At 39.6% G+C, this 53,453-nt stretch overlaps 1 protein-coding gene and 1 long non-coding RNA gene across 2 annotated transcripts; one reads left to right on the top strand and one right to left on the bottom strand.

The window, feature by feature from the left end:
* Nucleotides 1–7,065: 7,065 nt before the first annotated feature.
* LOC149982910 (uncharacterized) lies at nt 7,066–10,808 on the bottom strand. Its single transcript, XR_016496744.1, has 2 exons — nt 10,605–10,808; nt 7,066–9,953 (listed from the first exon to the last, which is right to left on the bottom strand). It is a non-coding gene; the product is annotated as an uncharacterized LOC149982910 (long non-coding RNA).
* Nucleotides 10,786–39,023, top strand: snx2 (sorting nexin 2). The gene is made up of 15 exons (XM_036980412.2): nt 10,786–11,297; nt 13,513–13,627; nt 21,413–21,567; nt 21,840–21,906; nt 23,470–23,513; nt 26,116–26,257; nt 26,476–26,554; nt 29,498–29,573; nt 30,057–30,170; nt 30,676–30,769; nt 33,107–33,312; nt 33,666–33,809; nt 37,571–37,651; nt 37,973–38,044; nt 38,504–39,023. Exons 1-15 carry the CDS (start codon nt 11,190–11,192, stop codon nt 38,552–38,554), a joined length of 1,548 nt encoding a protein of 515 aa, XP_036836307.2. The 5' UTR covers nt 10,786–11,189; the 3' UTR covers nt 38,555–39,023.
* The last annotated feature ends 14,430 nt before the right edge of the window (nt 39,024–53,453 follow it).

Genomic DNA, 53,453 nt, shown 5'->3' with positions numbered 1-53,453 from the left:
GAACAGGAAATAAAGGAGTCCATTAAATTGAGCCCATTCAATCATTTCTTAGCAAGCATAGTTAAAGATGACTACTCCACGTTAAGGAGCCTGACAGGTTGGCAATTTTTTTTTAGATACAACACATTGGGTTTATGCTGTTTTTTTAAACCCAATTCAACCAATAGATAGGCTGTATCAAAGTGTAATATGTCATTGGTTCGTTCTATTGAGATAGATCATTGAGACTGATGGGTTTAAATAAGATCATATATTTTTCATGGGGTGACACTTAAGACAATCTTTCAATATGCTTTGTTCAGACCTCAAAATGTATGTTAAAAACAAGAATAATGTCAGCTTGTTGTTATAGCCACTATACATGTTGTGGCTTCATGCTATCAGAAACACATTACTGTAACGTTATACGTCCACAATATGAAACATTTTCCATAGGTACACAATTAGCCTAACAATAATTCACAGATGTGAGTAGTGTCAATTGAATACATCCATAAAATGCATCAGTTTGGGAATCGGTTGAGAGACATTTTCATTTTATACCACAGGAGCAGATCGCAGTTCATGTTCCAAAAAACGAGCAATTTTTTGGTGAAGTTAAACTGACAAATTAGACCTCATTTATTGGACAACAGTTTGAGTCAATATCCCAGGGAGCCATTCCACACCTTTGAAGACCCAGGGAGTTTAATTGGGTGATGGTGTGAGAGGAAACGTTTAAGCATGGGGCGCCAGGCCTGGTGTGCAACATGAAAATGGAGGAGACAAGCACTTGATTTGACAAGGGGAGTCATATATAGATTTTTGTGTCCATTGTTTTGGCTTATTTGTGTGTGCTTTACTCAGTCAATCAAATATAATTGACACCACTGGGCTCTGTTGTTTCTGGGATGACAGCAGTAAATGCCAGTGGAAAAAAACGCTAGGAGGAAACTTCTCCCTGTGAAGGATGGGAAAAGGTTTCTGCCTGGCCTGTGACAATCTTTCACCCGTCAACAGCATTAATTGATGTAATGGCAGAGATGATGGATACTAATAAATGCAACCTTTGAAAAAAGGTAATTGTATTGCTCACATGCATGCTGGTTGAACCTGGGAGCCGGTAAACAATGATACATCACAAAAGCCCCACGTATTATTTTGTTCATGGCATAGGAACAACTTGAAAAGCACATTTTTGTAAGACACAGTTTTGTACATACACAAGCAAACACATTTGCATGTAAATAGATTGTAAAACAAATAATGAAAGTATCCAGCATTCACTCGTTGTATTGCATGGAGTTTGTTATTTTATAGATTTGCTCACAATAAGACATTTGCAACTTAATATCGTATATGGTTAGTCATTGTTGCATTATATTAAGATAGCAAATGGCCATCTACTCATTCAGAGAAATGCTTGGCATCCAGTAGGGTAGATTGTTCCTTCCACAGTGTACCAGAAGAGGGAAGCATTGCTGTTCAAGTTGCACCACATGCAAAAAGACCAAATAACAGCAGCATTCATTCTCTTAGTACTGTTTTACATCTTGTAACTCACAAACCAAAGCCATTTTGTTTATCTCAACATTTATTTTCTGATATTATTTACCTGTGCTGTCAAAAGCTGTCATCTTTATCCAGCAATGAACAGGTAGTCTTTAAAAGCAATTTTATTCTTACTTAAAGACATTTTGAGAATGAAAAATTAGGTGGAACCTGAAAGTCCAGTGATTTTCAATCAGGCTCCAAAAGTCTTAGGCCACATGGACGAATTGTCTGTTGGTATATTGAAGTCATTAAATAAGGGTTATCCACAAAGAAAAGGAGTTAGGTCTTGTCTCTGTGCCGTATTAAACATATACCCGGTATATTGCTATAGTATAGTATGTTTAAAGTAATTCTACACTCAAAACGTTAATGCAATCCTCCCAAAAATTTGCATGCCAGCAGTCAAGTTTTCAATATAGAGCATGTTCATAACAGAGCAAAAACTCTTATGATGATGCAAACTCATTAAAACCTCCAAATGTATAATTTATGTATGCTAAAAACATTAAGTGATTGGTAATAACGTAATAATCATAACTATTTTAATATACATAACCAGAGAGTAAGAAAACATAATTTGCAAATAAAAATATATTTTTTTCATATTCATGGAAGAAAGAATAATGGCTATTTGGTTTTTAAGCGAGTGCTATTTTGGAATTAGAAAGCAGCACCATTCACACTCCGTATTTGGACTGGAATGCTTGGGTTTTTAAGTTATTCCTGATGGACCCCTTATAAACATACCACACATTACATAGTGTATATTTGACTTATGTGGGCATGAGACTGGTATGCATCAAATGTGTTTTAGAAATACACTGCAAAACAGGGGTCATCTGGCAGATGTATATTACAACTACTATTTAACTGTCTGAAAATACCTCATGAGCACATCCTGAAATTGTAATGTCAACTTTTTGATTTGCATTAGTGAGGAGGAAATAGATAATAGAGAATGTTATCTTTCCCTTTTTTACAGCATTAATAATGATGCTTGTTTGTAGAGCACCTTGTAAATCATAACAACATGAAGTCTGTCAACACAGCCACTAGAGACAGGCAGCTCATTGTTAATCCCTAGTCCCCGGAGATGGCTCCAGACCAAACATGGGCCTGTCCCAAATGGCACCCTAGGCTATTCCCTATATAGTGCAGTACTTTAGACTAGAGCTCTATGGGTCCTGGTCAAAATTAGTGCGCTACACAGGGAATAGGGTGCCATTTAGGACACATCCCATAATAGTAAAACACTCTATTTAACATCTCAAAGGGGCAATCCAGAATTTGAAAAACAACAAAGCGGTGACCTCACCCCTTGATTTGGTAAACAGCTGTGGGATGAGGCTGAAGAAATGTAACCACTCTCAAATTTTTAAACAGAGCTATTGAAGCAAGGACTAACCATCCATGAGAATTATAGTTTTAGCCATGCTTTAAGTTTGTTTATAATCACATTGCTTACAAATGATGCAGTAAAACAATCTTATATTTTAGGTTCTGATGGCGAACGACAGTTGAACTGAGCTCATGAGGCGTTTATAAATTATATTCTTCAAGAATCAATGGCTGTATATCATTAATTTATGCGTCCAAAAATGTATCTACCAATCCCAGATTGCTCCTTTAATAACAGTCACACATAAGAGGAGAAGAGGGCAAATAATGGTCACCCAACGAATTAAAGATTGAAATGTGAAAATAGCATCAGTAGAAGATCATGATAAACAAATGGGTTTTTATTGCAGTTTACATATTTTGGAAGTTGCAACATATGCTACCCATTTTCCCTTTGGAAGAGAGAGAGAGAGGAAAACATTTTATGTACGTACAGTACAGTGTTGCAGCACAGTATGAAGTCAAGTATGTGTTGAAATATGTGTGTAGTGGGCATCCCTTGAATTATGTAATGATAATCTCTCATGGACATATCTACGTAAACATAACTGGTACCGGTAGAATATGTTGGGAAGGAATGGGATGCGTGGGATAACGAGCAGCAGCAGTTCCGGTGTTTGAATTTTTCAGCACTGGTTATTTGGACAAATTACGGTTTTGCAGGTGTTAGCATCTTTCGAATTTCGGAAGCGGATGGGACATTCGGCCCCTAAACAAAGAGATAGGGTGGAGCTCTTTGTTCTGGTTTCACTCCTTGTTCTAGCATCTCTTCTCTTAACATATGGACCTGTAACTTAATCGGGCAGCTGACCAATTACGGAGACTTTAAGGGTTTAACCGAGATTACTGTAATGATAACAATAGATTGGATTTATTTTGTGTATTTACGTGTTTAGTACTTTACTTTGTAATGGGGAATTTACCTCATCCACCACCAATGGTGTGCATACCTGGTTGATACAACTGTGCACAGCTGCCATTGGAGAGAATAGAGAAAACAATAGCTGCTGTCATATTCAGAGAGATTGTCAAATTATTCCTTATAGATGGTACCTATGTCTGTCAGTCCACTGAGTGTCCGTACAGAGTGGTGTTCTTGTACTGCTAGAAATTACCCTTGACCTGCTGTCAGGCTGCTTGCCTGCCTGAGAACTCCTTCTCAAACAAGTAGCTGACAGGTATTCTGGAAACAATACAACTCAATCTTAAAAAATATATTTCCCAAAAACTTCTGTAGCTGTTTTTATCTCAACGTCCTTTCTTACTCTAATACTTTCCCATTCCAATTGTAAAAAATAAAACGTTTTTCAGCAAAAGTCTATTTCTCAAGCAAGAATTTTTGCTAGGACTGTCTGGGAGTGGTCTGAGTGAGGAGCCTAATTGGAGGGGCCAAATGGGAGGGATATGTAACCTGAAAACGATGGTGTTATTGGCAGAGGTTTCGAATTCTCTTTGTTATTGGTCTATGAACTTATACTGCCTGGGGATGTCACCCAGCAAGTCAAAACTCCACACATGCCAAACCTACAGGATTAGAAGGTCCTGTGTAAATTATATTTTCAACCAGCAACTATCAGGAAATAACACTGATCACATTTTTCACACATTTAGTGTTAGTTACATGTATAGGATACAAATCACAGGAAAAACCAATTTGATTGCACTGGGCCTTTAAAGAGTACTTCTGTCATCTATCCTATGCTGTCTGTCTGTCTCACTTTGTGTTGCAAGCCACTTTATTCACCCAAATGCTTTTCTATGTTGTCATTTCATGAAAGCAGTTCCAGTTAGGACAACTCTTCCCACTGACTCAATCTGCAGTGTGTACAGATTCCTCACATTACCATTTCCTGAAAGACACACATTTCTTGAAATTTCTAATGTAAAAGTTATGAAAGAACAAAGCATGACTAATTGTATACTTTCTGGGCTGTTTTCCCAGACACCGATTAAGACTAGTCCTGGAATGCACTTTCAATGAAGATTCTCCATCGAAAATGATTTTTATTCCAGGACTATAGGCTTAACTTGGGTCTAGGACATCAGCTCCAGTAGTTTTACAAATTATATCCTTTGTAGTGGACTTCAAGTACAGTGCAGTCTTGAGGTCCTGCAATACTGAGTTTTATAAAACATTATCATGCTTACGAACAGAAAGAAAAAGCTTACTCCATTACTGGGCATCCTTTACCATAACCAGGAGTTATATTGACGGAGGAAAGGTGACGGTTCCACCACCTTCTATTTCTGAAAACTATTATGAAAGAGAGTTATTTGCTGCCTAAAGCCTACCAGTGTTTCCCAAATGGATCAGTCAGGAGCCAGCCAGCCAATTCCTCTTGGGTCCTCCTGGTTTGGGTGTGGCAAGAAATATGGTTAGAGAACCACTGACCTAGTCCCACTTTGAAAATTGTGCCTTGGTTTATGATTAGAAATTATTCAATTTCTAGGACATAGGGAAATCTATAGCCTGGTCCCAGATATGTTTGTGCTTGATGACAAGGAGTTGACATTATTGCACGAACCGATCTGGGATTAGATTAGGTAATCTAGTGTTAAAAAATTGTGATGAGTTCTTATTAAACAGAAGGGGAAATGTCTACAAGTGCAACCAATGATCCAAGGAGAACCCTCTTTATTCTAACATCCAGTCATTATTCAACTTCTTTATCATGCCCTGGATTTATTATTTTCCTATTAGATTGTAGCCTAATATTTCCGGGGCTGCACTTTCATTGTGTATGTCACACTGTGCTTCAACCCACTCCAATGCCATAGTCGGATGGGCCCAGCATACATTTATTGGAATGCAATGGCTCCTTTAACCTATTCCATTGATTGGTGAGTGTCTCCCATTAAAGCTCAGAAGTGTGTCCACGGAGAAAGGAATAAGAAGTCCCTCAATGCCGGCCTGCCTCCCTACCAGGCCCTGCCCTCAGGGGAGTGGCGGCTTCACCAGCGCTTCATTTAGGCCTGTGTTCTCTTAGCCACCTTATTTGCTGTAAATAGCAGCTCATTATCGCGGGGCAGACAAGTGCACTGTCGTTACAGCTCGATGCCTGCGTTCAGCCCGTCTGCGATTCTGGACTGGGGGGTCTAGGGGGTTGAGGGTGCAGGGAGTGGGGGATGGTGTCCCGTGCGGCCCTATCTTGGGCTCTCAAACTGTCAGGGTTCAATGCGAGAGTTTAGTTTGTGGATTTAAAACATTTTGTCACCCTATCCTGTTGCATCCCGGCAAATGACTTTTACAGTTGTCATTTAGTTAGAGACAGATGTGGTCGCAGTTTTCTTAAGTCACCCATAGTCCTGTGCGATGCAATTCATCCAACACGGTTTTATACTTCTTTAGTTAATAGCCTAGTCACCCTATTTTGTGACATCAATAAAATAATCTCCCCATCTCTCTTTGTATCTTGTTGGAACATGTCTCCCATACTGCTGATGTGATATGTGACACAATGGATTAGACAAGGTAATGGAAACCTCCCATGTTTCTAAGCATTCTCTGTAAAGTTATGTCAAGATGTCTTCACCAATACATTGTCTGAAGAGATATTCCAACTTTTTACACAGAGTAGCCTAGCTAGTATCTTCTACAAGTAATCCTATGCCTATCTTTATCATGAGTGGCAAAACCTTTAAAATATATAACACAAACTAGCATAGAGGTAGGTGTATAGTAATGTGTATAAACTGTGATCAAACATCTACAGCAAGTCTTTGTGTCTGGGTATAACATCCCTTATTCATCAATGAGCCATTTCTGTGTAAAAAGTGGTAAATGTAAAATGTATTTACATTGCAATTATATTACAGTATAGGTACACATAATTACAGTGCAGGTATACTGTAGGCCTATTTACATTGTTACTGTACACATAGTAGATCTGCAGGCCTTTTAGAAGCCCATTTTCCATAGGCAAGGATCCGAAGAGTGTGCAAAGTTACTGCGGAAATTAAATAGGTCCATTTCTTTCAATTGCTCTCTAGCTAGTGATACTGGAAATACATAAATATCATGTGGGCAGTGTTAGGGAAGGTACTCTGAAAATATACACTGAACAAAAATATAAACGCAACATGTAAAGTCCTGTTTCAAAAGCTCCTTGAAATGTTCCATATGCACAAAAAGCGTATTTCTGAGGCCCATTGTGAGGCCCTTTTTTTTATTTTAAAGGTATATGTGACCAACAGATGCATTCATTTTTCTTCACCTTTATATAACTCTGTAAGCAAGTCAGTTATGAACAAATTCTTATTTACAATGACGACCTACACCAGCCAAACCCTCCCCTTACCCGGATGACGCTGCGCCTCCCGTTCAAGGCCGGTTGTGAAACAGCCTGGGATCAAACCAGGGTCTGTAGTGACACCTCTAGCACTGAGATGCAGTGCCTTAGACCACTGCGCCACTCGGGAGACCCTAGAATGTATTACCAGTTTCAATTTTTTTATATATTTTTTTCACCTTTATTTAACCAGGTAGGCTAGTTGAGAACAAGTTCTCATTTGCAACTGCAACCTGGCCAAGATAAAGCATAGCAGTGTGAACAGACAACACAGAGTTACACATGGAGTAAACAATTAACAAGTCAATAACACAGTAGGAAAAAAAAGAGGGTCTATATACATTGTGTGCAAAAGGCATGAGTAGGTAGGCGAATAATTACAATTTTGCAGATTAACACTGGAGTGATAAATGATCAGATGGTCATGTACAGGTAGAGATATTGGTGTGCAAAAGAGCAGAAAAGTAAATAAATATAAACAGTATGGGGATGAGGTAGGTAAAATTGGGTGGGCTATTTACCGATAGACTATGTACAGCTGCAGCGATCGGTTAGCTGCTCAGATAGCAGATGTTTGAAGTTGGTGAGGGAGATAAAAGTCTCCAAATTCAGCGATTTTTGCAATTCGTTCCAGTCACAGGCAGCAGAGAACTGGAAGGAAAGGCGGCCAAATGAGGTGTTGGCTTTAGGGATGATCAGTGAGATACACCTGCTGGAGCGTGTGCTACGGGTGGGTGTTGCCATCGTGACCAGTGAACTGAGATAAGGCGGAGCTTTACCTAGCATGGACTTGTAGATGACCTGGAGCCAGTGGGTCTGGCGACGAATATGTAGCGAGGGCCAGCCGACTAGAGCATACAGGTCGCAGTGGTGGGTGGTATAAGGTGCTTTAGTAACAAAACGGATGGCACTGTGATAAACTGCATCCAGTTTGCCGAGTAGAGTATTGGAAGCTATTTTGTAGGTGACATCGCCGAAGTCGAGGATCGGTAGGATAGTTAGTTTTACTAGGGTAAGTTTGGCGGTGTGAGTGAAGGAGGCTTTGTTGCGGAATAGAAAGCCGACTCTAGATTTGATTTTAGATTGGAGATGTTTGATATGAGTCTGGAAGGAGAGTTTACAGTCTAGCCAGACACCTAGGTACTTATAGATGTCCACATATTCTAGGTCGGAACCATCCAGGGTGGTGATGCTAGTCGGGCGTGCGGGTGCAGGCAACGAACGGTTGAAAAGCATGCATTTGGTTTTACTAGCGTTTAAGAGCAGTTGGAGGCCACGGAAGGAGTGTTGTATGGCATTGAAGCTCGTTTGGAGGTAAGATAGCAGTGTCCAAGAACAGGCCGGAAGTATACAGAATGGTGTCGTCTGCATAGAGGTGGATCAGGGAATCGCCCGCAGCAAGAGCAACATCATTGATATATACAGAGAAAAGAGTGGGCCCGAGAATTGAACCCTGTGGCACCCCCATAGAGACTGCCAGAGGACCGGACAGCATGCCCTCCGATTTGACACACTGAACTCTGTCTGCAAAGTAGTTGGTGAACTAGGCAAGGCAGTCATCAGAAAAACCGAGGCTACTGAGTCTGCCGATAAGAATATGGTGATTGACAGAGTCGAAAGCCTTGGCAAGGTCGATGAAGACGGCTGCACAGTACTGTCTTTTATCGATGGCGGTTATGATATCGTTTAGTACCTTGAGCGTGGCTGAGGTGCACCCGTGACCGGCTCGGAAAACAGATTGCACAGCGAAGGTACGGTGGGATTCGAGATGGTCAGTGACCTGTTTGTTGACTTGGCTTTTGAAGACCTTAGATAGGCAGGATGGATATAGGTCTGTAACAGTTTGTGTCCAGGTTGTCTCCCCCTTTGAAGAGGGGGATGATTGCGGCAGCTTTCCAATCCTTGGGGATCTGAGATGATATGAAAGAGAGGTTGGACAGGCTGGTAATAGGGGTTGCGACAATGGCAGCGGATAGTTTCAGAAATAGAGGGTCCAGATTGTCAAGCCCAGCTGATTTGTACGGGTCCAGGTTTTGCAGCTCTTTCAGAACATCTGCTATCTGTGAAATCCAGAGATTAGGGCCTAATCCTAATTGATTTATTTATTTCAATTGACTGATTTCTTCACATGAACTCAGTAAAATCAATTAAATTGTTGCATGTTGCGTTTATATTTTTGTTCAGTATAGTTTACCAAGCTATCTATCAAATGTATTCATAAAGCCCTTTTTATATCCGCCGATGTCAAAGTGCTATATCGAAACCCATCTTAAAACACCAAACCACAAGCAATGCAGATGTAGAAGCCCAGTGACTAGGGAAAACTGCCTAGAAAGGCAGGAACCTAGGAAGAAACCTAGAGAGGAACCAGGCTCTGAGGGGTGGCCAGTCATCTTCTGGCTGTGCTGGGTGGAGATAACAGTACACAGCCAAGATGTTCAAACATTCATAGATGACCAGCAGGGTCAAATAATAATAATCACAGGGGTTGTGGAGGGTGCAGCAGGTCAGCACCTCAGGAGTAAAATGTCAGTTGGCTTTTCATAGCCTATCATTCAGAGTTAGAGACAGCAGGTGCGGTAGAGAGAGTCGAAAACAGCATGTCCGGGACAAGGTAGCACGTCTGGTGAACAGGTCGGGGTTCCATAGCCGCAGGCAGAACAGTTGAAACTGGAGCAGCAGCACGACCAGGTGGACTGGAGTCATCAGGCCAGGTAGTCCTGAGGCATGGTCCTAGGGTTCAGGTCCTCAGAGAAGAGAGAGAGAGAATTACCATCTACCAATTACTTTACACTGAAAGAAGTTTAGCTACACTAAATCTACCCTTAAAAAGTGACAGTTCCGGATTTATCTACTTCCCCAGAGTTAGATGAACTCACAGATACCATGTTTATGTCTCTACATCCAGTAATAAGGAAGTTAGAAGTAGTTGTGTGAGCCAATGACAATGACTGGAATTCTGTTATCTACTAGCATGCTAGCAATTACTATAGAATCAGTTTAAGAAAATTATTATTTACTTAACCAAAGTTACTTTGAAAAAAGAAGTTCACTAGATCCAAACTACTTCGTGAAAAACTGTAAATCTTAAATTTCATAGACTACAAATTGCAAGAACATATCACTTTATGGTCATATGTTAACAATGTATTAAACACTAAAACAATGTGTCAAGTGGGAATTAGGCAGGTCTGATGCCGAAAAAGAAAGGAAATGACTGCCTACTTAATCCATATTCTCTTGCCTTTTAGCAAAATAACTAGTGTGTAGTTCCAGTAGTTAGCTACACCTTTACACGGCAAAACAATTTGTATTAACTACTGAAACCAGATTTGAATTTAGTTCAACTACTGCAAAATGTAGTTAAATTACTAGTTGAATGACATGTAATGTTACTTCACTTCACCCAAACACTGCACTTGGTCATCGTCCTTTTCGTCATCAGCATAAACTAAATGAGTTACTGCGACCAGAGCGAAATATGATCTCCATGAAAGCGCCAGCTGTCACAAGACTAAATCAAAGATGATGTATTATATGGACAAGAGAGCCAAGTGACAGCTCTAAACAATGAACATACACGCCCTCAATTGAAGAAGGGCGAGATCAGGGGTGACTATTCTAGCCAATGAGAGGGCAGATACGCTTGTGAACAACAGGTACAACTGTCGTGGTCGTTTTTCTCAAAGTTGCCGTAATGCCACGTACATTTCCTTATATCAGTACAAAAGTATTCTGTTACAAACTTCTATTCGGTCAAATAAGCCTCACGTAATTCAACACTCACTCGTGTACCTCGATACAAACAGGGCATAGTTTACGCGGACAGATTTTTGGGCGGAGTAAATGCTCTCGCTTCGCCTCTTCCTCTCTGACTAAACTGTTCCTGTGAGTCACATGACAGCTAGCGAACCTCCTGACTCCTTTCTGTCGATTGTTTTCTTACTCGGATATTATTGCTAAAGGAAGATGGCTGCGGAGATGGAACCGCCACCACTGGGAGATGCAGGACAGACTGACTTCAGGGAAATAGAAGATGGAGAAGGCTTTTTTGTCAGTACTGTCACTACACTAGAGGTAAGAGTGATCCGAGGCCGAGGATTGAAAGCAACTAGGGGCTTGATGCTCATTGATACAGTACTAGACGACAAGTAAGTCAGGCGACCTTCCGTTGTTGTGAGCTAGATGCTGCTAGGCTTATGACACGGTTGTGCTTCGGGTGTTAGTTTCTTTAAATGAAAATCATGCAACAAAGTAGCCACTACAGTTTATTATAATCATGAATGATAATCTGTAGCCAGCTCACTATCCTGATGATGGCCAATAACGCATACTGGGAGGGGGTTTGTTCTTGAGATTCAGCCGTGCGTCAGAAAAACGCAGGACATCTGCGCTGTTTACTGGTTTCCGGGTTTTCAATAGATCAGGGGATAATCACATGTGTGGTACGATTTTAATTTCATATTATTTGTTTAAAATGAGATAAACCAACAATGGGACACTAATTGGAGTTCTACAAACATTAGCTTGGTCTTTAGCCGAATTTGTTGCTGTGCAATTTATATTTGATATTAGTTATTTAAAAGACGGTTTTATGCTCTTAGTTGTAAAATGCTAAAAGCCTAATATTCTACAAACGTTTAGAAATATCTCTTTGGAATATTACCAATTATGGGAGAGTGCACGAGCCCAATCCTAGAAGTTGACTCGCTCTCTGAAATGTAGACCACAATCTCTCCGTCAGTCATACATTTCCCTTGTGAGCTGTGAATTTACAGGTGTAAGTCAGGTGTGTGTTTATTGCATAATGGTCCTTGGAAATTTCCAATAAACAAATGAAAAATGAACATGCATGTTAACTAAGTGGACCTCTTTCTGCACTTTTAAGTGGAGTGGGACTAAGGTTAAGAGTAGTCTCCATTGACCGCTGCCTCACCCCCCCCCCCCCCACACAATTATTATATATATTTTTAAAAAAAAATTTTTTATTCATGTTCTGTCATATCTTTTCTACTATCAAGGAAGTGGTAGGTTTTTGCCCCAACCTAGTTTGGTAACTTTTACTTTTCAAAAGCTAAAAATGTTGATTGAATGTGAAGCCTGAAGGCCCATCAGATAAGACACTTACAGCTTCATTGTGCAACATGATCTGGATGTGTGCAGCAAAAGTTCAACATTCACCTTTTGCTACCCTTTCCGTCAAGCCATCTACGCGTGCCATTTGATGCATACGTTTGATAAATCCAACCTATGCACTACACAGAATGCACCGCAACTGCCTCTGCAACGCAATGCTGCAAGGCAAACGCAGCATTCCTTTGGAAATGAATGTACTTCTGGTGTACCAAAACGCAATGACACTGTATGTGTGATCGAGGCCTCATTAACATGTTACACCTACAGCGTCATTCCGTGAATGTCGGAACTTTTGCTGCACACATCCAGATCATGCTGCATACCATTTTGCGCAAACACGCTGTAAGTGTGATCGAGGCATACGGCTTCGCTGCTGCTGTTTTTTCGCCTGTGGTGGACTTTAATTTTGAACTCAGCAGCAAACAAACATTGATGCCAAGGAGAGTTTCCTGCTTTCTCTTATCCTGTGCTGAGTAGTAGGTGGAGGAAACCTCCCATTATCAGTCCCACTTCTGCTCCTTTCTCCTTAGCTCAGCTTTTATTTACGTACACTCTAAAGTGTTCTTGAATTGTGACGGTGTCTTTTACTTTTAGTTTTGTACACCAACTGAAAATAACATTTTTGGTTATTGAAAATAAATTTCACAGCGGTTTAGATGGCACAATGATACTCTACATTATACATGGCTTTTAATTTTTTTTTTTTATCACAAACTGAAATTAGGCAAACTATTAGAATTTGAGCAACCAGGAAATTGAGTGTTCTGCATATTGCACCTTTTAAATTAATTTAAAACAATATTTTACTGCCCATTATGATTCCTCCTTTTTACAGTATGGTTGCTCATATCCTATTTCATTGGAACCTGACATGTGTTTTTTTTGTGTTACTTTCCAATAAAATAATGTTGTCATCTGAGGACGTGATGATGCAACAGTTTCAGTTTTTGTACTTTGTTCCTGTAGGCCCATATGCTAGTTTGTTTCCAACATGTCACATAATAGACCTATACTGAAATTCATTGTTTTTTAAGTTAACATTGGTTTAACCTTTTATATAGGCCTATGTTCCCCTAATAAAATGAGTCTTAACTGATCAGATTTATTTTGGTCTTTGGGCTTCTGTTATTTTTATTACGTTTGTGCTTTTCTGCAGTCTCCAGAACCCTCATCTCCAGATCCACCCAGCATGCCTGCAGAAGGCATCAGCACAAATGGACCTAAGCAAGAAGACATTTCATTGGACGATGACCCAGAGGATCTGTTTGCAGGTATTCCCATCACCTCTGATTAAATGCCTCTCCTCGCTTAACTCTATTATTTAAGGGATAGTTAACCTAAATTACAAAATGTCCTATTGGTTTCCTTACCCTTTAAGCAACCCTGTTCCTGGAGTGCCGCAGGATTTTGTTCCAGCTAGGCACCACAACTGAGCTAATTGAGCAGTTCAGTGATTGCCTAAATTCAACACACTTGGTCTTCAAAAACTGTAGCACTCCATGACCAGGGTTGCCTACCCCTGCTGTAAGCAGTCTATGGAAGATAAGACACCAATCTATTCTTTTTAGTTTTGTTTACCTGGCCACTGTCTTAAAATGCTAACCTTTTTTGCACTTACGGCGCAAAACCAATCCAAGTGGATATCCCCTAGGTTGTCATTCCATTTGATTGTAGTCACTTTTTGACCGCAGCCCTTTTGATATGAATGAAACTTTTTATACATATTTGTCCATGGTATAAATGCAAATGCAAAATAGCTATGCACAAGGACTACTTTTAACAATTTACACAGGACATTTACAAAAACAGATTTACTTGAACAGTGCAGCTGCAAAGCATGGTAACAGAATGATGGCACCAACAGCACAAACTGTCATTCTGTTACCAAGCTTTGCATCTGCACTGTTCCTCAAGTGTTTTTGTTAAATTTCCTGTGCGAGTTGTTAAAAGTAGTCTTTGTACATAGTTGTATGATTTTAACATTTTTATATCAAAGGATTTTGGTTGGCATACATTTTAAAGTAAAAAAATGAGTCTCAGCAAAATTACAGTTCCATGGAAATGCCTTTAATCTCCCAACCAATCATCTCCCATAACACCTTTCCCCTAACCCTCCTCTTGCCTCAGTCGTGTGATTCGCTAAAATTAAATGGTGACAAATACTTTACTCAGTAGGTCACTCCCGCTAAGGCCAACTTTGAATCGTTGATTTCCCAGCCTCGTTTGCCCTATGCACAATAGCCTGGGGACAAGGTTGTTTTGTTGGATAAATGTACTAAAATTAGAATAAAATCAAACTTTCAAATGGTAGAACAAAGTTAGTTGGAGTTACATTTCAATGATGTACCACCTAAATTGCAGTGGTCTGAAGTAGAGGTCGACCGATTAATCGGTATGGACGATTAATTAGGGCCGATTTCAAGTTTTCATAACAATCGGAAATTGGTATTTTTGGGCGCCGATTTGCCGTTAAAAAAAAAAAAAAAGTGTGTATATATATATATATATATATATATATATATATATATATATATATAAAAATAATATAAGTATACCTTTTATTTAACTAGGCAAGTCAGTTAAGAATACATTCTTATTTTCAAAGACGGCCTAGGAACTGTGGGTTAACTGCCTCGTTCAGGGGCAGAACGACAGGTTTTCACCTTGTCAGCTCGGGGGATCCAGTCTTGCTACCTTACCGTTAACTCGTCCAACGCAATAACGACCTGCCTCTCTCTCGTTGCTCTCCACAAGGAGACTGCCTGTTACGCGAATGCAGTAAGCCAAGGTAAGTAGCTAGCATTAAACTTATCTTATAAAAAACAATCAATCATAATCACAAGTTAACTACACATGTAGTTAACTACACATGGTTGATGATATTACTAGATATTATCTAGCGTGTCCTGCGTTGCATATAATCTGACTGAGCATACAAGTATCTAAGTATCTGGCTGAGCGGTGGTAGACAGAAGCAGGCGCGTAAACATTCATTCAAACAGCACTTTCGTGCGTTTTGCCAGCAGCTCTTCGTTGTGCGTCAAGCATTGCGCTGTTTATGACTTCAAGCCTATCAAGTCCCGAGATGAGGCTGGTGTAACCGAAGTGAAATGGCTAGCTAGTTAGCGCGCGCTAATAGCGTTTGAAATGTCACTCGCTCTGAGTCTTCTAGTAGTAGTTCCCCTTGCTTTGCATGGGTAACGCTGCTTCGCTGGTGGCTGTTGTGTTGCTGGTTCGAGCCCAGGGAGGAGCGAGGAGAGGGACGGAAGCTATACTGTTACACTGGCAATACTAAAGTGCCTATAAGAACATCCAATAGTCAAAGGTTAATGAAATACAAATGGTATAGAGAGAAATAGTCCTATAATAACTACAACCTAAAACTTCTTACCTGGGAATTTTGAAGACTCATGTTAAAAGCAACCACCAGCTTTCATATGTTCTCATGTTCTAAGCAAGGAACTGAAATGTTAGCTTTCTTACATAGCACATATTGCACTTTTACTTTCTTCTCCAACACTTTGTTTTTGCATTATTTAAACCAAATTGAACATGTTTCATTATTTACTTGAGGCTAAATTGATTTTATTTATGTATTATATTAAGTTAAAATAAGTGTTCATTCAGTATTGTTGTAATTGTCATTATTACAATTAAATAAATAAAAATCGGCCGATTAATCGGTATCGGCTTTTTGGGCCTCCAATAATCGATATCGGTATCGGCGTTGAAAAATCATAATCAGTCGACCTCTAGTCTGAAGTAGGGCTGTGGCGTTCGTGACATTTTCTCAGCCGGTGATTGTCATGCAAATAACTGCCAGTCTCACGGTAATTGGCTGTTCATTAACATAAACACATTTAGCGTCTCCTGGCTTCCACGCATAGCCTTACAAGCCTCTGATGCAGGCCTTTGGAACATGTACTTTTGAAAATGTCCAATTAATCCTTGTAATATAACCTCAATCAAGCCATTATTTATTTTAGACAGGTCCAAAGAATTATGATATGAAGAAAATGTATTCTATTTCAGAATAGCATACTCTGAGTTGTCCTTATGTTAGGCCCTGATCTGGCTATGCTAGTTCATTTAGCAGACAAGATTTGCTTAGAATTCCATTGTGTTATTTTATAGTATGAAGAATACAATTAAACATTGCTGAATAACACAAGAGTAGGCTCTCTATTAGCAAAAGCACTAGGCTATGTCAATCTACTGTGCCCCATAGTACAAAAGTTGACCTATTCTGTGCTATAAATAAATATTTCCAACATAGTCTGGAACAGTTGTGGGATGCGATAAATCCCAAATTAATACAACCACTAGCATCAAAAAACATGTTTTAAGCAATGAGGCTGATGCAACAGATGAGAACGTTAAGCATAAAATGTTGATAAACTGTTAGGCTATTTGTTTACAAAAGCGCAGCAAGGCGCACACAGCACATATGTTCCATTAGCAGGAAAACACCATTCTCAAAAGTGACCACAAATGAGATTATGCATTTAATGCTTTTATTATGTTGAAAATTATCTTTCCCAAACTTGAATCTCACGCGCTGTGCCTGAATGGCAGTTAGGCTCTACACCCATTGTAAAGCGAATTAATGTGCTTCATTTTAAGTAATTTGGCCACTTTAGTTGTGATACAAACCTTAGCAAGTTTGGTAGGTTACTAATGACAATCAGCAGAATCAGAGCTTGGAGAAGCATAATTACCGTGACTAAACGATAATGTTGTATTTGACTGCCATCATGACTCGTGACCGCCGGTGTGGCGGTAATACGGTCACCGTAACAGCCCTAGTCTGAAGTAGGGCTGGGCGATATATCTAATTAATTTTTTTGTATTTAATGTTTTTATGAGAGTTTCTGTCCTCTTGTTCTCATGTTGTCTTTTTGGTCTCGTTTGCTCCTTCTGTGTTGTGCATCTTCCCATTTACACCAGAGATCTCTATATAATGACGAGATGCTCATGTCTCCGCCCTAACAATGGGAGTCGTTGTGAGAGAGAGCTTTCCACTTTGTGCAGATAAGGGGTATACAATTTTAAATTGGAAATATAGTTTATTAATGTATTCTCCTATCATGATGGAACGGTCTCCAACCCTATACCCTAGACACCCAACTGAGCAACCCATACACTAAGGAGTAGTCCTTCTCTTTTATGTGCCTGAAATGTATTTTACATTTTTTTATTTCACCTTTATTTTTGGTCCCATTTGAGACCAAGGCCTCTTTTTCAAGGGATCCCTGAATTAACACAATTTATCAAATGTACATCATTCAAACATACAGTGTAATAAAAGCATACAGTGCTACAAGCAATTTAAGGTATTTTTCACACAGTTTTGAGCTACAGTTCAAATCCGAGTTTGACTATTTGTTGTTACATTTGTATTTTTCTTCAGGGGCGGCAGGGGTTAGAGCGTTGGACTAGTAACCGGAAGGTTGCAAGTTCAAACCCCCGAGCTAACAAGGTACAATCTGTCATTCTGCCCCTGAACAGGCAGTTAACCCACTAAGGCCGTCATTGAAAATAAGGCCGTCATTGAAAATAAGAATTTGACTGACTTGCCTGGTTAAATTTGAATTTGACTGATTTGCCTGGTTAAATTTTAAAAAATTGGTCTGGTTGGTTTCTCATTGCCAAATGTCAAATGAACAAAATTCCGAAACAAAACCATGTGTCCAGCAAGTCATTTGTTTAATGGACAAAAATACTCAAGTTAAATCCATTTATTATTGATTTGTCATGAAGCATCACTTGTCTTCCAACAACATGCAGGAGTAAATAGTTCAATAGCTGCTCTAACTGCGACGTGAATAGGACTATAGCTGCACAACCAATAATAATGTGCAACTCTGGTTCTTTTCCTGTGTTTGGTCCGGTCTGCGTTCGGGCCGAGACCACCCTTTTTGAACAAACCACAGTGCGTTGTTTAGTGTGCTCCCAAGTGCAGATGGTGTTCACACCAGTCCAAATGAAACAAACTAAGGGTGTGTGAAAGCCCCCTAAGAAAGAAACCCATTCCTCAACAATGACAACAATGAGGTCCTCCATTAACAACCTTAACTTTACTAGAGGCACCAGAGCATCAAGGTGCAGAGAGCTCTGCAGATCATTCCATACACGGGTTGCAAAAAACGAAATGCAGATTTACCTAATTCTGTAATAATCAACGGGACCTCAAGAGTTCGTCATCCCTGTGATGAGGTCTGGTGACTCGTACATTATGTCTGTAATTCTCCCCCACGATGAATAGATCTGTGTCCGTTCGTACGTACATTAATCACACGAGATATCTCAGACACCGCTGGCCTGATTTTGACTCAACTTGGGTGAATGATGCGTCTTGCCATAGAGGACCGGCATTTACACTGATTGGCCCAAGGGGGGTGCTATAGTAATCAACTGAATTTTGAACAAGCATATCTCCTGTCCTGTTAGAGCTACAGTCATGAAATGTTGTACAATAATGCAGCCCCTCATGAGCAACGTGTCCTATAAGGACCTATAAGCTCCGCCCATTAGAATTTCAGCAAATTAAATTGTCTCCCACCAAACTTTGAACAAGCATTTCTCCTGCCCATGTTTGAGCTACAGTCATGTAATTTTGTACATACACTATATATACAAAAGTATGTGGACACCCTTTCAAATGAGTAGATTCGGCTATTTCAGCACATCCATTGCTGTTTGGTGTATAAAATCACACAGAAGTCTGTCCATAATAAAGCGCTACTCTGCATTCTTAACACTATCAGGCCCTAGTTTTGTCGCACCTGGACTACTGTTCAGTCGTTTTGTCAGGTGCCACAAAGAAGGACTTAGGAAAATTACAATTGGCTCAGAACAGGGCGGCACGGCTGGCCTTGTAAAAAAATATATATATATATATATATATATATATTTTTTTACATTTTTTTTTTTTTACATCTCAACCGCCATGGATGGTTATGCAAAATGGGTAAAACTTCAGCTTCTCTATCTCCTAAATGTTTTGGCATTCAGGTCCAAAAAGTGTCATTCTACCATGGGCAAATAGGTACAATTGAACTACATACCCTTAGGTTGAAGTCATTGAAATTCGTATTTCAACCACTCCACAGATTTCTTGTTAACAAACTATAGTTTTGGCAAGTCGGTTAGGACATCTACTTTGTGCATGACAAGTAATTTTTCAAACAATTGTTTACAGACAGATTATTTCACTTATAATTCACTGCATCACAATTCCAGTGGGTCAGAAGTTTACATTCACTAAGTTGACTTTAAACAGCTTGGAACATTCCAGAAAATGATGTCATGGCATTAGAAGCTTCTGATATGCTAATTGACATAATTTGAGTCAATTGGAGGTGTACCTGTGGATGTATTTCAAGGCCTACCTTCAAACTCAGTGCCTCTTTGCTTGACATCATGGGAAAATCAACAGAAATCAGCCAAGACCTCAGAAAAAAAATGGTAGACCTCAACAAGGCTGGTTCATCCTTGGGAGGAATTTCCAAACACCTGAAGGTACCACGCTCATCTGTACAAACAATAGTACATTATTATAAACACCATGGAACCACGCAGCCATTATACCGCTCAGGAAGGAGACGCGTTCTGTTTCCTAGAGATTAATGTACTTTGGTGCGAAAAGTGCAAATCAATCCCAGAACAACAGCAAAGGACCTTGTGAAGATGCTGGAGGAAACGGGTACAAAATTATCTATATCCACAGTAAAACGAGTCCTATATCGACATAACCTGAAAGGCCACTCAGAAAGGAAGAAGCCACTGCTCCAAAACCGCCATAAAAAAGCCAGACTACGGTTTGCAACTGCACATGGGGACAAAGATCATACTTTTTGGAGAAATGTTCTCTGGTCTGACGAAACAAAAATAGAACTGTTTGGCCATAATGACCATTGTTACGTTTGGAGGAAAAAGGGGGAGGCTTGCAAGCCGAAGAACACCATCCCAACCATGAAGCACAGAGGTGGCAGCATCCTGTTGTGTGGGTGTTTTGCTGCAGGAGGGACTGGTGCACTTCACAAAATAGATGGCATCATAAGGGAGGAAAATGATGTGGATATATTGAAGCAACATCTCAAGACATCAGTCAGGAAGTTAAAGCTTGGTCACAAATGGGTCTTCGAATTGGACAATATCGCCAAGCATACTTCCAAATTTGAGGCAAAATGGCTTAAGGACAACAAAGTCAAGGTATTGGAGTGGCCATCACAAAGCCCTGACCTCAATCCCATAGAAAATGTGTGGGCAGAGCTGAAAAAGCATGTGCGAGCAAGGAGGCCTACAAAACTGACTCAGTTACACCAGCTCTGTCAGTAGGAATGGGCCAAAATTAACCCAACTTATTGTGGGAAGCTTGTGGAAGGCTACATGAAACGTTTGACCCAAGTTAAACAATTAAGGCAATGCTACCAAATACTAATTGAGTGTATGTAAACTTCTGACCCACTGGGAATGTGATGAAAGAAATAAAAGCTGAAATAAATCATTCTCTCTACTATTATTTTGACATTTCATATTCTTAAAATAAAGTGGTGACCCTAACTGACCTAAAACAGGGATTTTTTATGAGGATTAAATGTCAGGAATTGTGAAGAACTGAGTTTAAATGTATTTGGCTAAGGTGTATGTAAACTTCTGACTTCAACTGTCCTTTTAAGTTTTGTTCAAATAAGAAGGTGTGTGGTCAAAAAGTGATTGGTGTCAAATGGAATATAGCAATTTTTCACATTTTATGTCCAAATCATCCCAAAGTGTAAAATTCATTGTTTAGCTCAATAAAGTTATTGTAAGATGTTTTGGACTTGAAACAAGACAAATGCACATTATAATTTGGGTGAACTATCCCTTTTTAAAAATAAACCGTTTAACTCGGAAGCGTTTGTATTACGCTCTTCAAAGGTTAAACCGTAGCACTACGTGAATACCATAATTCTCCAAGTGTTTCCCTTTCCATTTGGAGTCATCACTTGTGTTTTGTTTCTCCAGTGTAATGTTTTGTTTGTATCATTCTCTATTCTTTGTCTGTATTTCAGAAGCAACAGAGGAGGTTTCTCTGGATAGTCCAGAGAGGGAGCCCATACTGTCAGACGGTCCATCTCCGGCCATCACCCCAGTCACCCCCACAGCTATGCTCACCCCCAGGATGGGCCTGGGCACTGCCGAGATGTTTGAGAGATCCCTGGATGAGGTAAGTAGTTGGGTTAAGTTGGCCCTAGATTCTGATCTTGGGCCAGTTTTGGATTTTCCCAAATAATGGTTAAGGTTCGTATTGGGGGAGGAGATGCTGATCCTAGATCTGTACATTGGGGAAACTTCACCATGGAGCATTCTCATAACACAAAGGTCAAGGTGGACTTTTAATACCACCAATGTTAGCCTCCAAAGCATTGGTAGTATAAAAGGTTCACTGCAAGGAGAGGTTGAGAGTGCAACTTTCATTTTATTTTTGTTTCCTTTTAGCTTGAAGAGGACGAAAGTGGTGACACCTTTGACATGCATATAGCAGTGTCCGATCCAGAAAAAGTTGGTACGTTTAATACCGTGTTAATGTATTCATATAATAAAGGGATACTTTGGGATTTTGGAAATGAAGCCCTTTGTCTATTTCCCCAGAGTCAGATGAACTCATGGATACCATTGTTATGTCTCTGTGATCAGTCTGAAGGAAGTAAGAGGTGGTTTTGCGAGCCAATCCTAACTAGCGTTAGCTCAATGACTGGAAGAAAATGCTTTTTTTGTTTTTGTTATTAATGAAAAATAAAACACCAACTTCATTAGATAAGTATTCACTCCCCTGAGTCAATACAATCTTTTTTGGTAAGTCTCTGAGAGCGTTTGCCCATTTTATTATTTTCTTAACTCTTCAAGCTCTGTCAAGTTGGTTGTTCATAAACATTCATTTTCAAGTCTTGCCAAATATTTCCAAGTACATTTAAGTCAAACCGTAACAAGGCTACTCAGGAACATGAACTCTCTTCTTGGTAAGCATCTGCTGTATAGATTTTAGGTTATTGTCCTGCTGAAAAGGAATGAATGAATTTGTCTCCCAGTGTCTGGTGGAAAGCAGACTGAACCAGATTTCCTCCAGTCCTTGCCGATGAAAAGCATTTCCACAACATGATGCAGCAACCACTACGCTTGGAAATATAGAGTGGTACTCAATGATGTGTTGTGTTGGATTTTCCCAGAATACAACATTTAGGACATTTAGTGCCTTTTTGCAAACGGAGTGCATGTTTTGGAGTATTTTTTTTTTCTTCTTTTCACTCTGTCATTTTCACTCTGTCATTTAGGTTAGTATTGTGAAGTAACTACAATGTTGTTGATCCATCCTCAGTTTTCTCCCATCACAGCCATTAAACACCGTAACTGTTTTAAAATCACCATTGGCCTCCCTGAGCGGTTTCCTTCCTCTGTGGCAACTCTGTTAGGAGGGACGCCTGTGTCTTTATAGTGACTGGGTGTATTGATACACCATGTAAAGCCAAATTAATACATTTACCATGCTCAAAGGGATATTCCTTGTCTGATCTTTCTATTTTTACCCTGCCAATCGGTGCACTTCTTTGCGGGGCATTGGAAAAGCTCCCTCGTCTTTGTGATTGAATCTGTTCTTGAAATACACTACTCAATTGAGTGACCTTACAGATAATTGTTAGTGTGGGGTACAGAGAGGGGGCAGTCATAAATAAATCATGTTAACCCCTATTATTGCACACCGAGTGAGTCAATGCAACATTCTGTGACTTGTTAAGCAAATGTTGACTCCTGTGTTTATTTAGGCTTGCCATAACAAAGGGGGTGAAGACATTATTATTATCATTATTAATTTATATGATTTTATTTTCATGTTGACATTAATGCCGCATATTGTGTAGGTCCGTGAGGGGGGAAAACAATTAAATCCACTTCAAATCCCATTTTGTAACGCAACAAAATTTGATAAATCCAAGGGGATGAATACTTATGATATACATTGTATTATTCTCTCAAGTAGAAAATGAGCGACAATGCTGTTGTATCGGGGAGAGAATAGTTCAACCAATCCTGTGACTTTGGCTTACGCTAATATTTATGTTTCTTCTTTAAGGGGATGGAATGAATGCTTACATGGGATACAAAGTCACTACAAAGGTAAGGAAAATATCTTCATATTCTACTTTTTTTTTTTTTATCACTTGGGACAAGTTCAGAGTAGGGTTGCAAAATTCTGGTAACTTTCCCCAAAAAGTTATCAGGGACGGTTACCGTTGAAGTTGATATTAAGATTATACACATGTACTGCACATTCGTATCCACACTTTGCGTGGGATATACTGTATGTTAGGTCAGAAGGCAACAAATAGATTGACAGTGTTAATAGGCATGGTTTTAGTGCCCATATTTGATATCGCTGTAGTTATTATTTGTAAACTGTATCATGAGGTGACTCAAGACAACAAAGTGATTCCCTTTTTTTTTTAGTACCTGGTACAATAAGTATATTTGTGTTAAGTTTTTATTATTAGATGAATGGGTCGATTCTTTTAAATGTGTTTTTGGACAGATTTGGCTCATTAATCTAAATGGTCTGAATAATGATGATCCACGCTTCTTTGAAAATACATATAATAATTTATCAAACCTACAAGCAATACAAGACTCTATTGTTATGGTGGGAGATTATAATAGGGTTTTAAATACCTCAGTGGGCCGTAAAGGAAATCACAGTACAAACTACAAACTATCACCCTTATGCTCTTATGGAAATCACGAATATCGTGGATATATTGGAACTAGTGGATGGATATGGAGGCTGAAATATCCTGACCTGGTGAGATATACATGGAGGATTAATCAAGCTAGTCGTCTTTCTTATGTCATTCTCGCTGGCACCAAAACAAATGTAAAGGGTTTGATAGGAGACAGAATGAGATCGGACAGTCAAATAATTGGCACATATTACTCTTACAGAATTTCCATATGGGCACAGATATATTACAAGTGTAACCAAAACCTATTGCATGAAAATGTTTTTTTTTTTTTAACCAGCACAGAAGAATTGATAACTGACTTTTTCCGACATAAAAATATGCAGTGCCTTCGGAAAGTATTCAGACCCTTGACTTTTTTCATATTTTGTTAAGTTACAGCCTTACTCTAAAACATTTTTTTTTTAAATACTCCACAATTTACACACAATACCCCATAATGACGAAGTGAAAACAGGTTTTTAGAAATTTTTGCAAATCTTTTTTTATTTTTTTTTATTATTTTTTATTTACAGAAATACCTTATCTACATAAATATTCAGACCCTTTGCTATGAGACTCGAAATGCATCCTGTTTCCATTGATCATCCTTGAGATGTTTCTGCAACTTGATTGGAGTCCACCTGTGGTAAATTCAATTGATTGGATTTGGAAAGGCACACACATAAGGTCCCACAGTTGACAGTGCATGTCAGAGCAAAAACCAAGCCACGGGGTCGAAGGAATTGTCCCTAGAGTTCTGAGACAGGATTGTGTCGCGGCACAAATCTGGGTAAGGGTACCAAAACATTTCTGCAACATTGAAGGTCCCCAAGAACACATTGGCCTCCATCATTCTTAAATGGAAGAAGTTTGGAACCACTAAGACTCTTGATTGAGCTGGCCACCCAGTAAACTGAGCAATCTGGGAAGAAGGGACTTGGTCAGGGAGGTGACCATGGTCACTCTGTCAGAGTTCTGGAGATCCTCTGTGGAGGTGAGAGAATCTTCCAGAAGGACAACCATCTCTGCAGCATGCCACCAATCAGGCCTTTATGGTCGTGGCCAGACGGAAGCCACTCCTCAGTAAAAGACACATGACAGCCCACTAGGAGTTTGCCAAAAGGCACCTAAAGACTCTAACCATGGGAAACAAGATTATCTGGTCTGATGAAGCCAAGATTGAACTCTTTGGCCTGAATGCCAAGCGTCACGTCTGGAGGAAACATGGCACCATCCCTACGGTGAAGCATGGTGGTGGTGGCAGCATCATGCTGTGGGGATGTTTTTCAGTGGCAGGGACTGGGAAACTAGTCAGGATTGAGGCAAAGATGAACAGAGAAAAGTACAGAGAGTTCTTTGATGAAAACCTGCTCCAGAGTGCTCAGGACCTCAGACTGAGGCAAAGGTTCACCTTCCAACAAGACAACGACCCTAAGCACACAGCCAAGACAACTCTGTAGTGGCTTCAGGACAAGTCTCAATGTCCTTGAGTGACTCAGCCAGAGCCTGGACTTGAACCCGATCAAACATCACTGGAGTGACCTGAAAATAGTTGTGCAGCAATGCTCCCCATCCAACCTGACAGCTTGAGAGGATCTGCAGAGAACAATGGGACAAACTCCCCAAATACAGCTGTGCCCAGCTTGTAGCGTCGTGCCCAAAAATACTTGATGCTGTAATCGCTGCCAAAGGTGCTTCAATGAAGTACTGAGATAAGAGTCTGAATACTTATGTAACTGTAATATTTCTGTTTTTTTATTTTATAAATGTGCAAAAATGTCTAAACCTGTTTTTGCTTTGTCATTATAGGGTATTGTGTGTGTGTGTAGGGGGAAAAAACTATTTAATCAATTTTAGAATAAGGCTGTAAAGTGACAAAAAGTCAATGGGTCTGAATACTTTCTGAATGCACTGTACATAATAAGTTTTATTATTTGTGATAAGCTTAAAAATAACTTATAATGAAAAAAGAACAAATAATGTCTTCTTCCTCCTTCTTCTAGACCTCTATGACCATTTTCAGCAAGAATGAAACCACTGTAAGGAGGAGGTTTAGTGACTTTCTAGGCTTGCACAGCAAACTAGCCTCCAGGTACCTGCATATAGGATACATAGTCCCTCCCGCTCCAGAGAAAAGCATTGTGGGTGAGTGAATTCTGCATGGATGTGAAATGAATTGAATATGGTATTATTGTTGTTGCATCAGCTAGTTTAGTCATGTATGTCATGAATTGTGGTAGCAAAACAGCAGAGCTGATTTTTCCTACAGTAGTGTGTAAAGAGGGCAGTCATTTTGCCTGGGCAACGTTGTTCATCTACAGGAATGACTGTGTGTAAACATTTGTATGTGTCTTCATCTACAGGAATGACTAAGGTCAAAGTTGGGAAAGAGGATTTGTCTTCTGCAGAATTTGTTGAGAAGAGAAGATCGGCCTTAGAAAGGTATCTATGAACATACAAGAAACCCTTCTCAAAATCAGTAGTTTTTCAGTACTTCAGACCTACTGCAAACATGTAACCATTCCATCAAATCATTATTCTGCTGTTTCATTTGTTTTGGCGATCTTTACGACATACATCCACGCCTGTCCTCCAACAGTGAATGATCCTCGCCACGCAGCTCATTTAATGCCCTACTTGTCAGATGAGACAGCTCTCATGTCTTACACAAAACGTTTACGTGAAAAGCCCCTTCAGTCTAAAGAGCATTCTTGTTCTGGTCTTTTGTGGCTTGAAAGGTTAACCTAGAAATATTAGGTAAATAATTATCACAGCGCTCCAGGGATTCGAGTCTGTCAACACGCGAATGAATGGGGGGGTTTCCTCCCGAGCTTCACACCGTATCCTCTGGACAGAGCTGTCCAACATTTTCGGTGTTCAGCCCGAGGATGACTACTGCTGCCCCATCCCTGGTTTTAGCCCATTCTGATGAATCGAATAACAATTTACGTTAAGTGAGGCCCTGACATTTCTCTGCCCTTTTTATCATCTGCCCATTGACTGACATGAAGGTCAGTGTTTACAAGTGGACAGGGTGTCAGATTTATACACCTCACTGTTAAAGAACTGAATCCTGATGGCCAAAACAATTAATTGTAATTGTAACATAAGTTATTTTAATATATATGCATTCAAATAACTTACTTCAAATTAATTGTTTTGGCCATCAGGATTAGGTTCTTTAACAGTGAGGTGTACAAAGCTGACACCCTGCCCACTTGTAAACGCTGACCTTCATGTCAGTCAATGGGCGGATGATATATACAGTTGAAGTCGGAAGTTGGAACACTTAGGTTGGAGTCATTAAAACTCGTTTTTCAACCACTCCACAAATTTCTTGTTAACAAACTAGTTTTGGCAAGTCGGTTAGGACATCTACTTAGTGCATGACACAAGTAATTTTTCAAACAATTGTTTACAGACAGATTATTTCACTTATAATTCACTGCATCACAATTCCAGTGGGTCAGAAGTTTACATACACTAAGTTGACTGTGCCTTTAAACAGCTTGGAACGTTCCAGAAAATGATGTCATGGCTTTAGAAAGGCTAATTGACATAATTTGAGTCAATTGGAGGTGTACCTGTGGATGTATTTCCAGGCCTACCTTCAAACTCAGTGCCTCTTGCTTGACATCATGGGAAAATCAAAATAAACCAGCCAAGACCTCAGAAGAAAATGGTAGACCTCCACAAGTCTAGTTCATCCTTGGGAGCAATTTCCAAATGTAAGCATTAACATCATGGGACCACACAGCCGTCATCCTGCTCAGGAAGGAGACGAGATGAACGTCTCCTAGAGATGAACGTACTGTGGTGCGAAAAGGGCAAATCAATCCCAGAACAACAGCAAAGGACCTTGTGAAGATGCTGGAGGAAACGGGTACAAAAGTATCTATATCCACAGTAAAACGAGTCCTATATCGACATAATCTAAAAAGGCCGCTCAGCAAGGAAGAAGCCACTGCTCCAAAACCGCCAGAAAAAAGCCAAACTACGGTTTGAAACTGCACATGGGGACAAAGATCGTGCTTTTTTGGAGGAATGGCCTCTGGTCTGATGAAATAAAAATAGAACTGTTTGGCCATAATGACCATCGTTATGTTAGGAGGAAAAAGGGGGAGGCGAAGATCGCCATCCCAACCGTGAAGCACGGGGGTGGCACCATCATGTTGTGGGTGTGCTTTGCTGCAGGAGGGACTTTGTGTACTTCACAAAATAGATGGCGTCGTGAGGAAGGAAAATGATGTGGATATATTGAAGCAACATCTCAAGACATTAGTCAGGAAGTTAAAGCTTGGTCACAAATGGGTCTTCCAAATGGACAATGACCCCAAGCATACAACAAAAGTATTGGAGTGGCCATCACAAAGCCCTGACGTCAATCCCATAGAACATTTGTGGGCAGAACTGAAAAAAACGTGTGTGAGCAAGGAGGCCTACAAACCTGACTCTGTTACACCAGCTCTGTTAGGAGGAATGGGCCAAAATTCACCCAACTTATTGTGGGAAGCTTGTGGAAGGCTCCCCAAATTGTTTGACCCAAGTTAAACCATTTGAAGCCAATGCTGCCAAATACTAATTGAGTGTATGTCAATTTCTGACCCACTGGGAATGTGATGAAATAAATAAAAGCTGAAATAAATCATCCCCTCTAGTATTATTCTGGGGGGGGGGGGGGGGGTTACCAAAGCCAATTTGAATTGGATGACCATTTTGAGTGATAGTTCCATATTGCAATATTATTTTGGATGCTATTATATCGATATTTTGTCTCCACATACCGATTTCTCTAAAAGAAAATATATATATATATATATACATTTTTTTTTGTTGCTAGGTACCGTTAGTTAACACTAGTTTGCTGTACCTGCGCCAAAACTCTGGTGTTTTTATCCTATAGATTGCTTGTTCTCCATCTTCCTTTTTTAAATGGTGAGCCATGTTTTAAGCACAAGGATCAAAACTAATTTTCTCAAGTGCTTTCGTCTCTCTGTAGCAGACATATAGAGAGCAATCTGTTTGGAACATCAAATTGCAATACATATAGAATTGTGAAAATCAAAATACATATCGTATTGGCACCTAAGTACATTTACATTCATGTAGCTCTTATCCAGAGCGACGTACTGTAGTGAGTGCATACATCTTTGTATTTTTTTCATCCTGGTCTCCCGTGGGAAATGAAACCACAACCCTGGTGTTGCAAGCACCATGCTCTACCAACTGAGCCACACAGGAACAAGTATTGTGATATGGTATTGTGAGGTCCCTGGCAATTCCTAGCCCTACTGTATTTAATATTTTTTCATGAATTGTTACCTCTGCACTGAGCATGGTAATGATTTATCTACACAATGTAACATTTTCTTTTATGCTCAATAGGTATCTGATGAGAACAGTGAAACATCCCATCCTGCTGAAGGATCCGGATGTCATGATGTTCCTGGAGAGTTCAGAGGTAGCATTTAATCTCAATCTGTGTACGACACCCAATTGAACAACACCCAATTTGAGAATGAATTTTAAAAAAGCAAATTTTGTTATTTTGTGGTGATATTTTCCCTTATTTCACTATCCTTTAATAAAGCCAACTTCTGGAAATAGTTTGGGATAAGCTCAAGAACATATGTGACCTTTGTTTTGAAAATGGCCAGTGTCACAGCAATATGTTCCAATGAAATTACTGTATTAATCCAGATGTAATGAAATGCCACTGTAGAAAAGAAGGATAAATGGCTGAAAGCAATTGAAAGCTATTTTTGCCCATTGTTCCTCTGAGAGTTTTCCCAGTAAATGGATTAAATTAGATTCTAACAACATTGAAATGTATGGGAGTGGAGAAAACCCCACACAGCTCCTGGCGCGGGGCTCCCTCTGGGATTGGGTCGGAGCCCTAGCCTGTTAACCGGTTTGTTTGCACTTATTTGTCATTTTATCCCAGCTGCCGAGAGCGGTTAGCACCCAGGCGCTGAGTGGGGCCGGAATATTGAGGATGGTAAACAAAGCTGCCGACGCTGTCAACAAAATGACAATCAAGATGAATGAATCGGATGCGGTAAGGGCTGATTTTTGGACTTGAATAATGAGACGAATTAATGAGGCTTTCCACTTGAATTCTAAGATTGTGTGAGTGAAAAGAAGTAGAGGCACAAGCCAGGTGCTGCTCGGGGGGTGGTCCTTTCCTTCCTTACTGGGAAAAGCTATATTATTTTTATTTTCCACTTCATTGCAATTTATTAACTGCCTTTATTTTTGATATACACTTGTCATTGTAAACTGTAAAAGCGTTTTTGGCATTGGAAAGCTTGTGGATGTGGGGCCTGTCTTACACTGTCAATGTGTTGAATGTAAACCTAGCATCTTGCACAGGGTGACTCAGTATGTACAAAATACTTTCAATTTTAATGTGTTAATTTATTTATTAATCAATAATAGCAAATGTTTTGAAAACATACATAGTTACTAGTTACTATCATTACTTATTCATACTATTATAATTTAATTCTGTGGAGAAATGGTATTATGTTTCAGCTTGATTTTATTTCTGTGAGTGTCAACAGTGGTTTGAGGAGAAGCACCAGCAGTTTGAGAACCTCGACTTGCAACTCAGAAAACTGCATGCTAGTGTGGAGTGTCTGGTCTGCCACCGGAAAGGTAATCCTCCCATGAGTCATGACCCTGAGCCCCAGTTTAGAGACATACTCTAGACATGTAAGGCCACATTCTGCTCTTTTAAATGCACAAGCAGTGCGTAAAATATCTGCAACTCTGCAATTACTCCAAAACTTGATTGCACCGCGTGTAGTGCTTTTTCACAAACTGCCAGTAAAATTCTTCCTATAATGTATATTTAATATACTACAGTTGAAGTCGGAAGTTTACATACACCTTAGCCAAATTAATTTAAACTCAGTTTTTCACAATTCCTGACATTTAATCCTAGTAAAAATTCCGTGTCTTAGGTCAGTTAGGATCACCACTTTTATTTAAAGAATGTGAAATGTCAAAATAATAGTAGAGAGAATGATTTATTTCAGCTTTTATTTCTTTCATCACATTCCCAGTGGGTCAGAAGTTTACATGCACTCAATTAGTATTTGGTAGCACAGCCTTCAAATTGTTTAACTTGGGTCAAACGTTTCATGTATCCTTCCACAAGCTTCCCACAATAAGTTGGGTGAATTTTGGCCCATTCCTCCTGACAGAGCTGGTGTAACTGAGTCAGGTTTGTAGGCCTCCTTGCTCGAACACGCTTTTTCAGTTCTGCCCACAAATGTTCTATAGGATTGAGGTCAGGGCTTTGTGATGGCCACTCCAATACCTTGACTTTTGTTGTCATTTTGCCACAACTTTGGAAGTATGCTTGGGGTCATTGTCCATTTGGAAGACCCATTTGTGACCAAGATTTAACTTCCTGACTCATGTCTTGAGATGTTGCTTCAATATATCCACATAATTTTCCTCCCTCATAATGCCATCTATTTTGTGAAGTGCACCAGTCTCTTCTGCAGCAAAGCACCCCCACAACATGATGCTGCCACCCCCGTGCTTCACGGTTGAGATGGTGTTCTTCGGCTTGCAAGCCTCCCCCTTTCTCCTCCAAACGTAAAGATGGTCATTATGGCCAAACAGTTCTATTTTTGTTTAATCTGACCAGTGGACATTTCCCCAAAAAGTATGATCTTTGTCCCCATGTGCAGTTGCAAACTGTAGTTTGGCTTTTTTATGGCGGTTTTGGAGCAGTGTCTTCTTCGTTGCTGAGCGGCCTTTCAGGTTATGTCAATATAGGACTCATTTTACTGTGGATATAGATACTATTGTTTGTACAGATTAATGTGGTTGGTACCTTCAGGCGTTTGGAAATTGCTCCCAAGGATGAACCGGACTTGTGGAGGTCCACAATTGTTTTTCTGAGGTCTTGGCTAATTTATGTTGATTTTCCTATGATGTCAAGCAAAGAGGCACTGAGTTTGAAGGTAGGCCTTGAAATACATCCTCAGGTACACCTCCAATTGATGATGATGTCAATTAGCCTATCAGAAGCTTCTAAAGCCATGACATCTTTTTCTGGAATTTTCCGAGCTGTTTAAAGGCACAGTCAACTTTGTGTATGTAAACGTCTGACCCACTGGAATTGTGATACAGTGAAATAATCTGTCTGTAAACAATTGTTGGGAAAATTACTTGTGAAATGCACAAAGTAGATGTCCTAACCAACTTGCCAAAACTATAGTTTGTTAACAAGAAATTTGTGGAGTGGTTGAATAACAAGTTTTAATGACTTCAACCTAAGTGTATGTAAACTTCCGTTTTCAACTGTATATATATCGTGTGCTGTCTTATTCTGGACAATGTCTGGTGTTACAATTATCAAACAATTGCCACGTATAATACAATTCTCAATTGAACAATGTTGTTATTTTGTTAAAGGCCCAGTGCAGTCAAAAACGTGATTTCCTGTGTTTTATATACTGTATATTTCCACACTGAGGTTAGAATGATACTGTACATGTTTGAAAGTTTGATAATACCCGTTTTAGTGTAAGAACTGTTTGAAAAGACTGCCTGAAATTTCAGTCTGTTTTGGCGGGATGGAGTTTTGACCTGCCTGGTGGAGTTACCAGTTAATAGACCAACAAGAAAGCGCATTCCAAACCTCTCTGCCAATAACAGCTAGTTTTCCGTTTTCCTCTCCCCACTCAGACCACTCCCAGACAGTCCCTCCGATATTCTTGCTTCTTGCAGAAGCTGTTTTTCTTTATATTTGATTGTTTTAAATTAAAACAATCACCGTAAGGTACTTAATTGTTAACTAGAAATGATTTGATATTGAGATAAAATGGCTGCATTGGACCTTTTTAATTGTCTTGGACATTATTTGTGAACCATTTAAATTGGACCACTTTGCAATTCTTCACCTATGAACCTGCTCTCCTTCTAAACAATGTCATGATCACTTTCTCTTCCTTTCTCCTCTCTCGTCATCTTCAGAGCTGTCGGTAAACACGGCATCCTTCGCCAAGTCGGCAGCCATGCTTGGGAACTCCGAGGACCACACAGCTCTGTCGCGGGCCCTGTCGCAGTTGGCCGAGGTGGAGGAGAAGATCGACCAGCTGCACCAGGACCAGGCTTACGCTGATTTCTACCTGTTCTCCGAGCTGCTGGGGGACTATGTACGTCTCATCACTGCAGTCAAGGTATTCACTGGAGACCTGTGCCACTGCTGGAATAAAGCACTAGGGAACAGATATATTCTATTATTTTTTAGCCCATACTGATATTCTCAGGTTTAGGATGTGCGTATCACCTTCTTTTTTTGGACACCTTCATTATCTGCAATACATTTCCAATGTTCTTTAGTTGTTGAATTTCACCTAGAGTAAAATAACTTACACACCAGCCTTCTACTGCTATAAACCGTGTTGCAGGCCCTAATTCTGCTTTTCAACATTTTGTCTTGGCTGTTGTAATAAAGGCACATTCCCATTTTGATTCCTTTTAATGTGAGGTTAGCAGTGAACCTAAACGTATGCTTTGTCTCTTTCCGTAGGGTGTATTTGACCACCGGATGAAGACTTGGTCCAAGTGGCAGGACACCCAGCTCTTGCTGCAGAAGAAGCGTGAGGCTGAGTCCAAACTCCAGTTCGCAAACAAGCCTGACAAGCTACAGCAGGCTCAGGATGAAATCAAAGAGGTAAGAGAAAAGTGCACCTCACTAACAAGCAAACAGACATTTTAATGATACGTGTGCTCAAATAGGCTGGATAGAATTGCAAGGGAGGGCAGCTATATAGTGGCAGGACACCCAGAACAAAAACATAAACGCAACATGTAAAGTGTTTCATGAGCTGAAATTAAAGATCCCAGAATTGTTCCATATGCATAAAAAGCTTATTTCTCTCAAAGAAATGTGTTTACATCCCTCTTAGTGAGTTTTGCCAATAATCATCCACCTGACATATCAAGAAGCTGATTTATTTTTACCTTTATTTAACTAGGCAAGTCAGTTAAGAACAAATTCTTGTTTTCGATGACGGCCTAGGAACAGTGGGTTAACTGCCTGTTCAGGGGCAGAACAACAGATTTGTACCTTGTCAGCTCGGGAGTTTGAACTTGCAACCTTCCAGTTACTAGTCCAACGCTGTAACCACTAGGCTACCCTGCCACCCCAATTAAACATCATGATGATTGCACAGACGCACCTTGTGCAGGGGACAATAAAAGGCCACTCTAAAATGTGCTGTTTTGTCACACAACACAATGCCACAGATTTGTTTTGAATGAGCGGGCAATTGGCATGCTGACTACAGGAATGTCCACTAGAGCTGTTGCCAGAGAATTGAATTTCTCTACCATAATTCAATTTCTCTACCATGTTAATTTCTCTACCATAAGCTGCCTCCAACATCATTTTCGAGAATATGGCAGTACATCCAACCGGCCTCACAACCGCAGACCATGTGTAACCACGCCAGTCCAGGACCTCCACAATCTGGCTTCTTCACCTGCGGGATCATCTGAGACCAGTCACCCAGACAGCTGTTGACACTGTGGGATTGCAAAACCGAAGAATTTCTGCACAAACTATCTCAGGGAAACTCATCTGCATGCTCGTTTTCCTCACCAGGGTCTTGACCTGACTACAGTTCGGCATCGTTTCCGACTTCATTCGGCAAATGCTCACCTTTGACAAGTGTGCTCTTCGCGGATGAATCCCAGTTTCAACTGTGCCGGCTTGTGGGCAAGCGGTTTGCTAATGTCAACTTTGTGAACAGAGTGCTACATGGTGGGGTTATAGTATGGGCAGGCATAAGCTACGGACAATGAACACAATTGCATTTTATTGATGGCAGTTTGAATGCACAGAGATACCGTGACGAGATTCTGAGGCCCATTGTCGTGCCATTCAACCGCCGTCATCACTTCATGTTTCAGCATGATAATGCTTGGCCCCATGTCGCAAGGATCTGTACACAATTCCTGGAAGCTGAAAATGTCCCAGTTCTTCCATGGCCTGCATAATCACCAGACATGTCACCCATTGAGCATGTTTGGGATGCTCTGGATCTACGTGTACGACAGCATGTTCCAGTTCCCGCCATTATCCAGCAACTTTGCACAGCCACTGAAGAGGAGTGGGACAACATTCCACAGGCCACAGTCAACAGCCTGATCAAGTCTATGCAAAGGCGATGTATCGCCCTCATGAGGCAAATGGTGGTCATACAAGATACTGACTGGTTTTCTGAGCCATGCCCCTACTTTAAAAATAATAAAAAGTTATCTGTGACCAACAGATGCATATTTGAATTCCAGTCATGTGAAATCCATAGATTAGGGCCTAATGAATTTATTTGAACTGCAACTCAGTAAAATCATTGACGTTGTTGCATGTTGTGTTTTATATTTTTGTTCAGTGTAGTCAGTTACAAAATGTAAAAATGTATTCAAGAAGTTAGTTTTCACGTTGACAACATTTAAAATGGTATTGAGAATAGTATCTGGATGCTACTCAATCAAGCGGAGTCTAACCCAAAACATAAGCTTAATTAAATTCACCTCCTAAAGCTTAATTTCACATTCCATTACTGACTGGAAATTCAGGTACTCCTGAAGGGGTGTTTAAACTTGAACGAAGCATGTTAACCCCCAGTTGCTCTCCTTGATTTGGAATAGTAAGCCAACCTTAGTGTGTCGGTTGTTTTGGTAAAACAATTACTTGAGTTTATTTTGGCACTCATCTCTAGATCCGTTATTTGGGCATCAGCTTGGAAAAACTGGTTAAAGAGTCACAAATGATTAGCGTTAGCTGATATTGCTAATTTGAATATGATCTGTTTTGACATGCTTACAATTAGGCCATCATTACATGTTCCGCTACTCAACTTAAATGTCATTAGCTTTATGAGAACACTATTTATTTCTCTCCTTTTCCTCTCCTGCTACATCTCCTCCCTATGTGTATTGCCATCGATTCAATTGTTAAAACGCTTCTGAATTGTAGGCACATACTTTACACTTTATTTTAAACATAAGTAAATGTTTGCATTAAATATGAGAAACCTAAGAAATACTTTGCTTAGGATGTTTGTAACAGACAAGGTGAAAAATCTATCTATGCCCTTGAGCAAGGCACTTAACTATAATTTGCTCCAGGGGGGGCCTGCTATTATGGCTGATCCTGTAAAACAACACATTTCCACTGCACCTATCCTGTGTATGTGACAATAAAACATATTTTTGTATTATCCATGTACTTACTAATTTACCAAATCTTGAACCATACTGCCCCCTCTGGTCAATATTAAGTATTACACTAAGGACAATAAGATTCGGGGGGTGGTAGATTAATCCAGACATTTTGTCATAACGCATGCTACTGGAGATATTCACAGAGGGGTTGTTGTTTAAGTTGAATATCTCCCCTTTCTGTCTTGGGCATTGCATGCTAACCAGGGTGACTCCTGTAACGGCTACTACCCTATTAACTGTTTGCTTTGATCAGTGGAATGCCATTCCTCTATAGTTCACCTGTGTTTGGCAACAGTGGGTTCATGTTTGAATTATTTTAAGAACAAAACATTTTCAGCCTCTTTAATTTCTGCATTTTCCCTGCCATGCCTCTACCAAGGAGATTGAGGAGGTAGGACCCTGGGCTTGGCTTTTTTTATTTACTTTTCTTCATCACTTACAGTTCCCTCCATTTCACCACTAAACTGCACCCATTGGAGTGCCTATCTAGTGTCACATGGATCATCTTTGTCAAAAGACTATGTTTGGCTGGTTCATTTTAAACTTATAATGATATCAATAGTCAAGTGATCACTTTGGGACTAGGGCAGGATTTCCCAAACTCTGTCCCCGGGACCCCAAGGGGTGCACGTTTAGTTATTGTGCTCCCCTTGTGGTCCCAAGGACAGAGTTTGGGAAATGCTGGACTAGGGGATGAGGATTTGACAAAGTGAGGGTTGAAAACCTAATGAACTGAATATATAAATGGACTGTGCAAATTGGCACAGCATTGTGCAAACTGCTTCATGTGACTGTCTTACACTATCTATACGAACAGGACTGTTTCGTATTTGCAAGCGTAAAAAATGGGCTTGTCTTAAATTCTAACTTTTTTTTACTCCAACTTAATATTCATTGCTTCACCATTAACTTGGTATTGTCAATCATTTCCAGTGAATAGTGAGTTTACTTTACCCCACAACTCCTGAGAATTTGTCTATCCTCATTACTAGTAATTACTTAATACCTTTTTTACATGTTTTTTTCAAATGCAATTGACTAATGTATAATGTATACAGTAGTAACTGACCAGTAACAGTTAATTATGCAACAGGTTAGTGTATAAATCCAGTACACCAGTATAGAATACATCTGTACACCTGTGTACTTGTTTTGGACCGTGGACTTTCTTAGTGGAGAGAACTTGTCATCTTGTCTTTGCAGTTGGAGGGGAAGGTCCAGCAAGGTGAAAAAGACTTTGAGCTGATTTCCAAAACCATTCGAAAAGAAGTGAGCCGATTCGAGGTATGATGAACACGATAAAACACCTTTTATGTATTTGGTTTCGCCCCAGAATATGGGCATCATGTGGATGGGAGGGGCCTGTTAAACTAAAGTTTAGAAATAAGACAAGTGCAAATGTTTACCCTTATTGGTAGTTTGATGTTTCCATTAACACTGAATTGTTGATTTGTGATATCAGGACAGCCCTAACTAAAATATATATATATTTAAAAAAATCTGCAGTATTATGATAGTTTTGATAGTGATTTATTACACCGACCGTATGTGTTCTCATCATAATGTCATCTTGTCTGACCTGTGACCATGTCTCTCTTGTTACAGAAAGAAAGAGTGAAGGACTTCAAAGTTGTCATTATTAAATACCTGGAGTCGCTTGTGCAAACACAACAGCAGGTACAGCATATCTGGGTTTGGATTCCTATTGGTAGTGTAGTGGGAGAGTAAAATGACGTAACTACACACACACACACACACACACACCACTTGCACCAACTTGTAACAAATGTCATAATTTATGTTTCATTATGAAATGTATTAAAATATGTTGACAATTCAGTGATTATCTTGCATGTTTTCCCAGAATTCTACATACTATCTAATTAGCATAATACTCTACTTAGAATAAAATATGCCTGAAAACATACTTTGAAATAATATATTTCCTTAATATACTATTTGAAAGGGAAATAAACATATGGGCCCAATACCACCTAATGTTTTGCTGTTAGATTTTTTTTTTATACTGACAATAGACATCCATTAACTTAATTTTCCTAAGGATTACCTTAAAAGTCTAACGCATGGTCATGTAGCTAATTGGATTCTCGCTGTATTTTCCCTTCTGCTCCACAGCTGATAAAGTATTGGGAGGCGTTCTTACCCGAAGCCAAAGCTATCGCATAATAACTGGATGGCCCGCCTTGCCTGCGTTTTTGCCAACCATAGCACCCCTGTCTGATGATCACACGTTTTCTTATGTTTACGTCCAGATCACGCCTTCAAGAGAATGCATGGAGAAACAAAATACACGTTTTGACATGCATAATAAAACCACTTAATTTTGGTGGAGAATTGCTCTGTTACCCTATGATTTCACCTGAAAGAAGCACCTGTCCCATTTCTGTTGAGAGATTAACCGCACGAGGACTGTGATAAGCCAGGGACTTCGCACTTCCTGATTGATCAAACACTACTACTCTGTCTTATGATTTGTGCATTTAATAATTGCCACCTAATGTGCAATGGTTGACGATTTTCTTTTACTAGATTTTTTTGTTGTATTGTTTAATTTGAAAGCCTTTTCTTTTGACTTTACATTCCCGTGCCGCAAATGTTTGAGTACTTTAATTCTAATAAAGGAATGTATCTCGGTGTTGGTTGTGATGTTTTGAAATGGTGTTGTCGTTGTGCATATCACTTTGCCGACAGGCCTTGTCTTTGTACTGTACACAAAGGAGTTTTCGGTTACTACTTTTTTTCGGTTACTGCTTCATACGCATTTCATGCATGATAGTTTTTGAGGAGAGCTTATTTATTTTCTTTAACAGTTCCATTCATTCTCATTAAAATATACTTTAATACACTAACACTGTACATGTTATTGAGACATACACTGAGTGTACAAACATTGGGAACACATCTAATGTCTTCTCATGACCGACTATCCAGGTGACTATCCAGGTGAAAGCTGTGATCCCTTACTGACGTCACCTGTTAAATCCACTTCAACCCGTGTCGATAAATTGGAGGAGATTTAAGGATTTTTAAGCCTGGAGACAATTGAGACATGGATTGTTTGTGTGTGCCATTCAGAGGGTGAATGGGCAAGACAAAACATTTGAATTGCCTTTTCAATGGGGCATGGTAATAGGTGCCAGGCACACTGGAGTGTGCTCACGCTGAACAGTTTCCCGTGTGTATCAAGAATGGTCCTCCACCCAAAGGACATCCAGGCAACTTGACACAACTGTGGGAAGGATTGGAAGTCAACATAGGCCTGTGGAATACTTTTGACACCTTGTGGACTCCATGAATTGAGGCTGTTCTGGGGACAAAAGGGGGTGCAACTCCGTATTAGGAAGTTGTTTCTATTGTTTTGTACACTTATTGATAGAACTACCAGTTTGTTATAAGCAGTGGCTAATGTACAACTTGATTTTCTTTTACTGGCCAGTATTACGTCTCTTTTGTAGCCCAATAACTTTATACAGAACACAACCATCCCGACATGTCCTGTCCAGTGTTTAGAACTGCATAATACGTCTTCAAAGAGGCTGTCAGAAAGTCCAGTGCACATGACTTTGCATTGTCGCTGTCATATTGACAAGCTGTCTTATTAATGCATTGCTTTAGGTATCTGTAAAAGAGGAAATTCATATGTGAGTCAGCCCATTATGAGAGACACGAAGTGAGTCCACTCCTTAAGGGCCTTTGTGTATGGCACCATGTCACTATTGACACCACTCAATTTTGCGCTCTTGCAGGGAACCACAAAGCCCAGTTTCACGAGAAACTCACAGGTGTTTTCAATAGCACACACATTCCTACCCTTTATCAGGATTTGATACAATGCAGGAGACTAAGCTGTTGAAACAGGAAACACTCCAAAATCATATCAGGGGTGTATTCATTATGCCGATTCTGTTGCAAAATGTTCTTAAATGGACAAAACGGGGAGGGACCCACCTGAATTTCTCCAATAGAAACTCATTCGTTTGTACTAATGATTACAAGTTATCACGTACTGTGCTACTTATATTACATCTTGAATGAAATATATCCACCCATAGTTAGTTTCACTGGGACATGTAATGCCACCTCATCAAACGTTTGGTTGATTCAACCAATTGTTAGTTAAACCGGTTAGTTAGGATATTGTTTGTTGGTGAGATAAAAGTTAGAGCCAGAGTTGGGAGTAAATTCCATTTCAATTCAGGAAGTAAACTGAAATTCCAAATTTGTACTCATAGAGAAGCGTTGAAAATGGAATTGTAGTTTCAGATTCCCTTCTGACTCTTGGAAAGAGGAACGATACCTGCTGTGTGCACACACACACACATATAACATGTACACACATGCACACTGATGCCGCACACACAAACTTACACACTTTCACACTCACCACATATGCTACGGCTACATTCTATTGTCTATCCTGTTGCCTAGTCACTTTACCCCTGTATGTACATCGCTACCTCAATGACCTTTTACCCCTGCATATTTACTCGGTACTGGTACTCCCTGTTTATAGCGATTTTTACTTGTTATTGTTATTCACTATGTATTTATTCCTCGTGTCACTATTTGAATGTTTTATTCAAATGTGTATCTTCATCTTTAACTCGGCATTTTTGGAAAAGGACCTGCATTTCACTGTTAGTCTACGCCTGTTGTTTACGAAGCGTGTGACAAATAGAATTGTATGAACCTTATCTCACTATAGGATTTTGTCGTACTGTTTTGTAGTATTGTCTCTCTCTTACTGACACACCGCTTGTTCCGTGTAGGAACTGCATTGAACATGCATCAATAGCCTCTTCTTATTATCAAAAAGAAGGGAAAATAAATTGTGACAGGTTTGAGCTACTCAAAACATATTTTTATATGTGATTGTTTATGGGGAAAAAACTCTTTCTAGCCCACTGTATTCAGTACTCTGGATATGATATCCTGTACATTTGTATTTAAAGTTGTAATTTGCTTTTAGTTAAATGCAATTACATTTTTATGTAAATAACGTATTGTTAATAAATCAGCTGTTTGTAAGAGTGCTGTTTGAGTTGCACTGTAAAGGAGACACAAAGTGATCGCATGGATTATTCTAGAAAAGCCTGTTCTGCATCCTATAGACCAAAACTTATCCTGACATCGGAGGCATTCAGTGCAGGTTTAGAATAATGTAGGTACATTTATTTTACCTCATCAATTACACAAAAACACTCTGAATGTCTCTCTATTTTCCCTTTGTAGTTTTAACATTCCTCAGTATATGTACACTATGAGGTAAAAAAAAAAGAGCCGAATGAACAAAAAGCTACAGAACAGATAAAAATGTTGTCTAGCATTGGCTTTATTTATCATATCTCCAAATAGCAATGTAATGGTGTGTTGTGGTCAAAATACAGTGACCTTACTTGATCAAGTACACCCTCAGCCCACAGATAAGAAGAGCAATATAATAGAGTACACTGAAAAGAGTGTACTGTAATTATTTGTGCCCTGTCAAGAGAAGGCCCCTGGACCCCTAGCGATTCAAATCTGAGAGCACTACGTACAGCAGGAAACTAACCCTTGCCAACATGAGACAAATATCGCCCTGCTCCCGCGACATGGCTGAAATTGCACCAGTTTGTCATGCACACTGCTGCCAGCTCTCCCAAAATATAATTTGCTTGCAAATGTGAGCCCCCTTTCTTCCAGATCTCTAGCGGTCGTCCCAGTGGTTAGACATTTGTCTTTCCACTGTCACTATCAGTGAGCAATGATTACTCTCTGGGCTTTGTATTTTTCTATACGGTTGTGCTGATAAAGAGATAATAAAGATAAAAAATATTTGAAAGCATCTGATTGTTCAATTTTGTAATTATGCAGGATTGTGGACATGATTTAAAATAAACTGTTTCCCATAGTGGTTATTTTTGGTGGTCTTTGTGTAATCTGCCTGGTTAGGCCTTTGGTTTTTCTTTACATATTTTAGTCAAAGTTGTACAGGGTGATCATTCATTCCAAAGTGTTTGCTCAGTCGCTTACATGACATTCACGCTTAAATGATGTGAACGACGTAAGTTTTAAAAACAGTGTTACTCATTGTGTATTTATCATTACTTTTGTTATTACGTGTTATTATCTTTCTAATATTTTTTATTTTCTCTCTCTCTCTGCATTATTGAAAAGGGCCGGTAAGTAAGTGTTTCAGTGTTAGTCTACACCTGTTGTTTCAAATACAATTTGATTTTTGATTTTAGTCTTTTTTTCCTGACTTTTAGTGTGAAGCAAAGAGTATGTACCACAGCTAACTCACTGATAGATTGCATGATATTAGGGTTTCCTGATTTCGCAAATTTCTATTAAATCTGTCTCGAGTTCATATACTAAAGGATAAGGGAGGGCTGAAGTTCAGTGCCCAATCGTATTCATTTCTTTCTCTTATCTGTTGATAGTGGGGCTCATGTGGTCTCGGATGATCCTTTGCCTGCTCATTTTGTGGCTGGAAGAGAAATGACTCCCCATTGCGCTCCCGTTAGTTTCTGTGTCTTACCACCTAACCTTAATTCCACAGCTCAACACTGAGCATGTGGCCCTCTGGCGTCAGGGACTCCGGGTCATTGGAGTCAGAGGAGATGAGGCCTGATAACTAGAAAAGTGCTCAGATGAGCAAGTCGCTCTGTTCTGGTTCAATGCAGAAGATGTGATATTATCCATGGGTGACTATTAAACTGGGCTCAATCTGCACTTCCAAATGAGGGTCACTGTCTGCAAGCGTGGACACAGCATTTAAAGGAGTTGAAGTGTTTTGTTTAAGAGCATTTGAACCTAGAGTGCTATCACTTTAGTCAAAGTTAGCGACTGCCATACACGAGGTGCTTCTCATCCTATGGGGTGAATAATAGACATTAAAAGGAGGTTTCAAAATGAGGGAAAAGCGGCCTTAGGGATGGGTCGAACAAAGGTTGTGCAGCCACTCCGAATAATGTAATAGTATTTTGTTTGCTAACAAACTAGAATATGTATGTGAATTCAGATTACTTCTCAATTGCTTATAGCAATATTGTCAACTTGGCCATTTACATGACCACTAGATCTTCGTTAAAGCACTCTCCCTTGTTTTTAAGATTCCTTAAAAAAACATTGATTGTCTTCACAGAATGACTTACTGTCCAAGTGGTAATGATTATGCAGATACCACAACCTTTACGTTTGACTTGAGTTCCCATGGGTACCAATGCCACTGTCTTGTTACAAGCATGTCTGTCCCCTTGTGCTTAGTTAGTTTTTTTTATTTCTCGTTCATATTATCTATTCAGTTCTTTATTTGTAAAGTAGTCGGGTGTACCATTTTGTAGGACGCGTGGAGGAGGAGAGATATTTATTTAATGTAATAAATGTTTTTGAAGGACACAAAGTGAATTTCAATACCACAATGTAAATGCTTTAGTGATGTAGCTATACTTCTCGCTTGTCCTTTTGGTGACATTCATTGTTGATTTAATCATGCTGATAGTCCTTGTGGAACATTGACAGTGGCCTTTTCACAATATCTCTGCTCTTCCTCCGGGTTAGGACTGTTTTCCTTTCATATTTAGTTTTTTCTGCGACTTGATTTTATTTGACAGAAAATATTCCTGAGAACCACAAAAGCCATTGTGAATTTCAGCAATGGCAGACATATTGATCCTGCGCATTTGCATACATAAATCTATTGGCTATCTGACACTTGCCAATATTTTCCCATCTTGAGAGCTGTGGTGCTGACTCCTGCACAGCACATTATCATTTGTGATGGGCATTTTATGGACTCTGACAGTTTTCCCTCACTGTCTACTCATGGCAATACGAGCAGTTAACTGCTTTTCCGCTCTTTCCATTGAAATGAATGGCAAAACAATAGAGTGCAGGTGTTATAAAATTCAGTTTGTTATTTTATTTTAATAGAACTTCTTTGAGAATCTGATTTAAGATATTGATCAAGTGCTTTTATTAATGTCACCAACAATCAAAGCCATTATGAATGCGCTGAGAAAAGATCATTTGCCTCATTGTGAGCGGTCCAAAATCGAGTCTCCTGCTGCCTATTTTCTTTGTTCGCTTCGGGGAAAGGTCAGAATTGCAAATGGAATTAATTTAATTGTGAGAGGGTGCAGCTGGCAGTGTCAAATGGCTTGGGCTGGAGTTCTTCCCATTTCATTAACTGGCCACGTTCCAATTCCTGGCCCTGTAAATGCACTGTGACATCCAAGCATTTAGTATGCAGGAGATTATGAATGGGCACGATTATCAGTTAATAGCTCTGATGTGCTAGGAAGCCGCTCCCATCAACACCTATACAAACCAATCAGCAGGGTCTTTAAAATGATATAAATACAAGTGGCGTGATGTAATGAAGTTGTGTTCTTTAAAGCACTCTGGTGGGCAGCATAATGTCTTGGTTGGTAAGTGCCTATCTCAGATATAACCTCATCTGCTCCCTTGAATAGTTTTACACGGATCAATAAACAGTTTCCCCTGGCCTTTCACTGGTGTCACTTGACATTGAGGGATGGAAATTTATGTCAGAAACTAGCTTGACAGTTTTCCTTTTGCTACTTTGGAAATTACTCAAACGTTGACGGCTACTGCGGAGGTCATTTTCAAACACAAAGTTCCTTCCCACTGGGCACAAACTAGTTGAATCCACGTTTATTCGTCAATGTATTGTGGTGGTGGAATCTACATGGAAAATACATTGGATTTGAAAAAAAAGTTAATTGTGGTTTTGAGGGTGAAATTTCAAACACAGGATAATGTCATCATGGTAACCAAATTTCAACACAGACAAACCTTGTATAAAATATGTTGAATTTGTACATTTAAAAATACGTTAGATCTTCATAGTTATAACCACCAGTGGAGGCTGCTGACGGGAGGACGACACATAATAATGGCTGGCAAGGAGCGAATGGAATGATCTCTCTACAGCCACCCTTTGGTCTTCTATCCAGGGTTTTAACCAGGCCCAGCCCAGCTATGATATTTGTCACAGGCTATTACCAATGTGCTATCATGAGAATGACTGAGAACTAATTAGACCACTTAAAAACTAAATAGAGTCACTGTTGCTATCAAAGTCTTTCCAAAGGGTATAGGTTTAATAGATCAATTAAATGTGACCATACTTTATGACTCATATGTAATCAATTATGCTATTTAGGCCTATAGCTCCTTCAGAAAGTATTCACACCCCTTGACTTGTTCTACATTATTTTGTCTTAAAGCCTGAATCTAAAATGGATTAAATTGTGATTATTTGTCACTAGCCTAAACACAATACCCCATAATGTCTAAGTGAAATTATGTTTTTCAAAATGTTTACAAATGAATTCAAATTGAACCCTTTGTTGTGGCAAGCTTAAATAAGTTCAGGAGTCAAATTTGGCTTAACAGGTCACATAATAAGTTTTATGGACTCACTCTGTCTGCAATTATAGTGTTTAACATGATTTTTAAATCTCTGTACCCAACACATACAATTATCTGTAAGGTCCCACAGTCAAGCACTGCATTTCAAACACAGAGACTAGGGAGGCTTTCCAATGCCTCGCAAAGAAAGGCACATATTGGTAGATGGGTAATAATATATATTTTTTAAGCAAATATTGAATGTCCCTTTGACACCGAGTCACTATACAGATACAGGCATCGTTCCTAACTCAGTTGCTGGAGAGGATGGAAACCGCTGAGGGATTTCACCATGAGGCCAATAGTGACTTTACAACAGTTACAGAGTTTAATGGCTGTGATAGGAGAATACTAACCTAATTGACAGAGTGAAAAGAAGAATGCCTGTATAGAATACAAATATTCCAAAACATGCATCCTGTTTGCAACAAGGCACTGAAGTAATACTGCAAAAAAAATTGTCAAAGCAATGAACTTTTGTCAAAAATACAAAGTGTTATGTTTGGGGCAAATGCAATACAGCACGTTACTGAGTACCACTCAGTAACTGTATCATGTTATGGGTATGTTTGTAATCGTTAAGGACTGGTGAGTTTTTCAGGATGAAAAATAAACTGAATGGAGCTAAACACAGGCAAAATCCTAGAGGAATACCTGATTCTGTCTGCTTTCCACCAGACACTGGGAGACTAACTCACCTTTCTGCAGGACAATAACCTAAAACCCAAAGCCATTCTATACTGGAGTTTTTTCACCTTTATTTAACCAGGTAGGCTAGTTGAGAACAAGTTCTCATTTACCACTGTGACCTGGCCAAGATAAAGCAAAGCAGTGCGACACAAACAACAACACAGAGTTACACATGGAATAAACAAGCATACAGTCAATAACACAATATAAAAAAATAAAGTCTATATACAGTGTGTGCAAATGGCGTGAGGAGGTAAGGCAATAAATAGGCCACAGTAGCGAAGTAATTACAATTCAGCAAATTAACACTGGAGTGATAGATAAGCAGATGGTGATGTGCAAGAAGAAATACTGGTGTGTAAAAGAGCAGAAAAGTAAATAAAAACAATATGGGGATGGGGTAGGTAGATTGGATGGGCTATTTACTGATGGGCTATGTACAGCTGTAGCGATCGGTTAGCTGCTCGTACAGCTGATGTTTAAAGTTAGTGAGGGAAATATAAGTCTCCAGCTTCAGCGATTTTTGCAATTCGTTCCTGTCATTGGCAGCAGAGAACTGGAAGGAAAGGCGGCCAAGGGAGGTGTTGGCTTTGGGGATGACCAGTGAGATATACCTGCTGGAGCACGTGCTACGGGTCGGTGTTGTTATCGTGACCAGTGAGCTGAGATAAGACGGAGCTTTACCTAGCATAGAGTTATAGATGACCTGGAGCCAGTGGGTCTGGTGACAAATATGTAACGATGGCCAGCCGACTAGAGCATACAGGTCGCAGTGGTGGGTGGTATAAGGGGCTTTGGTGACTAAATTAATGGCACTGTGAGAGACTGCATCCAGTTTGCTGAGTAGAGTATTGGAAGCTATTTTGTAGGTGACATCGCCGAAGTCGAGGATCGGTAGGATAGTCAGTTTTACGAGGGTATGTTTGACGGTGTGAGTATGATATGAATCTGGAAGGAGAGTTTACAGTCTAGCCAGACACCTAGGTATTTGTAGTTTCCCACATATTCTAAGTCAGAACCGTCCAGATTAGTGATGCTAGTCGGGTGGGCGGGTGCGGGCAGTGAACGGTTGAAGAGCATGCATTTGGTTTTACTAGCATTTAAGAGCAGTTGGAGGCCACGGAAGGAGTGTTGTATGGCATTGAAGCTCGTTTGGAGGTTAGTTAACACAGTGTCCGAAGAAGGGCCAGATGTATATAGAATGGTGTCGTCTGCGTAGAGGTGGATCAAGGAATCACCTGCAGCAAGAGCGACATCGTTGATATATACAGAGAAGAGAGTCGGCCCGAGAATTGAACCCTGTGGCACCCCTATAGAGACTGCCAGAGGTCCGGACAACAGGCCCTCCGATTTGACAAACTGAACTCTGTCTGAGAAGTAGTTGGTGAACCAGGCGAGGCAGTCATTTGAGAAACCAAGGCTGTTGAGTCTGCCGATAATAATGCAGTGATTGACAGAGTCGAAAGCCTTGGCCAGGTCGATGAAGACAGCTGCACAGTACTGTCTTTTATCGATGGTAGTTATGACTTACCAACAAGACAGTGAATGTTTCTGAGCGGTCGAGTTATAGTTTTGACTTAAATCTACTTGAAAATCTATGGCAAGACCTGAAAATGGTTGTCTAGCAATGATCAACATCCAATTTTACTGAGCTTGAATAATTTTGAAAATAATAATGGCAACTGTTGCACAATTCAGGTGTGGAAAGCTCTTAGAGACTTACCCAGAGACACTCACAGCTGTAATCGCTGCTAAAGGTGTTTCTACAATGTATTGCCTCAGGGGTGTGAATACTTACTGTATGTAAATTAGATGTTTCTGTATTTTATTTTCAATGAATTTGCTAAAAGTTCTAAAAGCATGTTTTCACTTTGTCATTATGGGGTATTGTGTGTGCATGGTTGAGAAAAAAAAGGAATTGAATCCATTTAGAATTCAGACTGTAACACAACAACGTGGAATAAGTCAAGGGGTTCGAACACTTTCTGAAGGCACTGTATATAACATTTGCAAAGTCATCAACAGCTATTGTTTCAATTCCACCCAGAATTCAACAAACAATTGACAATACAATCGGTATAGGGTTTCAAGCTCTGGTTGATTTCAAATTGTAAGAGATTTAGTGATATTGAATTGTGTTTGGTTGTCAACTCAACCAAATATCAAAATTTGAATGAGTTGTAGACTAATCCAGTCTGTCTACAAATGAATAGTTTATATCTCTCCATCTCAGAGTTTGATTTGAATTAGCCCTATACTTTGACTTAGATTTTTGGTTGAGATGGAGATCGTGAATCCAACACATCAATTATTAATTTGTAGACAAACTGGAATTAAAGCCAGACTAAGTCAGTGGCACAGATTTAAACTTTCTAAGCAGAAGATAAATCTCCTTCAAATGTTTAGTTTTGGTTGACAACCAAACACAATATCACTTTTGAAATAGAATAAATAGCCTAAAGGGAAAGCTTTTTTACAAACAAATGTACCATTGAACTGTAACGGTCGTCGTATGAAGAAGGTGTGGACCAAAAAACATAGAAACTGAACATAGAATGCCCACCCTAGTCACACCCTGGCCTAAACCAAAATAGAGAATAAAAACCTCTCTATGGCCAGGGCGTGACATGAACCTTAAAATGAGTAACACAACCATGGCTAAATGTTGAGGTTACTTGCAACTATACATTTCTTCTTCTGTAATCGTATAAAGCATGTTCAAGATAGCATGCATAGGTCATCGCAGGTCTGTGGAGATCTTCACAATTGCTGTATTAATCTGTACAGAATCTCGAATGGCATTGATCACTCGTACCCTGTACTTTTACTGTAATCCAGGTCATTTGGTTCTGCTATTATATTAATCTGTTGTATAAATAAACAAAATACCTGACATTGTATTCCCATTTGAATTTTGTTGTGTTGGTTAAATGGTTGAAAGCAGAGTGAAAGACGTTTGGGTGACAACTGAACCAAAAAACAGACATTGTTTTTCCATCGGAATTTGGTTGTGCTTTTAGAATTGATAACACATTGGAAATTCAACAAACTTTTTTGTCTGTCTTTTTAAGTGGGTGAATATAGGTTGTTGATCAAACGTCTCAACCAAATGTTACCCAATTATCCACGTTGAAATGACATGGCGTGCCCAGTGGGTAGTCTCTGTCGATGGCAGCAAAGTTCTTAGAAGTGCACGACATGACAAATCAACACCTTGCACATAAAAGCGTATGAAAATGTCGACGTCAGTATCAGTACATGAACAATGTGATGTTGTGAATGATGTATATTGAGAGGCGTAATATCATAAATGAAAAGCTGAGCTGTCGCCAACATAAAGTGCCTAACCATTCCTCATAGTTGAGACTTGTGTTCTAGAGAGAAGATGTATACATTTTTGCAGGGAGGACCAGGGCAGTCAGTACCAAGCATCTATTTTGAATGTGGTACAATAGCTTGAGTTTACTGTGGTGTAGATAGCTTCATGCTATCATCCCCACTGTATTGACTAAAACAATACTGTCTCATGTCAAAGACTTGAAGACCCACTGAAATGGTGTCATTCCAACCAGTTTTGCCCACTGGGTCAGAGGAAGAACCATGCTCAGACCACCTCAACTCATCAGGAGATTGGACCTGAGCAGCAGAGGAACTTTCCGCTACACTCGCATTAACATCTGCTAACCATGTGTATGTGACCAATACATTTGATTTGATTTGAACTTGAGGGGGTTCAGGGGTAACACATTTTTTTAAACATTTTTGTTTGTCTTGTCTCAGGATTTTTTTCTTTCCTTTTCTTTTCATGATGTTTTTGTTGTACCCATTTAGTTTGGAAGTGTTGTATGTTCTGTTGTCTTGGCGCATAAATCGCATTGTACATACAGTTGTATAGTTCGATGACAATGCGTCGTAAAAAAAGAGACCATTTCTGGTCTCTGTCCATCCCTGATTGTTTGCAATACTTTTACATGTTGTTCTAATACATGAATTTGCATCTCTTGCAGTTCAATACTGCAGTAATCTGTAGATGCCGGTCTGAGTTTATCCTTTCATACAGTAACATTTAATTGTAAAATGTTTGACCAATGAATGTCTGCGTCATGCAATGTAATATAGCTATTACTTTCACATCATCGGTTGGCTTAGTATTGAATTTCTTTTTTTTTTGGTAAATACCCTTAAACGCTAAATTTGAGGAACATAAATTGATAGTGCCAGGTGATAACAAGGCTAGCAGGGAATTGTACCATCGTATTGTGTTCTCCACACCCCATTCTGTCTGCTTATTAAGATTTCAAAGATACGAACACTAGTTCAGTAATTGCTTTCTTGAATCTGCCTTTAATAATTACACTTAGAAAAGCTGTAGTGAAAATTAGAGAGGCAGAGACTAATGGAAAACTAGATTTTTTCACTGAATTAGAGAGCAAGACAATCCATATATTGACAATCCATCAAGATGAAAGAGATCAGGAAAAGTGTTTTAGACTGTCCGAGAGAGGAAGGCAAACTGGTTCTGATGCAGTGTGGCATCTGCTGTAAGGCTCGCCGCCCAGGAGAGGAGGAGAGGAGATTCAGTGCAGATCAGACAGAGGAGGCATCAGTGTGTGTCTCACATCGTTCACCGAGCCACTTCAAGGGCCGCCATCCTCATCTTGGCCCAGATTGCAAAGTGTTCAGGGTGGGTGGGGTGTGTCGGTGGGTGGGAGGGGTGGGGGCTGGGGGGGGGCTGATTGAACCTTTTGTTTGATGATTCTCTTATTAGAAATCAAAATGAAAATGTAAATGTGGTTGTTAAGAAAGTGCATTTCTCTGGCTATTAATAATTAACGAAGTTATTGGCAAATGATAGCTTCCGTCAGGGATCATCAACTAGATTCAGCCGCGGGACGATTTTTTCTTGAACGGATGGTCAGGGGGAATGGAACATAATTAAAAATAATTTATTGACTGCAAATTGACCTCAATAATCCCAATTAGATATAATATCTGACTTAAACATAATCATTTCAAACCTTGCTCACATTTCTTTATGATCATCTCTCTATTATGTTTGGGAATACTTTGGAACAGATTTCCCAAATTGAAATTATTTGGAGCTGATTCGCTGCTGTTTTTACATTCTTTTATGGCCAACAATTTTAAAAATTATATATATATATATTATCTTTGTTTGCTCAGAAAACTTGGGGGGTCAAATAAAATCATATTTGGCCTGCAGGCTGCCAGTTTGGGAACCCTGGCTTAAGCTTAAATTCCCACATCTTTACAATAAATATCAGGAAAAAATGTATCAAACATTTAAAACATATACAATCGACAATGATAAATTATAGTCATTTTCTACTTCAGAATGTTGGACAAAGGACAGAAAATAATAAATACAATATTATAATATGCTGCAACAAAAACAGACACTACGATTTTGAGTTATGTATATGTCACTGTCCCTCTTTCCTCAAACAGTGTTTTTGTTTGGAGGCCATCCATCATTTTCAGATGTGTATTTTTTTCTACCAGTAACACACTGAAGACAAAACACAGATAGACAGTACATTGTGACTTACAATCATGTCAAATTCACTGAGAAAAGGAAAATGGACATGAACAGACCAAATAAAGACCAACATTTTCATTGTGTAAACAATTTCAATAGAGGATATACTGTAGATACCCCATACATTAGGGCCTACATGCTTTTTGTTCTCAGTGTGTCATTGTTAGACACAAGAGTCGGTCCGTACCCTTACAGGTAAATGTCTGTTTTGAAACTCCTGTACATCTGTTGTGGCAAGGTTACAAATTAAGTGATTATGATGTATCATGTATTAGAGAAAGTCTCTTTGTTCGGGGAAAAAATCAATACCAAAGCTCCTGGAGCAGCCCTTTTCCCTTTTAAATGTCCAGATAGGATGGGTCTGGAATTGCTGATTCCACATTTAGAATGACAGTGATTCATACCATGGTGCTGTCCGGTTAGGCCTCTAACTTATACCTGAGGGTCTGCCGCTGACATTTCATCTGCAACTTTGGGAAAGGTTAAGGGCTGGGGGTCTGGAAGCTGGCGGGAAGCAGGGAACCTTTACTATTGACTTATTTTTAGATTCTACAGTAGGAGAGAGTAGGAAAATAGTTTTCATACTGAGCAAGAAGTGAAGCTGATCATCTACAGAAATGATACGAGGGTTTTCTTTTTCTCAATCATGACAAGTGATGTACAACATATGCAGGAGTACATAGGTGTTAAGACAACTGCTGTATGGGGAATGCAAAATCTGGTGAAAAAGCTCTTCATGGCAACCTAGCTAGCACCCAGAGATCAGACGATACAGACGATACAAATATAACCAATTAAATTTTTTAAACAAAAAAAAAAGACGTCTTGCCTTCCTCTTTAAACATTGTTGATCCTTAATCTAAGGATCTATTGTGACATCGATTTGAATACAATTTGATATTAGATCAAGTACACAAAGTACTCAGAATATAGGCCTTATAAGTACTATTCAATGGAACAGAAGAAAATCCAATGTCTAAACTAATCAAGTCAGGAAGTCATTGAATACACTGACTGTGTGTGTGACATTGATTCATGAATATCTGCACCAGATATCAACATCAATGTATCACTATCTTACAAGTTAATGATAAACACCTCTACCAAAGTCTTGTATATCAGAGAGGTATGCACTAGACATCAATGGACAATAGGTGCGGACTGCATCCCTTTCTAGGCACCCCCACTCTGATTTTGACCTCTGACCCTGCAACCCCAGTGGCTCTTGAGTGGCATGGCTTTGGGTCATAATTAGGGTGGCCTAGGGGTTCCTATCTTGACCTTGGTCCCCGAACAGACAGGAACCACAAACATTACAGCTACTGTAGCAGAGAATCCCTCTTTGAGATTTAATTGGCAAGGTGTGTCGAAAACCATCCAAAATAGTGCCCTTGTTCC

The sequence above is a fragment of the Oncorhynchus mykiss genome, chromosome 6 (genome assembly GCF_057628025.1).
Source record: "Oncorhynchus mykiss isolate SJ-2025 chromosome 6, ASM5762802v1, whole genome shotgun sequence".
NCBI classification, from domain to species: Eukaryota; Metazoa; Chordata; class Actinopteri; order Salmoniformes; family Salmonidae; genus Oncorhynchus; species Oncorhynchus mykiss.
This window is presented reverse-complemented; position numbering and strand designations above follow the sequence as displayed.

What these genes read in the sequence shown, in the direction of transcription:
- snx2 (XM_036980412.2), top strand. Translation starts at nt 11,190, where the DNA reads ATGGCTGCGGAGATGGAACCGCCACCACTGGGAGATGCAGGACAGACT. An exon ending in TGTTCCTGGAGAGTTCAGAG is followed by an intron (nt 29,574 to 30,056) that starts GTAGCATTTAAT and finishes ATTTTATCCCAG; the next exon opens with CTGCCGAGAGCGGTTAGCAC. An exon ending in AGATGAATGAATCGGATGCG is followed by an intron (nt 30,171 to 30,675) that starts GTAAGGGCTGAT and finishes GAGTGTCAACAG; the next exon opens with TGGTTTGAGGAGAAGCACCA.